The 72,089-nt window shown below is 41.9% G+C and overlaps 2 protein-coding genes across 3 annotated transcripts; both read right to left on the minus strand.

The window, feature by feature from the left end:
• Positions 1-8,366: 8,366 nt before the first annotated feature.
• On the minus strand, positions 8,367-29,862 carry LOC123403443 (leaf-specific thionin DB4-like). Of its 2 annotated transcripts, none has more exons than XM_045097383.1 (3): positions 29,553-29,862; positions 8,753-8,821; positions 8,367-8,661 (listed from the first exon to the last, which is right to left on the minus strand). In XM_045097383.1, the coding sequence occupies exons 1-3, from the start codon at positions 29,794-29,796 to the stop codon at positions 8,561-8,563; spliced, it is 414 nt and encodes a 137-aa protein (XP_044953318.1). In that variant the 5' UTR covers positions 29,797-29,862; the 3' UTR covers positions 8,367-8,560. The 2 variants fall into 2 exon arrangements, with proteins under 2 accessions (XP_044953318.1, XP_044953317.1); XM_045097382.1 differs by lacking the exons at positions 8,367-8,661; positions 8,753-8,821 and adding exons at positions 28,973-29,295; positions 29,390-29,458.
• A 28,860-nt stretch (positions 29,863-58,722) lies between these two features.
• LOC123403445 (leaf-specific thionin DB4-like) lies at positions 58,723-59,612 on the minus strand. The gene is made up of 3 exons (XM_045097385.1): positions 59,303-59,612; positions 59,140-59,208; positions 58,723-59,045 (listed from the first exon to the last, which is right to left on the minus strand). The coding sequence occupies exons 1-3, from the start codon at positions 59,544-59,546 to the stop codon at positions 58,945-58,947; spliced, it is 414 nt and encodes a 137-aa protein (XP_044953320.1). The 5' UTR covers positions 59,547-59,612; the 3' UTR covers positions 58,723-58,944.
• Between the last annotated feature and the right edge of the window lie 12,477 nt (positions 59,613-72,089).

Consider the following 72,089-nt stretch of genomic DNA (forward strand, 5'->3'; position numbering starts at 1 on the left):
AATAGTTTTTTCACTTTCGTACAGAGAATGCACGACCTCCAAGTCCACCCCCCAACGCACCTCCAAGTCCACCCCACAACGAAGATAGGGAGCCCGAGACCGAGAGTCCATCGCCCGTGCACTCCAGTGAGCCGACGGATGCGCCCACTACGGGTACGGCAAAGCGGAAGCTGCAGTTCATAAGAAACGGGACTCCTTCCAAGAAGAGAGAAAGGAAACCCAATAAAGTCAAGACTCCCCCGAAGTTACCAGGCCTGATGACTCTGGAGGAACTAGACGAGGCCGTGAAAGCCAAAAACAAAGCATGGTTCGCACGGTTTCCCCTGAAGCCCCCTCCAGACATCTGGAAGGAAACTCTGAAGAACGTACCAAAGTGGAAAATTGAGCGCACCATCGACAACTTATATTATCCTGAACCACCGCCACCGCCGCCCCTTTCAGACTATGAACGGTTCATTGAAAAGATGCACACCGCACAGATGAAGCAGGCGGAGCAGATGAAGCAGGCGGAGCAGACGAAATGCAGGAAACAAGTTCCCCAGCTCGGACAACAAGAAGCACAGTCAATTGCCCCGCTCAAGGTGTTATCTGACCAGGATTCAGTGTCCGGTCCACGCATGGGCGACGTAGGTTACGCTATTGCTGATGTGGTATATAAATATAAGCCCGAGCACCCTCTGGTCGAAAATCCTAGTGCTCTAACAACCCAACTATGGAATTTACATGGTTGGTACTTGGAGGCCGCAAGGCAAAAGAGAGACTGTATCATGGCGGCAGTTCAGGATCAACACTACTTCGGAGAGTACGGTGTGGAGGTTGGGTTCGATGATTTTTTCCAGATGTACAATCAACGTGCCCTCGACAAAGCTATCGTCAGCTGCTACTGTTTGTAAGTGATTTATTTGTGTAATTTAATTATATAGTTAAGCTCGCGTTCAATGCCCGTATAATTATCACTCACGAGACATTCTTTTTGTACGCTACTATGCAGAATGAAGATTCGTGAATGCAGGCTGGCAGGAATCTGGGACTTTGGGTTCATTGACCCGTATTCGTTTCATCAAGAGGCAATAGAAAAGTTCAACAAGGATACACCGGATGATTTGCTAAGGTTTTTGAAGCGACAAAGTACCAAAAAAGAAATACTTTGGCCCTACGCATTCAAGTGAGTGTTACTGTCTTGTACACATTCCATTTTGCTTACCTGATGTTAAGTGTAATTGACGAGTATGCATGACTGCGTGTGTACACGTGCGCAGGTCCCACTTCATATTGTTCATCATTAGAATCGATCAAGGACAAGTTGAAGTCTGGGACCCGTTAACCTGGGACGCTGACAAATGGAAGAGCGCGCGTCAGATGCTTCAGAGGTATATATATATCGGCCTCTTTCGTTCATCGGCCTCTTTTTCGTTCATTTCCTGATATCAAGTAAGTAATAATTAACTCTTGTATTCATTTTTCTTTGTCGGCCAGGGTTTGGCAAATGTTCATCAAGGAAGAACCCGGTACATGGGCAGACAAGATCCACTTTCAGATTAACAAAGTAAGTAGTACTACGTACCCTGGTTTCAATACCATTACCATTCTCTTGATTATTATTAATTTGACTGAATTATGTTCTCGTATATAGGGCGTCCCGCAACAACCACAGGGCACTGATTATTGTGGATACTTCGTTTGCGAGTACATTCACAGGATTATCAATGAGAAATCCCGTACTTCCAGAAATCTAGAGGTACGTAAACGGATCTTCACAACTTTATTTATGTTGCCATCAATTATGTTAGTTTTGTTCATAACTTAATTGTTTTCATCTACTTCTTTTAGAGCTGCAACGAAAGCGGGCGATGCTAAGACCAATCCAACGTTGCAAGGCAGTTGCAGAGAAATTGGCAGGATTTCTCCTCACGCAAGTCATAGATGAAGGCGGAGAATTTTTCCATCCTATGAACCAATAGCCAGCTCCCTTCTCTATGCAAGTATAGAGCTATAGGAAACGAACTTCAAATTATGTAATGATAATCGGTCCAGTACTTCGTGTTACATGTATATATGTACTTTTATTTGGTGCATCAACATTTAACCGCAAACACGGAATCGGAAACACTTAACCGCAAACACGGAATCGGTGTTTCCGGATACGTGTTTCCGATTCCGTGTTCGTAAAAAACGGAACACGGACACACGGAATCGGAAAGACGTAAACGGAAATACGGAACCGGAAACACGGAATCGGAAAGACGTAAACGGAAATACGGAACCGGAAACACGTAAACGAAAACCCTGAAAATACGGAACACGGAAACACCGAAGTACGGAATCGGAAACCCTGAAAAGAAAAGGAAAAAAAAGAAAAAAAAAGCATTAGGACCGGTTGGTGTTACCAACCAGTTCTAAAGGTCCTCCGCCTGCGCGCACTCATCGGCGCCCACGTGGAGGCCTTTAGCACCGGTTTGTAAGAGACCGGTGCTAAAGGGGGGGCCTTTAGTCCCGGATACGTAGCACCGGATGTGTATCCGGGTCCAAAGGCCCTGACCAACCGGTTCTAATACCCCTTTCTCCACTAGTGTAACCAACCAATTTTCCATGTTGCCCCTTCGGCCCTAGAGAAGGCACATCACCATATGGTTCCACAACAGTATCCTTGGTCCATAATAATGGAGGTGAGCTAAAAGACAACATCGCTGCTGGTTACTGCAGCCCTCACTGCATGGATTGAACAGAGTACTAGATCACATTTACAGGCCAACCGCCTGGTCGAGACCATATAGGGACCATCTCAAAAATTCAGAGACCATGCTCAAATCTCTAATAACTTAAGAGAAATTGTGAACCACCAGCCAGCCAAAACAACTTTGGATTCTTTATTATATGGAAGTCTTATTGCTTAGATCTTTTAGTGGGACGCTGCCTCCCATCGTAATCCTGAGTCGCTATTGAAACACCAACAGGATAAGGAGCCTAGAAAGTTGTCTTGCGTGTTTCACGTATGCATTCTTCTCTTAGTAGACCTGTTGATCTAGGTTTTATGTCCGTGCGTGTTTCACATTTTTATTTGTCTTTTTGTTGGACATCCTCATTTGTCTAGTTGATAGAAACAAAGCATTCATGAAGCAACAAATACCTTAAACCCAAATACCAACGCAAAAAATGCGAAAAGGTGCCCCCAATAACATTTTAATTTAAAAGTTACCAATCTAACTAATAGAAATGTATATTGCGGTCCCACATGAAGTTGCCACTACATTGATGTCATGGACCATCACTTTGTACTCACTTGCATATCTGAATCAATAATATACAACCATAGTATGGGCAGCAATAGTGCATGCCAATAGACGCCAAACTAATACGTGAATCATGCAAGACTATTGATTAACCATTGATTACAATTTAGGGAGCCACTACATATGTGGCATCACGGGAAGAAAAGGTTGTTATTCCATTTTTTAACAAAAAAGCACCATGCGCAAATTCTATTTATTTATAAATTATACTAATTGCCAATTGTTTTAAGTTAACCCAAATGCAACAAAAGAGGCGACGACGACCATGTGATGGAAGTTAACTTGCCTTTGATTGTTGTCATCTTTATCCAATCGGCAACCAATGAAAACTCCATTTTCTCTTCTCTCTTTTAACTCCCGCGATGGCATAGTGGATTCCTAGAGTCCATGGAGGAGAAGGAGGCAACACCATTTCTTCAAATGGAGAAGCTAGAGGTAGTTTTTTGAACGAGCATTGCGGTAGTTTGAACCCGCTCTCGGACAGGATAATGCAACTGCTCGTCATGGTGGTGTACTCTGATGCGCCTTCAGTCCCAACCTTTCCCTCTAGTCCTTATTAACCTTAAATTTGGTTAATAAAGTAAAACGAGTGACCAAATCATAGAGGACTGCCTCTTCACCTCACCATTTATAGTAGTAGAATGCAGCGCCCACTAATTATTAATTCATGGCTGAGCTCGTGACTCAGATTTATAAATGATGACTTAATTAGATTTTTAAATGGTTACTTAAACTTGTAAAAGGTGATTAAGTTTACAGTGTTTGTATCTGGCTTGCATTCAATTTGAGTCACTTATTTGCATTTCAATTTGGAGCATGAAAACGCATTTTTTTGCTTCTTTATTTTCTTCAAAGGCATTGGATACATAGTGATTCACCAAATCTTTGTCGAACTGAAAAGGAATATAACCTGTTGTTATTGCATTTCAAGAATACCCATCCGAGGTGATGCCGCGTGACAGATGTGAGTCACAACAGTAGATCACATTTACACGCCAACCGCCTGGTCACAGAGTACTAGATCACATTTACACCATCTAAAAAATTCAGAGACCATGCTCAGATCTCTAGTAACTTAAGATAACTTATGAACCACCAACCAGCCAAAACAATCTTGCATTTTTATTATATGAAGTCATGTTGCTTAGATCTTTTAGTAGGACGCAATCTCCCATCGCTAACATGATAAGGAGCCTAGAAAGTTGTCTTGCATGTTTCACATATGCATTTGTCTCTTAATACACCTGTTGATCTAGGTTTTATGTCCGTGCGTGTTTCATATTTTGATTTGTCTCTTTGTTGGACTTCCGCATTTTTCTAGTTGATAGAAACAAAGCATTCATGAAGCAACAAATACCAATGCGAAAAATACGAAAAGATGTCTGATTAACATTTTTCTTTAAAAGTTACCAATCTTACTGATAGAAATGTATGCTGCGGTCCCGCATGAAGCTGCTATTACATTGATGACATGGACCATCACTTCGTACTTACTTGCATATCTAAGTCAATAATATACAATCATAGTATGGGCAGCAATAATGCATGCCAATAGACGCCAATATATCTCATACGTGAACCACGCAAGACTATTGATTAACCATTGATTACATTTTAGGGAGCCACCACATATGTGGCATCACCGGTAGAAAATGTTGTTCTTCCATTTTTTAACAAAAAAGCACCATGTGTAAATTCTATTTCTTTATAAATTACACTAATTGCCCATTGTACTCTATTAACCCAAATACAACAAAATAGGCGACGCCGACCATCTTTCTCCAATTGGCAACCCATGAAAACTCCATTCTCTCTTCTCTCTTTTCTCTCTGGCGATGGCATACTGGATTCCTATGGTTCATAGAGGAGAAGGCAGCAACGCCATTTCTTCAAATGGAGAAGCTAGAGGTAGTTTTTTAAACAAGCATTGCGGTAGTTTGAACGGGCTCTCGGACAGGATAATGCAGATGTTCGCCATGGTAGTGTACTCTGATGCGCCTTTTGTCCCAACCTTTCTCTGTAGTCCTTGTTCACCTTGAATTTGGTTAATAAAGTAAATGGAGTGCCTCGTCACCTCATCCTTTATCGTAGTAGAATGGAGTGCCTACTAATTATTAATTCATGGCTGTATTGGTGACTCAGATTTATAAATGATGACTTAATTAGATTTTTAAATGGTGACTTAAACTAGTAAAAGGTGATTTAGGTTTGAGTGTTTGTATCTGGCTTGCCAAGCTGGTGACTTAATTAAATTTTAGTGTTCCATCCGGCTTACCGACCAAGTGAAAGAGGGCATATAATTTGTTCAATTTAGACAGTATATTTTTTGCAACATTTCCATTGTAAATCATTTTTTATTGTGAATACTAATTTGTGAAACTGTCTATTCTTTCGTAGAGAGAAGCTACTATCGTTATGAAGTAGGAGAGTAAAATTTCATATCTAGCAGCGTAGATCTAAGGGCGACTTCGGTATTTCGGTGTACGCACTAAATATGATGACTCAACCTAAATATAAATATGTTGTCTAATAAATACTATGCAATAAATATTTCCAAGTCACGTTGCCCCTTCTACGCTAGAGAAGGCAAAACACCACATGATGGTCAGCAGTAATTATTCTGACCAACTCACAAATTCCTCAATGATGACCAATCCTGCAGCCCTTAGAGCATCCTTAGCAAACCCCATATATCACCAATCAGCAAAAATCGTTTACGTAAATGAGTTATAGGCATTGGATACATAATGATTTACCAAATCTTTGCCGAATGAAAAGAAGAATATAAACCGTCTGTATGGCATTTGAAGATACCCATCCGAGGTGTTGCCGCATGCTAGATGTGAGCCGCAACACTGTCTTTGTGCAGTCCTCGCACTCTATGAGTGGCATCGGCAAGCCCGCGAGCCACTGGGCGAGCATGTAGCCTGATCGACGGTCGGCCGAGGCCTTGCCTGCAAACCAACGGTGGCGACTAGAGGACAAACCAGTACCTGCATACGGCGTTGGCGCTTTGCCGGGGCTGTGCGGAGTGCTCCGCGACCAATCCATGGCTTGGCCCAGCCGCTGGTGGCCGGAAATGTCAGATCCGGCAGCCACGACAAACAGTCGCCGATACGCAACTTTACAACCGGCCTGTGGCGCCCCGCCGACGTGATCCCGACGGCTGGTATGGCCGGAATTATAGGTGGCAGCCCGACGGCGGTGGGTGGGGGAAAGACGCGGGCTGAAATGTCGCACCCATCAACCGCTCCCGATATATACAGGGCACCGACGGGACGAAGTGGAGAACCTACATTTTTACGAGTTGGGGTGGAAATTTTGCCGCGTCCCGCAAAAATATTTACGGATCCGACGGGTTTGAGGGGTGTAATCGGGTAACTTTTTTCGCATGGACCCGTATTTTGCAGGTCGGAGCATTATCCGGGATCTGCTAGGGATGCTTTTGTTCTTGTCTCTCACATATCTATCGTCCCTTTCCGGTAAGATGGCACAAATATCTATCGTCTCATTATTCGGGATTTAGCACACATGTTCCGGCAGCTAAACCAGCATCATCCATGCCTATTGTATACAAGCATCCCTATTGTATACAAGCAGCTCATCAGTTACCAAACACGTACTAACTTTGTACTAACTTTAGATTTAATACAAAGTTGAATCACTTATTTTAAGATGGAGTGATACTTTTTAAAAATAATAGAGGAGTGAATCTTTCACAAAAATATCCCATTAACTAAATCATGGCCCATGGAGCACGGGAGCTACCCAAGTAGTACTCCCTCAGTTCTGTTATGACCAAATAAACTAATTACATTTTACCAGTAACTACTCCATGAACTTTTTAATCAAGAGAGGAAATCACATTCAAATGAGAGAGAAAACATTATGGACGAAAGCATCATTGCCCCATCTAGGTGTGCAAACTTTCTGTTTTGTTTTGCGACATCATTTTACCTCTGCGTGTCTCGCGTTTTGTTGAAGGGGCTTAAAAAAGAATTATTGGCTTACCAACAATTGCACGTGACGAATGGCCAAGTAGCTAAGGCACGTGGTCCAAGGGATGGTAAAAATTGATACTTAAGACATGCAGAAGGCAGCAACAAGCCACTAACCATATCATGATAGCAGCCTCAACCTAGTTCTGGTCCAGTATACTCTACATACATATTCTCAAACAAAGAAACAAATTTATATTGCATACCCGCAGTTCATTAAATATTGGCCCATTGACATTTTCAGTAAACAATATCCAGAATAAAGAAATATATACGCGTGAGTTGCCCCAGTATATAGAGTCACATGAAGATTTTTTCTTAAGGTTTATCATAGATACATCCAGTGAACAAGAAACAAACTATGAGTATTATTAGGGTTGGTTTGTACATAAAACCATCTCCACTAACTAATTTCGATCAGTTTTGTGACTGAAACACGGCCGAGGCCACTGCGTTTTTTATTTTGATTTATATTTTATTACTTAAAGTGACTCTATGAACATACTCTCATACTCATTTGGTTTGTAGTCTAAAGCCATATCTCCCATTTACAAGGCCACAAATATGATGGCGCACAAGTCTACAATGCTAGGTTCAAGATGCTCAAAAGGAAATACAATGGACACGAACATATAGCTGGATATCCCATTATTGTGTGACGATTTGGGTCATCCCCAAAAAATGTATACAAACTCCCTAGAACACTAGAAATTTTCATATTTTAAGGGGAAATTTAGTGGTTATATACGCTTGTTGTGGACTAACGAGATAGCAATCAAAGTTATATGTCTCCACCGACCGCCCCTCGTCCCTTAGTGATCATAGTTATCCTAAAATACACAAAACATGTTGGTGATTACCATTAATTTCCTGTTAGCAACATTCTGTTCGAATAGCCAGTTGATGGCCCTTCGAGTTCCTTTATGTAGCGTAATGCCTAATTAATGTTTAGTGGACACAAAACTTTCACGGTAAAAACATGATAGCTCATATGTTCAAAGGTTAATATAATCTCAAAACGATTGATATACATGAAACAACATCGGAAAATTTAAAAATTGTAGTGTATCACATAATATATCCATGGAACTTTTATATTAAGCCAAGGGTACAAATAGATTCATCATGGAGACTCTTATTGGAACAAGGGAAAAACAGAAATAAATAACTAAGATGATACATTTGCTTCGATACAGCTGATGGTATCAAGATTATTCAAGACAAAATGACAATACGACCTTGGCCATAAAAATCATGCCCAAGAAGGCATGATTAGGCTTCAACAGACTGAATGGCTGCACCATCATTACAGAAACGGACACATGCGTTGCTGCAGAGACCCATGTCGAATTTCATCTCTTGGCCACGAAAAACTGTTACAAAATAGTTGACGTTATGTATGTCTAAAACACAATATTTTTTCTATCGGTGAAAATAAAAATAAACATGGTAAATTAAAATTACCATTGTCCATGTTGTCACAAACGGAAGTCATGTATCCAATTGTGCAGTACTCAGTCGCATTTGGTTCACCTACAAAAGTAATTTGAACCACAAGTATGCAAATAATTAATTTCCTATTAGTAGGTAATTATCAACAAGTTGGGAAGAATAAAAATGATATCTGTTTACCGGATTCAGAAAAAAGATTCAGCTTAGGATAGTCCCTAGGACATGTTGGGCCGCTTATGATTTTACAACCACAAGGTCTATGGTGAACCTGCAGCAACTTTTTTGACAGTTTCTGCCCGTCGTGTTCTTGCAGCAACTCTTGCCTTCTACTTGGACATGCTCCAGAACTAAACCCAGTATGAGAACACAAATAACCACACTTTTAATACTCTTGCTGATTGCCATGGTTGGCTCGTTGGCTTTAGTTTCTCTAGAAGAATGAGAAATGGCTATGTTGGATTGATGGAAATCCTACAACGCCAGACTCCTATTTATAGAGGGATGGAAATCTGCTAGTGCAAATCTGCAACAATAGGACGTCATGAATATACATGTTCCTGCATGTGTCACACGTGTCACACATACGTGTTCTGCAAGTGTCACACCTGTTCATGCCTATTTTACTCAACTAGACGAGGGGTCAAGTTATGAATTCATGGCCGAGCTGGTGGCTAAGATTTGTAAATAATGAATTAATTAGATTTGTAAATGATGACGTAAATTTGTAAATGGTGATTTAGATTTGAGTGTTTGCCTCTGGCTTGCCAAGCTGGTGACTCAATTAAATTTCAGCCTTGCATCTCGCTTCCCGACCTAGTGAAAGAGGGCATATGGTTTGCCAAATTTAGACATCATATTGTATGCAAGATTCAGATTGGAAATGAACTATTTTTATTCTGAATATTAATTCGTGATTTTTTTTCATCTTTCCTAGATAGAAGGTACTAGAGTGAATATTAGGTAGGAGAGTGCAGGTTCAGTACTACAGTGTATGCACTAGCCATGTGGGAATATATAATATGTATGCACTAGCCAAGTTTCAAGACAGATGGGCGCACATGGTTCACAAGACCACAAGAGTGTGGTGATGAATCCGTGATCCATAATAATGAAGGTGATGAATCCATGGCCCACAATAGTAGAGAAAAGGCTGTCCCCGGATGGTTCAATGCTATGTTTTGCAACTTGCCTCTGCATGTCTCACGTTTTGTTGAAGGGGCTTCAGAAGATGTCATTGCAAACCGCCAAGTAGCTTAGAGCATCTCTAGCACATCCCGTATATTGTTGACCTGTAAAAATCGTTTACAGTTCGTGAAAAACGTTTTTTTGTGGGCCAGCGCGGGTGCGACAGAGGCAGATCCCCCAAGAGGGACTCGTATAAAAGGATATTCGTAGAAGATGCTATTATATGGGTCGTCAATGCCGGGTCTGTTCGGACGCCATCGCTTTGACCCGCGAACAGAAAAACCTTCCAATAAAACATAGTTAGAATTTGACAACGATTCTAGTAAATGAGTCGAATTTAAACAATAAAACATAGTTCGTGTGCGAAATGATAGCATAGTTTAAAAGACAAATGCAAAAGGACTTCATGCATCCTGGCCGTTCTTCAGTCTACACCATTTAGGACATCGCTGCCCTCGAATTCATTGCCTGCACTTGTTCCTACTTCGGCACTTGTCCCTACTGGCACCGAAATCATTGGTTCCGATTCCAGAGGAGAAACCCTCGCCGCCATTGTAACACGCAAGCATCCTCCTCTTCAAGATTTGTCTCATTATCATATCATGCCATTCTTTGCTGATGTCGTCCATGTCATTGCAGTTCAAAGTCATGATTCTATTCTTTTCGGTAAGAAGGTTGGCCATGATTTTGTTCTCAGCGGCACGTGCTTTTCTCTCCTGAACTTCCTTGAGAAATTTCCACCTCTCTTGCTTCTCTCGTGACTTCTTCTCGACCAACTCTATCTTTGCCTCCAAAGACTTCGCTAGCAATACCTTATTTGATTGTAGCATGGAATCTATCTTGTCCCGCAAGGTCAAGTCTTCGCATTCCATTTTGATCTTCTCCTTTGTCTTTATTTCACCATCGGGCTTGTGCATGTTTCTTGGGCCATCATCATCTTCATCTTCATCCATGTCCGTCAATGAACCTCTCTTTGGTGGGGATTCTCTGTCGATCAACGCCCACTTGTCTTAGTTTTCGAACATTGTTTGAACCACCACTACATTGAGTGAAAGCACATCACTACCTGCCACAATGGCAAAAAATCGAAGCAAAAAGTAAGTGAGCGAGGATGCATAGCTTCCGGCCCTTTCATCGAACACCTCACCTATGGTGGAAGAAGTGTTGTAGAAAGGCACCGTCGGGGCAAGGCCTCGGCGGGGCCGATGGAGTGGCCGAAGGTTTCTTCGTAGGAACCTTCTTCCGCTTCACGCCTGAAAACTTGCTCATCTTCCCCGTCGGCGGCCGGGTAGATCGCGCAGCAGCGGTGGCGCCCGGCGCGCCTTCCTATCCGACAGGGCCAATTGGAATGTCGCCCTGCATGACAATGTTGCCTTGCCGCTTGCAGGCTGTCGCGTTGGTGACTAGGGCGAGGGCGGGGGCGAGATGTCCGGCAACAAGATCCGTCGGATGGGACTGCACGTGCGCGACCTCCACGTTGATGATATATGCCGGCTGGAAGGCTTCCTTGGCAATGAAGTATGGCGGGGAAGAAGGTCCGGAGCACGCGATGGGCGGGGCAACGGCTGCCTAGGTGGGGGAGCGGGGAACGGACGCTCAGAAATTTCCGTCGCTCCAAATCTCGTTGCGGATTAAGGGTGAGCAGGGATCGGCATCCCACCCCCTTAAACTGATGGTTGAGGGTGAACTTTTGCTGCGCCGCGCAAAACAATTAACGGGCCCGACGTGTTTGTCGGGTCTATTCTAGCAGCATTTTCCGCCCGACCCATATTTTGACAGTTATTTTGCGGGTCGGGGCATTATACGGGGTCTGCTAGAGATTCTCTTAATACATCTCTAGCAGACCCCGTAAAAGGGCCTAACCCGCAAAATTCCGGCGAGTATACGGGTTCGACCCGTTTTGATGGCCCGAACAGACCCGTATCACGCATCCGGCCCGTACGTAATTTTTTACCGCGGCCCGCAAAAAGACCCCTCCAGCCGGCATATATGATGTTTCACAGCGTAATTACGGCTCAAACCCTATCCTCCTCCGCCGCAGCTCCGCTGCGATTCAACTCCCACTCCGCCCTAATTTCTCGCCGCCTTGACCACGTGAACCCTCTACAAACATGGCCATGTGGCAATATATAATATATGTTGTACTGAGCAACCAAGTTTCAAGACAGGATGCTCCTTGGACGCTAGAGAAGGCACATCACCACATGATGAGCGCACATGCTCCACAACAGTGTGGTGATGAATCCGTGATCCACAATAATGGAGGTGATGAATCCATTACCCAAAATAGCAGAGCACAGGTTGTCCACGGATGGTTCAATGCTACTTGTGTCACGACTCTTTAAAAATCATAGAGGAGCGGATCTTTCACAAAAATATACCATTAACTAAATCATGACCCACGGACCACGGGAGCTACCCAAGTAGTACTTCCTATGTTCCTAAATATTTGTTGTCGGATGGAATTGTGGTACGGAGGGAATTACGGATGGAATTCAAGCCGAGTCGAGCTAGCTCGGATCGATTCGCTAGATCTCGTTTGATTAACGAGCTAGATCTCATTTCATATGATGAACTTTCTAAACCTCTTATGTTGTCAAAGCTAGGAGCACTCTCACCGTCTCGAGTCCAGCAACCGGTGCAAACACCTCATTATAGTCAACTCCTTGATGTTGTACGCAGCCCTTTGCAACGAGTCTTGCCTTGTATTTCACAATGGCACCCTCCATGTCTTTTGTTAACTTGTAAACCCACTTCAAACCAATGGCTTTTTGGTACGGAGGTCGGGTTACCAAAGTCCACGTGTCGTTGCTCTCAATCGCCTTCATTTCCTCATCCATTACGTGCGTACAACTAGGAATTTTGCTCGGCTCTACGAAGTTCGCCGGCTCCTTAACTCCGAATAGACATAGTGTGGAGTACTCGAGCGTTACTGGCTTTGTGTACTTGTAGATTTTCTTGAGTGTCTTGTAGCGACGAGGCCCCGAGGAGTCCGTTGTGGCTTGCGAAGGAGGCGACACAAATTGTGTCGGTGTTGAAGCAATTAAGGAAGACGGCTGAGTCCCAGGTGTGTCATCAACATTCGCGTTGTCGACGTAGTCATCGTGACCGAGACCATCATCTTGATTGTCGTCGTTAATATAAACCTCATTGTCGATGTTGTCCTCGAGATCTCCGTCCGTGTTGTGCACGTCGTTGTCGCTATCTTCTTGCGACCTATGTGTGTCGTCGTCAGTGTCGGCACCATGATGATCACTACCATGGTGGTCACCTTGGTTGGGTGTATTGCCAACCACCTGGACGTCCTCTTCTCCATCATCGTCAGCTGGAAATTCAACTTTGAATATATTACTGTTTGGAGCATCATCGGCTGCGGCACTCCAATTCCATGCTTGGTTTTCTTCAAACAAGAAATCGCGTGAAATCCGTAGACGCTTGGTTTGTGGATCGTAAAAGCGGTATGCCTTGGTGCCAGAACTCCTCTTGTATCCGATGAACACCATCTTGGTGCTTCGATTGGCAAGCTTTGAGCGATGCGGCTCCGTCGTCTTCACATGTGCCACACACCCGAACGTCCGTAGATTAGACACATTTGGCTTACGTCCGTAAAGTGCTTCATACGAGTCCGATTGAGAATATAGACCGCCGTCGAGACAACTTCTCCCCAAAAAGTCCCCGCCAGGTTCTTGCCATATCAACGACAGTTCAATTGCGCCTTTCAACGACCCCGTTCTGTTGCGGCGTGTAAAGTTCCGTGAGGAAACTTTTTATGCCAATCTTCTCGCAGTAGTCATTGAACCCGTTCGACGTAAACTCTCCACCGTGATCTGTCCGTAGAGCGTAAACCTTCAACTTATGTTCCATCTTCGTTGCAGCCTTCAGCTTCTTGAACGCTTCAAACGCCTCATCTTTAGATCGTAGGAGAATGACCCACATATATCTCGAGTAGTCATCTACCACAAGGATCATAGTTCTCCTGAAATATGCTAAACATGTTGGTGATGACCATTAATTTCCTGTTAGCAACATTCTGTTCGACTAGCCAGTTCATGGCCCTTCGAGTTCCTTTATATCGTGTAACGCCTAATTAATATTAAGTGGAGAAAACTTTCCCGGTAAAAACATGATAGCTCATATGTTCAAAGGTAAATATAATCTCAAAATGTATGGTCTGAATATAAAACGATTGATATACATGAAACAACATCGGAAATTTAAAAAATTGCAGTGTATCACATAATATATCCATGGAACTTTTATATTAAGCCAAGGGTACAAATAGATTCATCATGGCGACTCTTATTGGCACGAGGGAAAAACAGAAATACATAAATAAGATGATACATTTGCTTCGATACAGCAGATGGTATCAAGACTATTGAAGAGAAAATGACCATACGACCTTGTTCATAGAAATTATGCCCAACAAGGCATGATTAGGCTTCAACAGACTGAATGACTGCACCATCATTACATAAACGGGCACATGCGTTGCTCCAGAGTCCCATGTCGAATTTCATCTCTTGGCCACGGAAAACTGTTACAAAATAGTTGAGTTATGTATGTCTAAAACACAATATTTTCTCTATCGGTAAAATAAAAATATTTGTGGTAAATTAAAATTACCATTGTCGATGTTGTCACAAACGGAAGTCATGCATCCAATTGTGCAGTACTCAGTTTCATTTGGTTCACCTACAAAAGTAATTTGAACCACAAGTATGCAAATAATTAATTTCCTATTAGTAGGTAATTATCAGCAAGTTGGGAAGAATAAAAATTATATTTCTTTACTAGATCCAGGGACAAGATTCAACTTAGGATAGTCCCTTGGACATGATGGGCCGCTTATGATTTTACAACCACAAGCACCTGCGCACACTGGACGGGAACAACCTGCCAAATGGAAGGACTGGAGCGACTCTTACAAAATACGTTCTAGAAACAAGAATCGGGTGGCAGCGAACAGGAAGCAGGATGCTGACCGGCTTGCGGATTTGGAATGCAAATCCATGCGACAGCAGGAGCAGATCGACACACTTAGCCAGCAAAGGACGCCTCAGCTGCCAGAGTAACCAGCAAATCCAACATTGGATAGTACCATCTCATCGGTGCTGAAAATGAGCATGGTTTCCACGGGGGTCCTTGCCAACGATGCCTTGCTCGCTCACTACCCCGTGGATGAAATCAGATGGACGCAAAGTTGTGAGCTACACATGAAACTCAAGAACATATCCATGAAGGCAGCAGTCGGCTATCCTTTAACAAATCCCCCTGATGCAACCTTCCATTCCACTCCGATTCCACTTGGCTATGCTCGTCTCGGGGTGGATGAAGTAATGCCAGGATATGAGTCACCAGACCTCGACGTTCCTGGAGGTGAAGGGCAACAGACACTGCAAGAAGTCTTACGTGGTCTGTGCTTATGGAGAAAGGATTGCGTCATCTTTCCAAGGCCACCGAATCCTCCTCCAAGTCCGCCGCGTCAGCCGACTCCACCTCGCCAGCCCGACACGGAGCGCATCACTAGTCCGCCACCGCGTCAGCCGACTCCATCCCACACCGGCATGGAGCCTGGCGCTTCTCTGCCACCACGGCAGTCGTCTACATCCCACCCCGGCATGGAGCCCAGCGCGAGTCCACCACCGCGTCAGCCGACTCCACCCCGCCAACCCGCCACCGGGCGGACATTTCATTTTCTGATGAAGAACCAGAGTCCAAAGCGGAATAAGCCAAGGTGGAGACACACCCCTCCTCCCCCGCCAAAGTTGGCTTGCGAGAAAACCATGGAGGAAAGAGACGAGACAGTTGATGCTGAGTTGCGGGCCTATTTTGCCAACAGAAAGCCCCCGCCAAAGGAGATACCTCTGGAAACCGTCAAGCGCGTTCTGGCCAATCTTTCGGACCCTCCGCCTGCGAAGAGGACTATATCAAACTATGACCGCTCTGTTATCAAGTCACATCAAAAAGGGCGAACGAGGGGGAAGCTCCTTACTGAAAGGAGGAGAACAATTCCCTAGATGGGAGAACAGTCAAGGTGGGTACCAATGAGCAAGTCGATCTCTATGTTGCTAAAGTGATGGCTGGAGAGGCCGGTGTCACTATTTTACAACTTCTAGGCAACAAGGACATTCCCACGATGGAAGGGGATAACCAACTAGTATGGACATTTCAACCCAAGAAACCTCCCGTCAGGCCTGAGCTTGTGAAGCAGCTATCAACGCAAATTTACAGACTCCATACCTGGTACATGAAGGAATCAGAACTCGGGCGTACATCCCTCGTGGTGAATGTGAAGGAAGAGCATTTCTTCACTCCAAAAGATTTGTGGATTGACAATCCAGTATTATGGCAGTTATACAATCAAGACGTACTCGACAAATCTATCGTCAGTTGCTATTGTCTGTAAGTGATTTCTTTCTGTAATTTAAGTCCCTAGATCATCGGCTCGTTCATTTGCCTTTAATTATCCTTACTTTATTCTTTTGTGTGTGGTGTTATGCAGAATAAAGATGTTTGAAACGAAAAAAGATGGAGCATTTGGCATTGGCTTCATTGACCCAAATTGCATTTTTGAGAAGGCGGTACTAGAGTTCCCAAAAGATAGAGAGGATCACTTGTTCGGGTTTTTGGAGAAACCAAGTCACAATGAAAAAATATTATTTCCTCACAACTTCAGGTGAGTGTTACTGTCTTGTACTATAAATTCAGTTTTGCTTACTCGACCAATGTTAAGTTTACCTATAGTGCTTGATAAGTTGCATACATGCCCTCTTATACAACACAGATTCCACTAGATCCTACTAGTCATTTTGGTTGACGAGGGAACCGTTCACGTACTGGACTCACTAAGAATAGATGATGATGAGTACATGTCGCTAAAGTTCATGCTCGACCGGTAATTTCAATCATTATTGCATTGTGTCACTATTAGGAAAAACCTTATAGTTAGGAGCCTATTAGTAGCGCTGGAAAGTAGAAAGCTCTGCTACTATTAAGAAGTAGCGATGGATATCACCCAGCGCTACAGCTAATGTCCTTAGCAGTATTGCAGGCCTCATAATATGCGCTATTGATAAACAGGAAACACCGCAGTAGCTATAGTAGCAGCGGCGTTCCTAAACCTCCGCTACTGCTAAGTTCAATATCAGTAGCACTGTGTAGTATCCAGCGCTACTGATAAAAGGGGCCCAACGACGTAGCCACAGTAGCTGTAGTAGCAACGCAGGATTTGGACCACCGCTACTGCTAAGTTCAATAGCAGTAGCGCATGTTTAGGAACCAACGCTACTACTATGTTTAGTTAACACTGCGGCCTCGAAATTTCCTAACTCCCCCACTCCCCCACCCCCCTCTCCTCGATCTGAAGCCGCCGCTGCCTCCCTTGCCTCCCTCACCATCACCGTCATCATCACTGCCGCCTCCCTCGTCGTCGTCACCGCCCCATCCCCTCGTCGCGCCACCGCCCCCCTCGCCGCTGCCTCCCTCGCCGTCGTCACCGCCCCCCTCCCGCTCTAGTAAGCCCCCACAGCAGCCTTGATCTTGTTCACGGCCTCGTACCCACGTAGATGGAGGCATCACAACCCTGCAAAAGGTCATTATCAAAGATACATTGTTAGATTTGTACGCATCTATGTATATTTCAATGAATGCCTGGACAGTCACATGTTTATTCCACAAGGGACATAGGGAGTAGTATGTTTATTAGTTTATATAGAATGAAAATGATAAGATAACTTCTTCATTGTTTGTGACCACATAAATGGATTTAGTTCATGCTATGCCATGTTGATCATTGGTCATCTAAACTTGGGGAAAATAACCCTCGTCAGATGATCCTTGATCATCTAAAATTGTTGGTGTTGTTTACCTAAAGGTTGATGATTTCAAGTACTTAGACTTAGTAAGAAACACCTCTTGCATAATTTTGGTTTAAATAATAAATCTTATTTTTCTAGACAGTAGAAGCTTAATAAGAGTTGAAGTTGGTGAGAAACCAAAAATTAAGCTCATGTTTTTTCTTACCTGGCATCTAGCAAATGTTGTATTTGAAATGTAGTGCACATTATTATTCGAGTGTTGCCGAAATGTGCGAGTGGCCTATGTTTTGCCCGAATGTTGATTCATTTCCGTTCCGGCAAATTTCAGACGCACCATATGTCCACTATTTAGCAATGGTCATGCCGAAAATTTCCGTGAATTTCGTCATGATTAGTGCTAGAAACTAGGACATATGGAGTGCTTGGGAGTGTGAATTCTTTCGATATAGTGTCACGGTTGTTGTTTACACATTTACCACATTAAAACAGAAAATGTGTAACGATGAATATTGGAAGTGTGAATATTGCGGCGACTATCGGGGTATGTGCGACATGCCTCACCTACTATATATACGCATGTATAAAATATTCATATTGATCTTGTTATTTAAAAGATTTTGGAGAAGCGGGAGGAACTCCTCCGAACGGAATGCATACGACCGTTTCGAAGATTAATTTTTGGGATTTTTGTTGGAGCAGGTTATAGATCCGAAAGGAGAATACCAGTTCACCAATTAATGCATGCATGTAATGGATCCGCAAGTTGTAGTAGAAATTATATATACCAAATTGTATATATATATGGGTGTGTTATATAATATGCGCATGCACATATATGGCCCCTCTCGAAATTCTATGATATATGATTGGTCCTACGAGATATCTTATGATATATGCATAACATGTACGATAAGTACAAGCGTAAGATATGTTTTAAATGAAAAATAATTAAATAGAAAACATAAAATAAAAAGCAAAAATAAACAATAAACCTCAAAACCCAAAATCACCATAGCCTGTAGTCCCAGATGATGTTACCAACCGGGACTAAAAATCCGAGCCACGTGGAAAGGTATTAATCCCGGTTTGTAGCAAACCGGGACTAAAGGGAGAGGCGTCTTTAGTCCCAAGTTAATAGTACCGGTTGATAAACCGGGGCTATAGGCCCTTACCAACCGGGACTATGAACCACCAACAAGACCGAACAATTTTCCATTTCTTATTATATGAAAGTCTTATTGTTTTGATATCTTTTTAGTAGGAACAGCCGTCCATCGCCATTCCGAGCCCCTATTGAAACAACGACATGATAACGAGGGTAGCAGGCTCTCTTTCTTGTTTCACATATGCATTCGTCTCTTAGTACCCCGTTGATTTAGGTTGTATGCTTGTGCATGTTTCACGTATGTATTATTCTCTTTGTTGGACTTCCGCATTTGTCTAGTTGGTAGACACCAGATATTCATGAAGCAAAAAATACCTTAAAACCAAATACCAACGCAAAAAATGCCTGCCTGAATAACATTTTTTTTTACCATACTCACGGAAAAAAAGTTTGTTCTTTATTGTTTTTTGCAAAAAAAGCTAATTCTATTACTGTACAGATTACACCAATTGCATGTTTGACTCAATTAACCAAAAAATAGGTAAAGTGACGACCATGACCATGTGATGGCCGTTAAAGCGCCTTTGTTGGTTGTCATATTTCTCCAATCGGCGGCCCATGAAAACTCCAGTCTCTTTTCTCTCTTTTCTCTCTGGCGATGGCATAGTTGATTCCTATCGGCCATGCTGGAGAAAGATACTTAAACAGGAGATGGTAGAAGTAGATTTTTTTAACGAGCATTGCTCTAGTTTGAACTCGTTGTCGAGCAAGATAAAACAGCCGCTCGTCGTGGCGGTGAACTCTGATGCTAATGTGGAGAAGGACATCCAACGGCCGGCATGTAACTGCTCGTAATCTCCTCCAGTCCCCAACCTCTCCGTGTAATACTTGTTGACCATCAATTTTGTTAATAAAGCGAAATGAGTGGGCCTGTGCAGTCTACAATTATAGAATTTGTGGGCGGTGCTTTCAAAAACGGAATAAAAACTAGCTTGTTTACAAGTGATGGCACACGTGTGGTGGTTCCTTGCAATTATTGAAGATCGTAGGCCTAAACTTGTACGGAACCAGCAAATTGTGGGAACTAACATAGATCTTAATAACACAAACAAAAAATCGACACACAACGTAGTTAAGATTCGTCAATTATTTTGTCCATCACATCTTCATGCTAGTCCAGCGTCCAGCAGGATGCACATCAGTAATTGATGGATGTACTAGACTCATTCAATGGCATCATGAGTATTACAACTACACGGGTATTTCGCAAGGATGACTATATGTGGTTTTATCAACGTGCACTACTAGGCATCAGATGGCTGAAATTTTATATCCTATCATACTAATCAAGTCTTGTTGGATTAGGTTAACTAGTCATCAAACCGTGCTTCTGCATTGTTCAGAATTCCATATTACTATGATATAGTCCTTTTTAACATTGTTCAGTAATTGCATACTACTAAGATAATTAAATTTTGTCATATAAAAGAGTCAAAAATATGTACAAAAATATAATATAAAATAATTTATATTCTGGCTAACAAAAATGTAGTTTGGCCATGATATATTATTCCTCGGATATACATTTACAAAAGGGATTCATGATGATCGAGTCCCCTAATCAAGATGTAGTGGCTCACATGGGTTTGTTTTTTCTCCAATGATGATGCATATATAAATAATGGAAATATTAAATAAATTGAAATTATCAGAAGAAGTACAACATGTTTTCGAAATATTATTCTACCGACTACTTTTTGCGTGAATGTGTGTTCCATTTTGTGTTCAATTCGTTTATCTAAGATTGTATCGATTTGTCATGCTCGGTGTAAATATAGCACAACCACAATTCGACTTCATTCACATGGGAAAAAATACTCAGACAAAGAAAAACAAAGTTATTTCTGCATTTTACTTAATCTCCATCACATCTGTGTGCATTGCTTAGAGCTTACTCTTTAACTGAAGAACATTTAATTGTGAATGTATCTCTCGTGTATCGAATTAAAAAATTGAGTATACCGTAATACTTAGAAAACAATTACCAATTAATTTACAATTTAAGTGGGCATGGTTGCGAAAAATACACCTATTTGAAATAACAATAAAAATTACGGGGTTTGTATTCATATATATTATTTTGGGCATGCAACTTTATGTATATGTTCTGTTTTAATATTTTGTATGGTGCGATTTCCCAACCCATAACGTGGTTACATGGGTCTTTATCATGCATCAACTCTTTATTCCCCATAACGTGGTGCTTGATAAAAAAAAATATGTGTCTTCTTTCATTTTTGAGGGGAACATGCAAAAATATGTGTTTTTCAGGAAATCGGGATACAGGCCTTTTTATTCATTGTGTGTGCTACTGAAAAACAATTCCGGAAAAATTAGTGTATTGTTTTTTTATTTTTGAATGGAACATGAACTTGTATTTTCCATAATTGGGACGTGGACACTTTTTTCCATATTTGTTTACTTTTTCTGTAGGCAGATAGAGGCACGTGTATTTTTAGTGCTTAGAACTTGAACGTGGAGATGGAGGACTCTTACATGTACGTGTTGGTTTAGTCCTACATGTACGTGTTGTTGTGTTTTCTATAAAAAAACAGTAATGGAATGTTTCACATATCAGATGCCTATTTTTTGTGGCATGGGGTCATCCGCGTTACGTACGTTTTCTTTTTTATCTTGAACGTTAATTCCACAATGCAATGGTGTATTTAATTTTGATGATCTGGATTAATGAGAGATCCTTAAAAGGTGCGTCCAATTAGTAAATACTCCCTCCATCCTAAAATTCTTGTCTTAGGTTTGTCTAAAAATGAATGTATCTAAATATTAAAACATGACTAGGTACATTCATATCTAGACAAATCTAAGACACGAATTTTGGGACGGATGGAGTAAGAGATACTGAGCTTACTTTATAAAGGCTAGTGAATGGGGTGGGGGCGTCCGGCTAGTTATTTTTGGATTCACACGCTTAAACTATGGCTAGTTAACGTGATTTGCGAGCTACATAGTTATCCTCCTTAATCCTTACACAGCAATCTGGATTCAAGTATATGATGAAAAATTGTTTCCAACCAATATTTTTCTGTAGAAAATAAATTAAATTGCTTGCCTTCCCAAGTAAGATATTATGTCATGAGAAACCAATGACTCACATATACTTTGATTGTGCTTTTAGCAAATAATACACAAATCCTAAGATTTATTAGGGTAAATACCCAACCATAGCCATAACTTCCTCTTGGCTCCATATTTAGACCTTATGTGAGAACTTGTCAACCGAGGAACTATCATTTCTGTCACTCCATCCTCCTATTCTAAATTTCGAGTTCTGTTCAACTAGCTACTTGATCAAACTTTAAGTTCCTTTATATCTATGATACCTAATTAAAGCTTAGTGGAGAAAACTTTCATGGTAACAACATGATAGCTCATATGTTGATTGTTGAATAGAATATGAAAACACATGGTCGTAATTTAAAAAGATTGATTTAGAGGAAACAACATAAAAAATGTAAAAATTACAATATATCACATAATATATGCATGAATCATTTATATTGATTGGCCAAGGGTACAAATAGATTCACCGTGACGACTCTTATAGGAACAAGTAAGAAACATAAATACATTAGTAAGATGCAACATAGGCTTTGATACAACCAGTGGTATCCAATACTATTGAAGATGAAATGGCAATACGACCTTGGCCATAGAAATCATGCATAAGAATGCATGATTAGGCTTCAACGGGTTGAATGGCTGCACCCTCATTACAAAAACTGACGCATGGTCCAGAATTGTGGAGGTGACGACTCCGTGATCCACAATAATGGAGGTGATGACTCCGTGATCCACAATAATGGAGGTGATGACTCCGTGATCCACAATAATGGAGGTGAGCTGAAAGACAACATCGTTGCTGGCTACTGCAACCCTTACTGCATGGATTGAATAGTGTATTGCTGGTAATAGACCCATTACCCAACTAATCACTACACGCAGTAATTGAATACTAGTTACATGCACTGGCAAAAACAACCTTATGTTTACTAAATAACTCTTTTGTTTTCATCTCTTTCTTGCCACCGTGCAGTCAATAATCTTCTGCATACTAAATAATGGTCATAGGTAAGTAATAATTATGAAACTTTTATATCCATAGACTATTTCATACATAATTTAAATAATGGTCATATGTTGCTAGTTAATGTCTGATTTTCTAGCCTATTTCCCTATTTTATATTCGTATTTTTATTTTAGTAGATAATAGATGGATATATAGCTAGGTTAGAGTACTATATCACATTTACATGTCAACCCGCTGGTCCAGACCATATAGGGACCATCTGAAAAATTCAGAGCCCATGCTCAGATATCTAATAACTTAAGAGAAATTATGAACCACCAACCACCCGAAACAATTTTGCATTTTTATTCTATGGAAGTCTTATTGCTTAGATCTTTTAGTAGGACGCAGCCTCCCATCCCTATTGAAACACCAACATGATAAGGAGCCTAGAAAGTTGGCTTGCATGTTTCACGTATGCATTCGTCTCTTAGTACACTTGTTGATCTAGATTTTATGTTTGTGCGTGTTTCACGTTTTTATTTGTCTCTTTGTAGGACTCCCGCATTTGTCTAGTTGCTAGAAACAAAGCATTCATGAAAAAACAAATATCTTAAACCCAAATACCAACGCAAAAAATGCAAAAAGATGCCCGAATAACATTTTTCTTTAAAAGTTACCAATCTTACTGGTAGAAATGTATGTTGAGGTCCCGCATAAAGCTGCGATTAAATTGATGACATGGACCATCACTTTGTACTTACTTGCATATATAATCAATAATATACAATCATAGTATGGGCAGCAACAATGCATGCCAATAGACGCCAAACTCATACGTGAATCACGCAAGACTATTGATTACATTTTAGGGAGCCACCACATATGTGGCATCACCCGTAGAAAAGGTTGTTCTTCCATTTTTTAACAAAAAAGTACCATGCGCAAATTCTATATCTTTGTAAATTACACTAAGTACCTATTGTACTCAATTAATCCAAATACAACGAAAGAGGCGACGTCGACCATGTGATGGCAATTAACTTGCCTTTGATTGTTGTCATCTTTCTCCAATAGGCAACCAATGCAAATTCCATTCTCTCTTCTCTCTTTTCTCTCTAGCGATGGCATAGTGGATTCCTATCGTCCATGGATGAGAAGGCAGCAACGCCATTTCTTCAAATGGAGAAGCCAGAGGTAGTTTTTTAAACAAGCATTGAACCCGCTCTTGGACAGGATAATGCAGCTACTCGTCATGGTGGTGTACTCTGATGCGCCTTCAGTCCCAACCTTTCCATGCAGTCTTTGTTGACCTTGAATTTGGTTAATAAAGTAAAACGAGTGACCAAATCATATAGGAGTGCCTTGTCACCTCATCCTTTATAGTAGTAGAATGCAGTGCATACTAATTATTAATTTATGGCTGAGCTGGTTACTGAGATTTATAAATGATTACTTAATTAGATTTTAAAATGGTGACTTAAACTAGTAAAAGGTGATGTAGATTTGAGTGTTTGTATCTGGCTTACCAAGCTCTTGACTTAATTAAATTTCAGTGTTCCATCTGGCTTACCGACCAAGTGAAAGAGGGCATATTGTTTGTCCAATTTAGACAGCATATTTTATGCAAGATTTTCTATTAAAATCATTTTTTATTGTGAATACTAATTTGTGAACTATCTATTCTTTCCTAGAGAGAAGCTACTATCGTCATGAAGTAGGACAGTAAAATTTCATACGAATCCTACTTTTTGTGAACTACTTTTTCATGAAGTAGGACAGTAAAATTTCATACTAATTTGTGAACTATCTAAGTGCAACTTCGGTACTTCAGTGTATGGATGATGACTCAACCTAAGTATAAATATGTTTTGTAATAACTACTAAGCAACAAATATTTCCAAAAATATTATTCTGACCAACTCACTAATTCCTTGATGACCAATCCGGCAGCCCTTAGAGCATCTTTAGCAGACCCCATATATCAGCGAACCAAAAGGTCGTTTACGGTTTATGGAAAAACGGCTTCTCGGTCGTCGTCCGCCACCGACCCGTAAATCTGTTATTTGCTTTTTAATTTGGAGCATGAAAACACATTTTTTTTGCTTCTTTATTTTCTACAAAGACATTGGATACGTAATGATTTATCAAATCTTTGAGGACCGGAAAGAAGGACATAAACCGTCGTTATTGCATTTTAAGAATACACATTCGAGGTGTTGTCGCATACTAGCTAGATGCGAGCCACAACACTGTCTCTGTGCAGTCGTCGCACTGTATGAGCGGCATCGGCAAGCCGGCGAGCCGCTGCACGAGCACCGAGCCTGGTCGACGGTCGGCCGAGGCCTTGCCGGCAAACCAACGATGACGACTAGAGTACATCCAGTACCTGCATGCGGCGCTGGCGCTTTTCTAGGACTCTGCGGAGTGCTCCGCGACCAAGCCATGGCTTGGCGCAGCCGGTGGTGGCCGGGAATGTCAGATCCCACAGGCACGACAAACAGTCACCGATATGCAACTTTTCGACCGGCCGAGGCAGCAAGAAGGGGTACGGGTCAATCCCGGGGTGATGGCGACCCGCCAGCGTGATCCCGACAGCTGGTATGGCAGGAGTCATAGGCGGCTGCCCGACGACGATGGGCGGGGGAAAAGCCCGGGCTGAAATATCCCACCTGTCAACCAAACCTGATATATACAGGGCACTGACAGGGTGAAGGGGAGAACCTGCGTTTTCGCGGGTTGGGGTGGGAATTTTGCCGCGCCCCGCAAAAATATTTACTGGTCCCACGCGTTTGAGGGGTCTTATCGGGTAACTTTTTCCGCATGGACTCGTATTTTTACGGTTGTTTTACAGGTCGGGGCATTATTCGGGATCTTCTAGGGATGCTTTTATTCTTGTCTCTCACATCTCTATCATCCCTTTGTGGCAAGAAAAAAAATCTATCGTCTCTATTCTCTATTCGGGATCTGCTAAGGATGTTTTTATTCTGGGTATGCTAGGGATGCTTTTTTTCGGGATCTGCTAGGGATGCTTTTACAAGTGATTGCGCTGTCGGCCCTGATGGCGTAACTTATTTATACATAACGAGATTAGCACACATCATCCTTGCCTATTGTATACTCGTGTACCACGAGTATTCAGGCATCCCTATTGTACAGATCCATGCATCCGCCCTGTTGCATGTGAGCAGCCCATCATTTACTACCTTCAGATTTAGTACAAAGTTAAGTCACTTATTTTAAGATGGAGTGGTACTTTTCAAAAATAATAGAGGAGTGAATCTTTCACAAAAATATCCGATTAAGTAAATCATGACCCACGGACCACGGGAGCTACCCAAGTAGTACTCCATTTTACCATTAACTACTGCATGAAACTTTAATCAAAAGAGGAAATCGCATTCAAATGAGAAAGAAAACATTATGGATGAAAACATCATTGCCCCATCTAGGTGTGCAAACTTTTTGTTTTGTTTTGCGACACTGGTGGAAAAAAGGCCTTTGGTCGCGGTTCGCAACTGCCATTAGTCGCGGTTGCGCAACCGCGACCAAACAAGCGCGACTAAAGCCCCCCACCTTTAGTCGCGGCTGCTTAAGAACCGCGACTAAAGGCCCGTCCACGTGGGCGCCAGCCGACCGTCGGGGCGGAGGACCTTTAGTCGCGGTTCGTCTGGCCAACCGCGACAAAAGGCCTCCGCAGATTTTCTGTTTATCCCAGTTATTTTTATCCCAGTTATTTTTTTTTATTTTCTGTTTTTTATTTCAATCTTTTTCATTTTGTCCGAATTATTCAATTCTACACCACCTTAATTAGAGACTAGCACGCTGGTACTAAGCACGCTTAATTTGGCAAACTTCCCGGTCGATCACCCATCCTAGATTGCTCCAACCCCAGCACGCTTAACTTCTTAGTTCCATTCGACTGCAGTTCCGAGTAGCTCGCGATAACTTACTAATATATGTATCATATCAATCCTAATAAGCCCTTGAGCATGATGTCACACATTTCATCATTTGAGTTTGAAACTATTATTTAAAAAACAATAATTATTTACTAACAATAATCTTTATTAAATAAATAGTTTGTTTAACTGTTTGACCACAGTTTGACCATAGTTTGACCACTATTTGACCAAAAATTCAAAAAAAAATCAAAAACAATTAAAAACTCAAAAAAAATTAAAAAATTCAGAAATGTCAAAATTACAATGAGGCAAAATAAAAAAATTTAAAATTTAAAAATTTGAAATTTTAAAAAGTTTGAAATTTAAAAACTTAATTTGAGGATAACTTTTTTTCCTTTTGGCAGTTTAGGATTCTAAAAGTTGTCAATACGGCCTTCGGCGGTTGAAATCGGAACCGTCTTCTCGTTCTGAACATTTTGATATATTATACGTTTTTTTTCGACATCGTATGCAAAAGTTCTACCCGTTTTACTTTTTCATGACAATTTTTTACAAAACATGTCAAAATTTATGTTTTTCAATTTTTCCAACTAGTAAATATAGTAACATAACTACATCTCGAAGGATTTTATTTTTTGAAGTTTTTATCATTTTCTACTATTTTTTCTAAAACTGAAAAGGCGATCCACGGGGGGGGGGGGGGTAGAGGTTGAAAATTTCAGAAAAAACCTTTAGTCCCGGTTGGAGGCTAAAACCGGGACTAAAGGGGGGGGCCTTTAGTCCCGGTTGGAGGCTAAAACCGGGACTAAAGGGCTGAGGATCTTTAGTCGCGGTTGGCCAGGCCAACCGCGACTAAAACCCCTCCCATCTAGCAGCTGGCCCTGGGCCCAGGTCTTTAGTCGCGGTTCGCCTCATGAACCGCGACTAAAGACCCCTTTAGTCACGGTTCCTTTACTTCCGCGACTAATGGTGGTGGACGGAAGGCTCTTTTTCTACTAGTGCGACTAGCCTTTGCCTGTCTTGCGTTTTGTTGAAGGGGCTGAGAAAAGCATTATTGGCTTAAGGCACATGGTCCAGAAGGCGGATGATAAGAAGTGATACTTAAGACATGATAAGAAGTGATACTTAAGACATGCAGAAGGCGGCAACAAGCCACTAACCATACCATGAAAGCGGCCTCAACCTCATTCTGGTCCAGTATACCTCTGAGTGTGCTAGCATGTGAATACCCTAGATACATATTCTCAAACAAAGAAACAAATTTATATTGCATACCCGCACTTCATTAAATCTAGGCCCATTGACATTTTCGGTAAACAATATTCAGAATAAAGAAATATATACGTGTGAGATGCCCCAGTATATAGAGTCACATGAAGTTTTTTCTTAAGTATTATCATAGATACGTTCAGTGAACAAGAAACAAACTATGAGTATTATTAGGGTTGGTTTGTGCATAGAACTATCTCCAGTAACTAATCTTGATCAGTTTTGTGACCGAAACACAGTCGAGGTCACTGTGCTTTTTATTTGGAGTATTACTTAAAGTGACTCTATGAACATACTCTCATTTTCATTTGGTTTGTAGTCCAAATCCATATCTCCCTTTTACAAGGCTACAAATATGAGGGTGCACAAGTCTATAATGTTAGATTGAAGATGCTGAAAAGGAAATACAATCAACACAAAAATATAGCTGGATATATCATTATTGTGTGACGATTTGGGTCATCGCCAAACAATGTATAGAAATTCCCTAGAACACTAGAATTTTACAAATTTTAAGGGGCAGTTTGGTGGTTATATATGCTCGTCGTGGCCTAACGAGTTAGCAATCAAAGTTATATGTCTCCACCGACCGTCCCTCCTCCCTTAGTGATCATAGTTGTCCTAAAATACGCAAAACATGTTGGTGATTACCATTAATTTCCTGCTAGCAACATTCTGTTCGACTAGCCAATTGATGGCCCTTTGAGTTCCTTTATATCGTGTAACGCCTAATTAATATTTAGTGGAGAAAAAAGTTTCACGGTAAATACATGATAGCTCATATGTTCAAAGGTAAATATAATCTCAAAACATTGGGACTTAATATAAAACGATTGATATACATGAAACAACATCGGAAAATTTGAAAATTGTAGTGTATCACATAATATATCCATGGAACTTTTATATTAAGCCAAGGGTACAAATAGATTCATCGTGGCGACCCTTATTGGAACAAGGGAAAAACAGAAATGCATAAGTAAGATGATACATTTCCTTCGATACAGCTGATGGTATCAAGATTATTCAAGACAAAATGACAATACGACCTTGGCCATAGAAATCATGCACAAGAAGGCATGATTAGGCTTCAACAGACTGAATGACTGCACCATCATTGCAGAAACGGGCACATGCGTTGCTGCAGAGTCCCATGTCGAATTTCATTTCTTGGCCACGGAAAACTGTTACAAAATAGTTGACGTTATGTATGTCTAAAACACAAATTTTTTCTATGAGATGAATAAAAAATATAAAAATGTGGTAAATTAAAATTACCATTGTCCATATTGTTACAGACAGAATTCCTGCATCCAATGGTGCAGTACTGAGTGACATCTGGTTCACCTGCCAAAGTAATTTGAACAATAAGTATGTAAATAATTTCATGTTAGCAGGTCATTATGAACAAGTTGAAAAGAATAACAATGATATCTCTTACCGGATTCAGGGAGAAGATTCAGTTTAGGATAGTCACTAGGGCATTTTGGACCACTTATGATTTTACAACGACAAGCACCTGCGCAGACTGGACGGGAACCACCCGCGAAACGGCAAGTGTTGTAGCAGTTTCTAGCTAACGTGTCCTTGCAGCAACTTTTTCCCTCCACCTGGACCTGCTCCAGAACTAAACCCAGTATGAGAACACAAATGACCACACTCTTAATACTCTTGCTGGGTGCCATGGTTGGCTTCTTGGCTTTAATTTCTCCAGAAGAATGAGAAATGGCTATGTTGGATTGATGGAAATCCTAGAACACGAGGCTCCTATTTATAGAGGGAAAGGAGTGTGTTGGTACCACTCAGTTTCTGCCGCTGCAAATATCTCTCTCACTCAACCACTATTTCGCAGTAATAGGAAGTCACATGGGTTTGGTCTCTTATATCCACAGCAGGAGGGTCTCACCAATGCGGCCGTGCATTTACTGTCTTCCATGAGAGCAGCTAATTAGTTACCCACCACGTACTCTATAAAATTGATAGAGGAGTGCCTCATCACCTCATCATTTATAGTAGTAGAATGTAGTGCCAGATATTTATGAATTCATGGCCGAGTTGGCGACTTAGATTTGTAAATGATGACTTAATTAGATTTGTAAATGATGACTTCCAATTTTTCTAAATGGCGATTTATATTTGAGTGTTTGCATCTGGCTTGCCAAGCTGGTGGCTTAATTAAATTTCATTGTTGCATCTCGCTTGACAAACATATGAAAGAGGGATTAAAGTTTTCCGAACTTAGACACCTTATTTTATCCAAGTCTTACATTAAAAATGCAAGGTTGGCGGCGACCACCTTCCTCCACTCGAGGTCTTCGAGCTCCTCGGCGTGACGTCGGCGCTCCGCCTCCTCGCGCACGCTCCACTCGACGATGACGGCTGCAACGGCGTCGACGTCGGTGACGTAGTCTTCCGGCCCGACGACTCCGTGATGGCATCATAGGATGGCAATACATCATTGGACATAATAGGATGGCAATACCTCACAACTAGAGTGGACTGCTGAATATAGATGGGGGAAGGTGATGGAGGTGTTGGTGAAGATGACGGAGGTGTTGGTGTAGATCGTCGTCGCACGATGATGTCCCGGACGGCGTTCCGGCGCCGCAGAGAGAGAGGGGTGGAGAACCCCCCCTTCTTCTTCTTCTTCCTTGACCTCCTCCCTAGATGGGTGAAGGGTTTCCTCTCTGGTCCATGGTCTCCATGTCGGCGGAGGGGCGAGAGCCCCTCCGAGATTGGATCTCTCTCTCTATGTCCTTCTGTTTCTGCGCTGCCAGATTCTGGCTTTCACCGTTTCCAAATTCCTAGAGATCCGTAACTCCGATTGGGCTGAAATTTTAACACGACTTTTTTCCCGATATTAGATTTCTTGCGGTGAAAGAAGGGCCCCAACCGCCTTAGGGATTGGTCACAAGCCGGCCAGCCGCGTCACCCCCTAGGGCGCGCCTAGGGGGGTTGTGACCTCCTCGGGCATTGTTTCGCGTAGATTCTACTTCCCAAAGATCATAAATATTCCAAAAAAATACCCGTAGGTTTTTTATTGCGTTTGGACTTCGTTTGGTCTCGATAATCTGCGAAACAAAAAACATGCAACAAACATGAACTGGCACTGCGCACTGGATCAATATGTAAGTCCCAAAAAAAGTATAAAAAGTTGCCAAATGTATATGAAAGTTGTAAAATATTGGCATGAAACAATCAAAAATTATAGATACGACGGAGACGTATCAGCATCCCCAAGCTTAATTCCTGCTCATCCTCGAGTCGGTAAATGATGAAAAAGATAATTTTTCATGTGGAATGCTACCTAGCATAATCTTGATCATATAATCTAATCATGGCATGAATACTAAAATACGAGTGATTTGAAGCAATAGTCTATCATTTTACATAAAGACAATAATATTTCAAGCATACTAACAAAGCAATCATGTCTTCTGAAAATATCATGGTCAAAGAAAGTTATCCCTACAAAATCTTATAGTCTCGCTATGCTCCATCTTCCCCACACAATGTATTTAAATCAAGCCCAACCATGGTTTTAGCCAAGCAATTGTTTCATACCTTAATGCTCTCAATCTTTTTCAACTTTCACGCAGTACATGAACGTGAGCCATGCACATAGCACCATAGGTGGAATAGAATATGGTGATTGTGGAGAAGACAAAAAGGAGGAAATTGTCTCACATCAACTAGGCGTATCAACGGGCTATGGAGATGCCCATCAATAGATATCAATGTGAGTGAGTAGGGATTGTCATGCAACAGATGCACAAGAGCTATAAGTGTATGAAAGCTCAAAAGGGAACTAGTGGGTGTCAATCCAACTCGCTTGCTCACGAAAACCTAGGGCAATTTGAGGAAGCCCGTCATTGGAATATACAAGCCAAGTTCTATAATGAAAACTTCCCACTAGTATATGAAAGTGACAACATAGGAGACTCTCTACCATGAAGATCATGGTGCTACTTTGAAGCACAAGTGTGGTAAAGGATAGTAGCATTGCCCTTCCCTCTTTTCTCTCTTTTTTTACTATTATTTTTATTATTTTCTTTTTTTTGGTGGGCTTCTTTGGCCAATTTTTTTTTATTTGGGGTTCATTGGCCTCTTTTATTACTTCCTTACATGGGACAATGCTCTAATAATGATGATCATCACACTTTTATTTACTTACAACTTGATATTTAGAACAAAATATGAGTCTATATGAATGCCTCCGGCGGTGTACCGGAATGTGCAATCATCTAGCGTAGAAATGACATCAAAAAACGGACAATCCATGAGAACATCATGCCAGCTATCTTACGATCATGCCAAGCAATATCACAATGATGGTGCGTGTCATAATAAACAAAACGATGGAAGTTGCATGGCAATATATCTCGGAATGGCTACGGAAATGCCATAATAGGTAGGTATATTCGCTGTTTTGAGGAAGGATATATGGTGGGTGTAATGCACCGGCGAAAGTTGTGCGGTACTAGAGAGGCTAGCAATGGTGGAAGGATGAGAGTGTGTATAATCCATGGGCTCAACATTAGTCATTCAGAACTCACATACTTATTGCAAAAGTCTATTAGTCATCGAAACAAGGTACTCCATACGTGCATGCTACGGGAATCACAAATCTTAACACAAGTATTTCTACGAATACACAATTACTCAATAGCATGACTCTAATGTCACATCTTCATGTCGCAAAACTATTGCAAGGAATCAAACATATCATATACAGTGATCTACAGGTTTTATGTAGGATTTTATGACTAACCATGTGAATGACCAACTCCTGTTAACTCTCTAAATAGGTATAAGTGAAGCATGAGAGTTTAGTTATTTCTACAAAAGATATGCCCCGCTCTAACAAATATAAGTGAAGCAAAAGAGCATTCTACAAATGGCGGTTTTCTATGTGTAGGGAAACAGGCAATCCAAACTTCAAATGATATAAGTGAAGCAGATGAAGCATTCTATAAAGCCATACTCAAAAGATATAAGTGAAGTGCAAAGAGCATTCTATAAATCAACCAAGAACTATCTCATACCAGCATGGTGCATAAAATAAAAAGGAAAAATAAACATAAAAGACGCACCAAGAATTTGCACGTATCCTGTGACGAATAAAAATATAGCTCCGAGTAAAATTACCTATAGAATGTAGACGAAAGAGGGGATGCCTTCCGGGGCATCCCCAAGCTTAGACTCTTGAGTCTTCCTTGAATATTACCTTGGGGTGCCTCGGGCATCCCCAACCTTAGGCTCTTGCCTCTCCTTATTCCTTCATCCATCGTGGTCTCACCCACAACTTGAAAACTTCAATTACAGAAAACTCAACAAAACCTTCGTGAGATCCGTTAGTATAATAAAGTAAATCACCACTTTAAGTACTGTTGTTAACTCATTGCAAATTCATATTAGCATTATATATACTGTAATCCAACTTCACCATGGTTCATACCCCCCGATACTACCCATAGATTCATCAAAATAAGAGAACAATGCATAGAAAACAGAATCTGTCAAAAACAGAACAGTTTGTAGTAATCTGAACGTATACCACATTTATGATACTCCAAAAATTCTGAAACAACTATGCTAATTAAGGCAACTTGTATATCAATCAGCAGTAAAAAGAATCAACTCAATATCACTCTCTATATAGAAAGAAGAAATGATTCGTGAGTGCAAAGTTTTTGTCTTTTTTAGCATGATCAAACAACTATCACCCAAACTAATCATAAAGGCTTTACTTGGCACATTATTTTTATAATACAATGGAATTTTACAAGGGGATAAGTTTTTTTGCGAGAAGCTTCCATGAAAAATTCTACATTGTTTCCATGAGCATGAACACAAGTGTTTCAAGGTCAACCCTCACTTCCGCAATGCATCACCTTTCAATCGCTTCTCTTTTTGAAAAAGTTTTAAGTTCCCCCATATATATTTTTGTTTTTAAAATAAATAAAAGCACTCAACAGAACTAAATGACTCTCTGAAACTTCCGGGATGTCTCCCAGGCAGGGCTTTCTTTAATGCCATTATGCTAGGTATAAAGTGCTCAAGTAATGGATCCACCCGGATCCCAAGGTATATCAAAGCCAATTTTAATTAACAATGTTTTGTAATTTAGTAGTGAGCACAAGGTAACATATATCATGCAATGACGAAGTCTAACTCTCTTCCTATGCATTGGCATGTCATAAAACAATAATTCATGCACATCAAGTAAAGGCCAATACATAGCATAAGCAGTTTATTGCAATTTTATCGTATTGGAAGCATAGAGAGGTGGAGATGTAGTTCCTCTCTCGTAATAATTGCAAGTAGGAGCAGCAAGCACATGCATATTATATTCATCAAAATCATCATGCCTAATAGTAGAAGGCAACCCATCTATGTAATCCCTATAATAAGAGCAAACTTCTCCGATATAGTGCAGTTGGGAGAGTTCAAAACGATAGTAGGACTATCATAAGTGGGAGCAATAGCAACAATTTCATGTTTAACATAAGGAACTATAGCAAGTTCATCTTCATAAGCATCATTCATATTGGCATCATGGCCACAAGCATAGCAAGCATCAGGTTCATAAAAAAGGGATATTTCAAACGAATCCAACGGATCATAGCAATCAACATAGCATTCGTCCTTCGGTAAGTACGAAGGGAAATTAAACAATGTATGAGTTGAATAGTTACTCTCATTAGAAGGTGGGCATGGGTAGCTAGTCCACTCTTCCTCCTTTTGTTCTGCGCTCTCCTCGTCATCTTTTTCATCTAATGAACTCACACTTTTAGCATTTTCTTCTTCCATAGTTTCCTGCAAAATATTAGTCTCTTCTTGGGCAGTGCAGAATTTCTCCATAAATCGATCAATATGGGCATTATATTCATAATTAGTATAAAAATAACGAAGCATAACAAAATTTTCAGATCGGTAAGCAGCATCATCATTATCATCACACCTTTTAAACAAAGCTTCAATTTCATAAGCACCCATAAAAGCAACAAACTCTTCTATTTGTTCCACATCATAGTAATCATATATACCATTAGCATAAGAAGCCAAGGTTGCATTAGCATTAAATTTACAAGAAAAGGGAAGGTGTTGAGCCTTCATCCTAGAGCAACAAGTAACATCACATCTCGAGCATAGCTCCCGAGCATAGCTCCCGAGCATAGCATTTCAACATATGAATTTGATCCCATAATAGTTTCCCTTTTTGAGTCAAACGATAATCCCTAAAGTATTCACGTTGATCCAACGTCTATGCCATTATATAATTGAATTGAGTTTTCTCAGGATTATTAAAGAACTGCATAATATTTTCCACATAACGAGTTTCGAGGGTTTTAGGAGGTTCCCCATCTCCATGAGTAGCAAGTACACCTAATTTTTTTGGTAATTCGTGTTCCATATCCATAACTAAAGATAGAGAACAACTTAGAACAGCAAATAAATCTACTTAGTGATAAAGCAAACAAGCACACACGAGAATATTCACCCCACGCTATTTCTCCCCGGCAACGGCGCTAGAAAAAGTTCTTGATAACCCACAAGTATAGGGGATCAATTGTAGCCTTTTTCGATAATTAAGAGTGTCGAACCCAACGAGGAGCTAAAGGTAGGACAAATATTCCCTCAAGTTCTATCGACCACCGATACAACTATAAGCACACTTTGCGTTTGCTTTACTGAGAACAAGTATGAAACTAGAAGTACTTTGTAGGAGTGATAGGATAGGCTAGCAAAAAAATAAAGAACACGTAAGTAAAAACTAGGGGCTGCTAAGACAAACAAACAATTACGTTAGTTTAACGAGTGTGGAAAAGTGGTGGTAGGAGTTGCGGAATTGTCCCTAAGTAATTGACTACGTTACTAGACCGATTGATAGTTTTATGTGGAAGAGGCCACTGCTAGCTTGTCATCCCTTACTTGGAATTCTATGCATTTATGATTCGAACTATTAGCAAGCATCCGCAACTACTAACGTTCATTAAGGTAAAACCCAACCATAGCAATAAGATATATTGGTCCCCCTTCAATCCTGTATGCATCAATTTCTATGCTAGGCTGAAGGTTCTGTGACCCTTGCCCTACAATACATAGTCCTATCAACATACTACTAACCCTATGGTGTGATCCACGCGCGCGCTCATATGATGGGTGATATCCCACAAGTATAGCGGATCGCAACAGTTTTCGAGGGTAGAGTATTCAACCCAAATTTATTGATTCGACTCAAGGGGAAGCGAAAGAACATTCTCAAGTATTAGCAGTTGAGTTGTCAATTCAACCACACCTGAAAGATTTAGTGTCTACAGCAATGTATCAGTGGCAAGGTAGTATGATAGCAGCAGTAGCAATAATAACCAGTAGCAGCAAACTAACAGCAGTAGCAACAGAGTAACAGCAGTAGCAGTGACAGCAGTAGCGGCAAAGTAACGTAGCAAGGACCAGTAGGTAAAACTCTTAGGCACTGGACCAGTGATGGATGATTATGCCGGATGTGATTCATCATGTAACATCTATAACATGGAGACATAAGTAACTAGCTCCCATTCGTCAATCTAATGTAGGCATGTATTTCGTATGTAGTCATACGTGCTTAGGGAAAAGAACATGCATGACATCTATTGTCCATCCCTCCCGTGTCAGCGGGGTCCTAATGGGAACTACGGGATATTAAGGTTCTCCTTTTAATAAACAACCATACCAACGCATTAACACTTGGTGAATACATGAACTTCTCATACTATGGTCATCTCTGGGAGTGGTTCCGGCTATTGTCACTCCGGGGTTGCCGGGTCATAACACATAGTAGGTGACTACAACTTGCAAGATAGGATCTAAAACACACATATATTGGAGACAACATAATAGGGTCAGATCTGAAATCATGGCACTCGGGCCCTAGTGACAAGCATAAAGTATGGCAAAGTAGTAGCAACATCAATCTCAGAACATAGTGGATACTAGGGATCAATCCCCGTCAAAACTAACTCGATTACATGATAGATCTCATCCAACCCATCACCGTGCAGCAAGCCTACGATGAGATTACTCACGAATGGTGAAGAGCATCATGGAATTGGTGATGAAGCAAGGTTGATGATGACGATGGTGACGATGTCCCCTCTCCGGAGCCCAAAACAAACTCCAGATCTGCCCTCTAGAGGAAGAACAGGAGGTGGTGGCACCTCCATATCGTAAACCGCAATGAACTCTTCTCCCTGATTTTTTTCGGACGAAAGAGGTTATATAGAGCTGGAATTGGGGGCGGCGGAGTCCCGAGGGGCTCACAAACCCGCCAGCCCCGGCCAGGGGGGGCCCTGGTGGGCCTGTGGGCTCCTGACTCCGTCCCTCCAGTTGATTCTTGCACCAATATTATTTATATATTCTACAAAATTTTCTCGTAGATTTCCAGGTCATTCCGAGAACTTTTATTTCTGCGCAAAAACAACACCATGGCAATTCTGCTGAAAACAGCGTCAGTCCGGGTTAGTTCCATTCAAATCATGCAAATTAGAGTCCAAAACAAGGGCAAAAGAGTTCGGAAAAGTAGATACCATGGAGACGTATCAACTCCCCTAAGCTTAAAGCCTTGCTTATCGTCAAGCAATTCAGTTGACAAACTGAAAGAGACAAAAGAAAAACTTTGACAAACTCTGTTTGATCTTGTTGTTGCAACTATGTCTAACTCATATCCAGAATTTCAGCAAGATCATAAGCAAACCACAAAAGCAAATGACATCTAGGTCTCACGGTAAACTCATAATCAACTAGAGAGCAAATAACAATAAGTCTCAAACGTCAACACTTCAATCAAAACAATCATGAAGCAGTACGAACAGATGGTATCTCACTAGCTCTTTCTGAAATCGCAAAACATAAATGCAGAGCACCTTCAAAGACCAAGGGCTGACTAAACATTGTAAATCATGGCAAAGAAGATCGAGTCACAGTGATACTCAACACAGTTAAAAGCAAAGCATAAAAATTACAGAGGTGCTCTCTAATTGGTGCTTTTATAAGAGGAGGAGACTCAACAGGAAAATAAATAGACAGACCCTTCGTAGAGAGAAGCATTGATTTTGTAGAGGTGCGAGAGCTCAAGCTTTGAAAACAGAGATAATACTTTCATTGTCAACGCAATGACTAAGAGTTCTTACGATCTTCGACGCTACACATGCTATAGGAGGTTACCAAACAGAAAAGTAAACTTTTGACTCCCCCACCACCGATCAATCACACTACACGGCTAGACGAATCTTCGGGTACCGTCCATACCAACAACAATCCTGGGGGAGTTTTATTTGCAATTATCTTTTCGATTTGAGCATGGAACTGGCATTCCAATTACCGGCCCCTTTCTCGTGAATGATAGTGAATAAACACATATCGAGGATAACACACCTAGCATGGAAGATACTGATAGCCCCCTGTCACCACATGAGCAGTTCGGGCATGCAAAACATATTATTTCTTTAAGATTTAGAGAGTGGCACATGCAAATTTACTTGGAACGGCAGGTAGATACCGCATATAGGTAGGTATGGTGGACTCATATGGAACAACTTTGGGTTCATGGGAGTGGATGCACAAGCAGTATTCCCGCTTAGTACAAGTGAAGGCTAGCCAAAGATTGGGAAAGCGACCAACTAGAGAGCGACAACAGTCATCAAAATGCATTGAGATTGACTAACATTGTGTGCAAACATGAGTAGGACATAAATCACCATGAACATGAATATCATAGAGGCTGTGTTGATTTTGTTTCAACTACATGGATGAACATGCGCCAAGTCAAGCCACTTGAATCATTCAAAGGAGGATACCATCCTATCATACTACATCATAGTCATCTCAACATTCATGTGGGCATCCAAGACAAACCATTATAAGCTCCTAGCAAAGTAAGCATGGCATCGGCAACTATGATCTCTAAGTTGTCATTGCAAACATGTTTCTCTCACAACAAAGCTGAATCAGGAACAATGAGCTAGTCATATTTACAAAAACAAAATAGTTTGAGTTCATACCATCTTTTCCAGGCTCAGTCACTTCATCATATATCATCATTATTGCTTTTCACCTGCACGATCGAATAATGTGAACAATAATAAGAGTGCTCGTGCATTGGACTAAAGCTAGAATCTGCAGGAAAACACAAATGAGAAGACAAAGTAATATGGCTCTTTAACAGATAAGCAGATATGCATGCGAGAGCCACTAAACATTGTAACAATGGTCTTCTACCTTGACCCAAAGAAAAATAAAACTATTTACACGGGAAAGCTCCCAACAAGCAAAAGCAGAACAAGAAAATCTTTTTGGGTTTTCTCAAACTAGACAGGCACACAAAAAGAAAACGAGAAAAAGAATAAACTAACATGGATGATATAGTGGCAAAGTGTGAACACCGACGAACAAAGTGAAAGCATAAGCAAGAATGTAAAGTAGGTGAGAAACACATACTCCCCCAAGCTTAGGCTTTTGGCCTAAGTTGGTCTACTCCCATGGAGGGAAATAACCAGCTCCGGGGTACTCCGGAGATGACTGAGGATGCCACTGCTGTGTGAGCTCCTCTGGCATCCACTGATAAACCGGCGTCTAGTACTCGACTAGTTGCTTGGGCACGGACACCTGTGGTTGGGCTAGGCCCCAATATGCGTAGATGTCCGAGGGCATAATAATGTACCTGTCTGCATGAAGATTGAACAAAGAAGGAGCAGGCAAAGTAATAGTCTCACGAGTACCCTGACTAAATACCAGGTTATAAATCATCCTTCTATTTGTATCTCTATCAGGAAAGTCATGGCAAACCATGCTATCATAATCTAGATATTTCTCAGGAAGAAGAATCTCTTCTTCCTCGTCCAGTCTAATAGGTATCTCAAAGTGTCTAGCAAGACGAGTAGCATAGATACCTCCATAGACAACCCCTTTAGAACGGTTCGTGTTCAACCGTTGAGCTACTATAGCGCCCAAGCTATAAGTTTTATCGTTATAAAGGGCTTCGCGCAAGACCGCAAGATCTGGGGAACTATGTGACCCAGCTTTCTCACGGCCAATCAAACATGTTCCCACAAATAGTGAGAAGTACCGAAGCATGGGAAAATGAATGCTAGCAGCTCTAGCACAAGACACTCCTCTCTACTCTCCTACAACAATAGTATCGATGAAAGCTTCCAAGTCCCCTGGACGAGGTTCATGAATATCCCCAACGTACGGTAATTTGCAAACATTGCAAAAATCCTGGAGTGACATGCACTGGGGGATATCATAAAGTTTGAACTCAACCATAGGAGGATTCTTCCTCGCATAGAAGTTAAAGCTTTGTACGAAGATATTAGTGAGGAGGAGGTATTGCGGAAACTTTTCTTCAACGAAGGCGGTAAGGCTAGCGTTCTCCACCAAGTAGTAAAAGTTCTCACAAATTCCGGCGGCGCGTAAGAACACATCGCTTGGCCATTCGCACGCTCGAACTTCTGCAACTCAAGGGACCGGATACTTGGGCTTCTTCTCACTTCCATCATCCTTGGGGGAACGGCTTGAAGAGCCTCTTAAGAAGCTCCTCATCTTTTCCCTTTTCTATCTCTGAAAATTTCTGAATTTTTTAGTGATTCTAAGGAAAATTGAACAAGGCTCAACAAAACTCGTAGCAACTACTCCCACAAGTGCCTAGAGGCCATATTACGCATCAAAACTACTTGGGACCAGCTAGAATTAGCATGCAAAGCTCAAGAACATGGTCACCACGGCAGCAAAAATACGCGAAGTATAAGGCACTAGAGGAAAAACTAAGTGGAACAATGGAGGAGTCACTTACCAGGGAGAAGTTTCCCCAAAACAGTTCGGAGAATGGTGCTTTGAGCAAGGAGATAGAAAATCCCAGCAAGAGGAGCAAGAACACGGGTTTGAGCTGCGAAATGAGTTTTTCTGGAGGTAGGAGAAGTGGATGACTACTAGAATGAGTGGAGGGGGTGCGTGTAGGCCCCACAAGCCTGCCAGCCCCAGCCAGGGGGGTGGCCGGCCCTCCTGGGCTTGTGGCCCACTAGCGCATCTCCTAGACTAGCTTTTCGTCTCAGTATTTTTCAAAAATTCCAAAAAAAATCATACTTGATTTTCAGGACATTCGGAGAACTTTTATTTTCGGGGTACTTTTCTACGGGACGCTAAGACAGAAAACAAGGAAAACTAAACTAAACTTATCATTTTTCTTCTAAGCAACCGAAGGTGAAAGCTCGGAACAGAGGTTTGTGACTCCTCGATTCATCCTTCTCATGGTCATCGAAAGAAATCCGTCAATCAGGTTGATCAAGTCTCCTCGACAAACCTTTTCGAATCGCAAGAGAGAACGGAGAATTTTCGAATAGTCACTAGGTCACCTCAATGGGGATGTGTATCTCCCCAACAAGCAAAACATACTTCATCTTGACAGGAGGTATAGGGCATTCAAAGCTCCCAATAGGAATCATGAAGTTTTTTCGATAGCATTGATGCAATGTACTCGATATTGTTTCTTCGGAAAGTGCACCGTATGCTCATTACCATTGACATGGAAAGTGACATTGCCTTTGCTGCAATCTATAGTAGCCCCTGCGGTGTTTAAAAAGGGTCTTCCGAGGATCACCGCCATGGCATCGTCCTCGGGAATATCCAAGATAACAAAGTCTATCAAGATAGTGACATTGGCAACCACGACGAGCACATCCTCGCAAATGCCGATAGGGAAAGCAGTTGATTTGTCGGCCATTTGCACAGAGATTTCAGTGGGTGTCAATTTATCCAGTTCAAGCCTACAATACAGAGAGAGAGGCATAACACTAACACCGGCTCCAAGGTCGCATAAAGAAGTTCTAACGTAGTTACCTTGAATGGAGCAAGGTATAGTGGGCACACCGGGATCACCTAGTTTCTTAGGAGTTCCACCCTTGAAGGTATAGTTAGCAAGCATGGTGGAAATCTCAACCTCAGGTATCCTCCTCTTATTAGTAACAATATCCTTCATGTACTTAGCATACGGAGACATTTTGAGCATATCTGTCAAACTCATTTGTAGAAAGACAGGTCTAATCATTTCAACAAATCGCTCAAAATACTCACCATCCTTTTTCTTGGATGGTTTGGGAGGAAAGGGCATGGGTTTTTGAACCCATGGTACCCTTTCTTTACCATGCTAACTAGCAGCGAAGTCATTCTTATCGTATCTTCTATTCTTAGGCTGTGGGTTATCAAGATCAACAGGTTCAATCTCCACATCTTTATCACTGCTAGGTTGAGCATTAACATGAACATCACTATTGATATTATCATTAGGCTCATGTTCATCACCAGATTGTGTCTCAGCATCCGAAACAGAGACATCAGTTGGATTCTCAGGTGTATAAGCATCTGGGTTGCTAGCGTGCAGGTTCCTATCATATTTCTTCTTCTTTCTAGGATGACTAGGTGCATGAGTGCTACCTCCTTCAGAATCTTGTTCAATTCTCTTAGGATACAAGGGTTCATGGGTCATTCTACCGCCTCTAGTAACGACTCTGACAGGATTGTCATTCAACTCATTGAGCAAGTCATTCTGAGCTTGAAGTACTTGTTCTACCTGAGTAGTAACCATAGAGACATGTTTACACAGAAGCTTAAGATCATTGACGTTTCTGTCTACACTAAGCATACGAGCATTATGTTCCAATTGTCCGCTAACATAATCATTGAAACTCTGTTGTTTGGCAACAAAGTTATCAAATTCTTCAAGGCATAGGCTAGCAGGTTTATCAAAAGGAATATGACTCTCATCAAACCTACGCATAGAATTTACTTCTACTACCTGTATCGGGTTATCGAGACCATGGATCTCTTCGATAGGTGGTAGATTTTTGACATCTTTAGACTTAATGCATTTCTCTTTCATAGATTTCTTAGCTTCTTGCATATCTTAGGGACTGAGCAATAGAATACCTCTTTTCTTCGGAGTTGGCTTAGGAGGTGGTTCTGGAATAGTCCAAGCATTCTCATTGCATAGGATGTTATTCAATAGTCCAAACATTCTTAGTGCCGCTTTTACATCAACTGCCCAAGTAGCACTTTGAAATTTACGTCGAATTTTCTATATAATCGCACACTTCGAGGTGGCAACCGCGGAGGGGCTTATAAAGCACTACCAGCGCGCTTCGTTTGGGGAGGTGGGACTATACTTCCTCGGAGGTGCCAAGAACAGGCCTATAGTCCCAGTTGGTGGCTCACACCGGGACTAAAGTCCCCCTTTAGTCCCGGTTGGAGAAACCAACCGGGACTAAAGCCCATTGCTTCCCCTGCCCCTGCCCCCGATGCCCCTGCCCCCGATGCCCCTGCCCCCGATGCCGTCGCCTCCGCCCTCGAAGTCGTCCTCGTCGTCGCCGCCACCCCCGAAGTCGTCCTTGTCGTCCACCACCAAGCCGACCGCCTACGCCTCCTCCCTCTTCCCGGCGATGAGAAGCTGCTGGACCCTGGCCCTCCTCTGCTTCGACGGTGAGCTCGGCCACTCCTCCCTCTCCTTCCCTAGCTAGGTCCGCCTCCCATCTACCTTCCCTAGCGCGGCGGAGCAATTGCCACCGGCTTTCCCGAGCACGGCGGCGCCATGGATTGCCAACGGAACCTGCATGTTCACAATTCATGTTCACTTGCTTAGTCATGGATTGCCATAGATTAAAATTAGTGACAATCTCACTTGTATTCACATTCCATTGAAGGCACATGTAGGTACTTCTATGTATTTGGTGATTAACAAAAGAATCATGAATCTTAAACATATTAGTAATCATCCTTAAATTCCAGGAAAAAACTGATCCTAAGTAATATAAGCTTTATTTCATTTCTATGTAAGATCTTCATGTTCACTTTAGTCAGGGATTACCAACGGTACCTGCATTAACATATGCTACCTCAGATTTTCCTTCGAGTAATAATTTGTCTAAAAAGATTTGAGCTATCTTCAAGTTCACTTTAGTGATGGAGATTATTACCATCCTAGCTAGTTTAGAATTCAGTAATATCAACCCTCCCCAAATCCTATCACTTTGAGCTAATGACATTTCCTACACTTCAGATCTGTTCATAATCATTTCACTCTTATGGCATGTATGGTAATTTTCAAACTACAATTTTTTCACTTAAATACTTGTAAAAGATCATTAAATAGTTGGGATTTAAATAGTTGTAGAATTGGTTCTCGACGTCGACGATGCCTGGCTCGCATCCTCGTCGTTGACTCAGTGGCCACCACGTGCTTGAGAGGCGCAAAATGTCCGGGACTGGGCTCCGCCGGGCTGGCACTGGGAGGAGCTACCTTCGGGGGCACGCAGCTTGGTGAGGAACCGGGCTCCTCTCGTCGACCCAGAGCTTCTTTGGTGGCGGTCATGTGGGCCACTTTTGATGCCGAGGCGGTTGGTCCCCGAGGAGGAGGTACGTCGCCGTGTCAGGGAGGAGGACGGGCACGTCCGTCGCTACATGGAGGCGTTGGACGCCAGGTTCTCTAATACCTGGCAGGTTCTTTAGGGATCTCACCCGAGCTATGATCCGGTGAAGGGTCTTGCTCTTTGCGTGTCCACCGCCCGCGACTCAGTACAGTGACAACTCTTTGTTTGTTGATCAGTTAGATATTATTCGAGAGATGTATTAATGATGTATTCGAGATTATTTATTTGATAATATTAAGTGGATTATTGGATGATGCATTAATTAAGTGGATTATTCGATGTATTAGTGATATTATATATACATGATGATCTTGCTAGATAAAGTGAATACTAAATTGTTTTATCTTTTTCTCGGTTAGTTAAGCTATGGACGGTAGAGACAGAGACCATGATCGAGAGCATGTATTGTATGACATGGTACACTCTAGAAACGAAGAGAATGAAGAAGAATATGATTTCTCACAATACCCATCCGGTGAGGGAATTGAGGAGACAACCAAGAGACAAAGGGGAACCAGACGATGATGCTGAAGAAAATTTTCTCGAATTATCAAAGTCCGGCAAGGTGTATATTTGGCCTCGGGGGATCATTAGATGTGTATTAATAGATATGTATATATATATATATATATATTAATTAATGAATCTCCTCTTTTAGCCCTCCGGATCGAGCAAGGAAGTACGAGGCCCGGCCAAAAAGTTGCCCGAGGGCACAAGGTACAATATTGATGTGATAACATTAGATGGAAAACCAACTGATCCCAAAAAGAATGCATCCGAATTTGTACCTCAATGCAGAGTTATTGTCACGGACCAAATCCCTATCTCTATTGAAGAATGGCGTAGGCTAAAGCAAGATGGAGAAGTTAGTTTTGTGGATGAAAGAGCAAAAACTATGCTTTGGGATAAGCTCATGACACATTTCACCCTACCAGATCATTTTACAGATAAACAACGTGAGAAAGTAAAGAAGTTTTCTCTTAAGTATATGGCCACCCAATTCTGCAACTCGAAGAATAGGTCATGGGTGGAATTCGGCAAACAAGGCAAGATACTAGAATTCACTAGACAATACGAGAAGATAAAAGATCACTAGGACTTATTCATGCAGTTCAAGCAATCACAAACATCTAAGGTGCGGGCGAGGATAGACAAGGAAAATGCTCAGAAATAAGAGCATCACCATTCTCCGGTGCCAGGTTGCTACAAGAGTGGCATTCCTAAGTGGGATGAATTCGAACATAAGATGATTGATCTAGTGGTCACTCCGCAAACATCCACTTGGCTTGAAAGGTGCAGGAATTGGTTTTATGGACATGGGGGAAAGTTGGACCCAAACACGGTGTTGCTTATCGAGCAAGCAAGTCTTAAAAATGCCTCTCAAGCTATTATTTCTGCAATAGAAGATGCTCGAATGACGGTGTTCCAGCCCGACAGAGAGAACGATGAGCTTACACGCGCCCTCAAGAATCCTGAAAACCCGGGAGAAACACAAGGCAAAGGCATTATTCCATGGATTGAGGGTTGAAGGACTGGAGCGACTCTTACAAAATACGTTCGAGAAACAAGAACCAGGAGGCAGCCAACAGGAATCAGGATGCTGACCGGCTTGCGGATTTGGAATGCAAATTCATGCGGCACCAGGAGCAGATCGACACACTTAGCCAGCAAAGGACGCCTCAGCTGCCAGAGTAACCAGCAGATCCAACATTGGATAGTACCATCTCATCGATGCCAAAAAGGAGCATGATTTCCACGGGGGTCCTTGCCAACGATGCAGTGCTCGCTCACTACCCCGTGGATGAAATCAGAGAGACGCAAAGTTGTGAGCTACACATGAAACTCAAGAACATATCCATGAAGGCAGCAGTCGGCTATGCTTTAACAAATCCCCCTGATGCAACCTTCCATTCCACTCCGATTCCACTTGGCTATGCTCGTGTCGGGGTGGATAAAGTGATGCCAGGATATAAGTCACTAGAGCTCGACGTTCCTGGAGGTGAACAAACACTGCAAGAAGTCTTACGTGGTCTCTGCTTATGGAGAAAGGATTGCATCATCTTTCCAAGGCCACCCACTCCACCTCCAAGTCCACCGCGTCAGCCGACTCCACCTCGCCAGCCCGACAAGGAGCGCAGCACTAGTCCGCCACCGCATCAGCCGACTCCATCCCACCCCGGCATGGAGCCCGGCGCTTCTCTGCCACCACGTCAGTCGACTACATCCCACCCCGGCATGGAGCCGAACGCGAGTCCACCACTGCGTCAGCCGACTCCACCACGCCAACCCGCCATTTCATTTTCTGATGAAGAACCAGAGTCCAAAGCGGAATAAGCCAAGGAAGAGACACATCCCTCCTCCCCCGCCAAAGTTGGCTTGCGAGAAAACCACGGAGGAAAGGGACGAGACAGTTGATGCTGAGTTGCGGGCCTATTTTGCCAACAGAAAGCCCCCGCGAAAGGAGATAATACCTCTGCAAACCGTCAAGCACGTTCTGGCCAATCTATCGGACTCTCCGCCTGTGAAGAGGACTATATCAAACTATGACCGCTCTGTTATCAAGTCACATCAAAAAGGGCGAACGAGGGGGAAGCTCCTTACTGAAAGGAGGAAAACCATTCCCTAGATTGGAGAACAGTCAGTGCAATGGATCCCGCCGCCCAAGGTGGGTACCAATGAGCAAGTCGATCTCTATGTTGCTAATGAGATGGCTGGAGAGGCCGGTGTCACTGTTTTACAACTTCTAGGCAACAAGGACATTCCCACGGTGGAAGGGGATAACCAACTAGTATGGACATTTCAACCCAAGAAACCTTTCGTCAGGCCTGAGCTTCTGAAGCAGCTATCAACGCAAATGTACAAACTCCATACCTGGTACATGGACGAATTAGAACTCGGGCGTACATCCCTCGTGGTGAATGTGAAGGAAGAGCATTTCTTCACTCCAAAAGATTTGTGGATTGCCAATCCAGTATTATGCAGTTATACAATCAAGACGTACTCGACAAATCTATCGTCAGTTGCTATTGTTTGTAAGTGATTTCTTTCTGTAACTAGCACAATGCCCGTGCCTGGCTACGAAGCCATAAAAACAATGATGTGATACTATTGGCTTAGGAAATCATCCAAAGATGATGATGTCTTACGTCTATTCCATGGTTTATGATTAAAAAGGGAACGTAAATATAACAAAAGGTCATGTTTAGTCGCTGACGATTTTAAGAGACTATTGTAGGTCCTTTGCAATATTACAGTGAGATAACATTTTAAATTCTAAAACATAGGCGAATGGACATGAGTAATTTCAGTGCACAAGATCATGGATTTTGTAGGAGGACAACGTTTATGACCATGTTGAAATTGCAATGTGGCCACTCTCTTCTACTATGCTATAAAACTGGAAGAATTTATTGGGTAGAGAAATTAAGACCATGATTTTGAATTGGAATCGTATGCATTTAAAGTTTGTATTTTTATAAGTGTTATGCTCATATTAGGATAGAAGCTACTTGTTTATCTGGGATGTCATAGGTCTCACAACAATACCATTTGTTTATTACATCTTTTGAAAGGTTGCTAGTCTCACATGCTGGTAGAAGTGCATTTGTTTATTTATATGGTTTCACATATGGACTCACCACCAACTCCAACCTTTATAAGTAGGAAAGATTTAAGTCCCTAGATCATCGGCTCGTTCATTTGCCTTTAATTATCCTTACTTTATTCTTTTGTGTGTGGTGTTATGCAGAATGAAGATGTTTGAAATGAAAAAAGATGGAGCATATGGCATTGGCTTCATTGACCCAAATAGCATTTTTGAGAAGGCGGTACTAGAATTCCCAAAAGATACAGAGGATCACTTGTTCTGGTTTTTGGAGAAACCAAGTCAAAATGAAAAAATATTATTTCCTCACAACTTCAGGTGAGTGTTACTGTCTTGTACTATAAATTCAGTTTTGCTTACCCGATCAATGTTAAGTTTACCTATAGTGCTTGATAAGTTGCATGCATGCCCGTTTATACAACACAGATTCCACTAGATCCTACTAGTCATTTTGGTTGATGAGGGAACCGTTCACGTACTGGACTCACTAAGAATAGACGATGATGAGTACATGTCGCTGAAGTTCATGCTCGACCGGTAATTTCAATCATTAACGCATTGTGTCACTACTAGGAAACACCTTATAGGTAGGAGCCTATTAGTAGCGTTGGAAAGTAGAAAGCGCTGCTACTATTAAGCAGTAGTGCTGGATATCACCCAGCGCTACTGCTAATGTCCTTAGCAGTAGCGCAGGCCTCATAATACGCGCTACTGATAAACAGGAAACCCCGCAGTAGCTAGAGTAGCAGCAGCGTTCCTAAACCTCCGCTACTGTTAAGTTCAATATCAGTAGCACTGTGTAGTATCCAGCGCTACTGATAAAAGGGGCCCAACGACGTAGCCGCAGTAGCTGTAGTAGCAGCGCAGGTTTAGGACCACCGCTACTGCTAAGTACAATAGCAGTAGCGCATGTTTAGGAACCAACGCTACTACTATGTTCAGTTCACACCGCGGCCTCGAAATTTGCTAACTCCCCCACTCCCCCACCCCCTCTCCTCAATCTGAAGCCACCAATGCCTCCCTCGCCTCCCTCACCGTCGCCGTCGTCACCGCCGCCTCCCTCGTCGTCGTCACCACCCCCTCCCCTCGTCGCCGCTACCGCCCCCCTCGCCGCCGCCTCCCTCACCGTCGTCACCGCCCCCTCCCACTCTGGTAAGCCCCCACAGCGGCCTTGATCTTGTTCACGGCCTCGTACCCACGTAGATGGAGGCATCACAACCCTGCAAAAGGTCATTATAAAAGATACATTGTTAGATTTGTACGCAACTATGTATATTTCAATGCATGCCTGGACAGTCACATGTTTATTCCACAAGGGACATAGGGAGTAGTATGTTTATTAGTTTATATAGAATAAAAATGATAAGACAACTTCTTCGTTTTTGTGACCACATAAATGGATTTAGTTCATGCTATGCCATGTTGATCGTTGGTCATCTAAACTTGGGGAAAATATACCATGTCAGTTGATCCTTGATCATCTAAAATTGTTGGTGTTGTTCACCTAAAGGTTGATGATTTCTAGTACTTAGACTTAGTAAGAAACACCTCTTGCATAATTTAGGTTTAAATAATAAATCTTATTTTTCTAGACACTAGAAGCTTAATAAGAGTTGAAGTTGGTGAGAAACCAAAAATTAAGCTCATGTTTTTTCTTACCTGGCATCTAGCAAATGTTGTATTTGAAATGTAGTGCACATTATTATTCGAGTGTTGCCGGAATGTGCGAGTGGCCTATGTTTTGCCGGAATGTTGATTCATTTTTGTTCCGGCAAATTTCAGACGCACCATATGTCCACTATTTAGCAAAGGTCATGCCGAAAATTTCCATGAATTTCGTTATGACTAGTGCTAGAAACTGGGACATATGAAGTGCTTGGGAGTGTGAATTCTTTCGATGTAGTGTCACGGTTGTTGTTTACACATTTACCACATTAAAACAGGAAATGTCTGACGATGAATATTGGAAGTGTGAATATTGCCGCGACTTTCGGGGTATGTGCGACACGCCTCACCTACTATATATACGCACATATAAAATATTCTTATTGGTCTCGTTATTTAAAAGATTTTGGAGAAGCGGGAGGAACTCCTCCGAACGGAACGCATACGAGCGTTTCAAATATTAATTTTCGGGATTTTTGCTGGAGCAGGTTATAGATCCGAAAGGAGAATACCACTTCACCAATTAATGCATGCATGTAATGGATCCGCAAGTTGTAGGAGAAATTATATATACCAAATTGTATATATATATATATATATGGGTGTGTTATATAATATGCGCATGCATATATATGGTCCCTCTCGAAATTCTATGATATATGATTGGTCCTACGAGATATCTTATGATATATGCATAACGTGTACGGTATGTACTAGCGTAAGATATGTTTTAAATGAAAAATAATTAAATAGAAAACAAAAAAATAAACCCCAAAACCGAAAATCAAAAACAAAAAAATAATTAAATAGAAAACAAAAAAATAAACCCGAAAGGTATTAATCCCGGTTTGTAGCTAACCGGGACTAAAGGGGGAGGCGTCTTTAGTCCCAAGTTAATAGTCCCGGTGGATAAACCGGGGCTATAGGCCCTTACCAACCGGGACTATGAACCACCAAGACCGAACAATTTTCCATTTCTTATTATATGAAAGTCTTATTGTTTTGATATCATTTTAGTAGGAACAGCCGTCCATCGCCATCCTGAGCCCCTATTGAAACACCGACATGATAACGAGTGTAGAAGGCTCTCTTTCGTGTTTCACATATGCATTCGTCTCTTAGTACCCCCGTTGATTTAGGTTGTATGCTTGTGCATGCTTCACGTATGTATTATTCTCTTTGTTGGACTTCCCCATTTGTCTAGTTGGTAGACACCAAATATTAATGAAGCAACAAATACCTTAAACCCAAATACCAACGCAAAAAATGCCTGCCCGAATAACATTTTTTTTACCCTACTCACTCGTAGAAATGCAAGTTGCGGGTTCGGCATGAAGCTGCTAGTTCATTCAAGACATGCACCATCTCTTTGTACTTACTTGCATCTCCAAATAAATAATATACAACCACAATATGGGCAGCAATAATGCATGCCAATACACGACAAAATCGCACGAGAATCACGCAAGACAACTGACTAATTTATTGACTTAATTGTAGGGAACCACCCCACATATGGAAACACGGAAAAAAAGTTTGTTCTTCATTGTTTTTTGCAAAAAAAAGCTAATTATATTACTGTACAGATCACACCAATTGCATGTTTTACTCAATTAACCAAAAAATAGGTAAAGTGACCACCATGACCATGTGATAGCCGTTAAAGCGCCTTTGTTGGTTGTCATATTTCTCCAATCGACGGCCCATGAAAACTCCAGCCTCTTTTCTCTCTTTTCTCTCTGGCGATGGCATAGTTGATTCCTATCGACCATGGTGGAGAAAGATACTTAAAATGGAGATGGTAGAAGTAGTTTTTTTTAACGAGCATTGCTCTAGTTTGAACTCGTTGTCGAGCAAGATAAAACAGCCGCTCGTCGTGGCGGTGCACTCTGATGCTAATGTGGAGAAGGACATCCAACGGCCGGCGTGTAACTGCTTCTAATCTCCTTCAGTCCCCAACCTCTCCGTATAATACTTGTTGACCTTCAGTTTTGTTAAGATTCGTCAATTATTTTGTCCATCACATCTTCATGCTACTCCAGCGTCCAGCAGGATGCACATCAGTAATTGATGGATGTACTACACACATTCAATGGCATCATGAGTATTACAACTACACGGGTATTTTGCAAGGCTGACTATATGTGGTTTTATCAACGTGCACTACTAGGCATCAGACCGCTGAAATTTTATATCCTATCATACTAATCAAGTGTTGTTGGATTAGGTTAACTAGTCATCAACCCGTGCTTCTGCACGGGCTAGATATAGTCCTTTTTAACATTGTTCAGTAATTGCATACTACTACGATAATTAAATTTTGTCATATAAAAGAGCCAACAATATGTACAAAAATATAATATAAAATAATTTATATTCTGGCTAACAAAAATGTAGTTTGGCCATGATATATTATTCCTCGGATATACATTTACAAAAGGGATTCATGATGATCGAGTACCCTAATCAAGATGTAGTGGCTCACATGGGTTTGTTTTTTCTCCAAAGATGATGCATATATAAATCATGGAAATATTAAATAAACTGAAATTATCAGAAGAAGTACAACATGTTTTCGAAATATTATTCTACCGACTACTTTTTGTGTGAATGTGTGTTCCATTTTGTGTTCAATTCGTTTATCTAAGATTGTATTGATTTGTCATGCTCGGTGTAAATATAGCACAACCACAATTCGACTTCATTCACATCGAAAAAAATACTTAGACAAAGAAAAACAAACCTATTTCTGCATTTTAGATAATCTCCATCACATCTGTGTGCATTGCTTAGAGCTTACTCTTTAACTAAAGAACATTTAATTGTGAATGTATCTCTCGTGTATCGAATTAAAAAATAGAGTATACCATAATACTTCAAAAACAATTACCAATTAATTTACCATCTAAATGGGCATGGTTGCGAAAAATACACCTAGTTGAAATAACAATAAAAATAACGGGGTTTATATTCATATATATTCTTTTGGGCATGCAACTTTATGTATATGTTCTTATTTAATATTTTGTATGGTGCGATTTCCCAACTCTTTATTCCCCATAACGTGGTGCTTGATAAAAAACAATATGTTTCTTCTTTCATTTTTTAGGGGAACATGCAAAAATATGTGTTTTTCAGGAAATCGGGATACATGCCTTTTTATCCTCGTGACTTGAACGTTGAGTACTATTCATTGTGTGTGCTACTGGAAAACAATTCTGGAAAAATTAGTGTATTGTTTTTTTTATTTTTGAATGGAACATGCACGTGTTTTTTCCATGGTTTTTTCCATGGTTTAAGGCAGATAGAGGCACGTGTATTTTTAGTGCTTAGAACTTGAACGTGGAGATGGAGGACTCATACATGTACGTGTTGGTTTAGTCCTTCTACATGTACGTGTTGTTGTGTTTTCTATAAAAAAACAGTAATGGAATGTTTCACAAGTCAGATGCCTATTTTTTGTGCCATGGGGTCATCCGCGTTACGTACGTTTTCTTTTTTATCTTGAACGTTAATTCCACAATGCAATGGTGTAATTAATTTTGATGATGTGGATTAATGAGAGATCCTTAAAAGGTGCCTCCAATTAGTAAATACTCCCTCCATCCTAAAATTCTTGTCTTAGGTTTGTCTAAAAATGAATGTATCTAAATATTAAAACCTGACTATGTACATTCATATCTAGACAAATCTAAGACACGAATTTTGGGACGGATGGAGTAAGAGATACTGAGCTTACTTTATAAAGGCTAGTAAAAGGGGTGGGGGCGTCCCAAGTTATTTTTGGATTCACACGCTTAAACTATGGCTAGTTAACGTGATTTGCGAGCTACATAGTTATCTTCCTTCCAAGTATATTATGAAATATCTAGAAAATAAATTAAATTGCTTGCCTTCCCAAGTAAGATATTATGTCATGAGAGACCAGTGACTCACATATACTTTGATTGTGCTTTTAGCAAATAATACACAAATCCTAAGATTTATTAGGGTAAATACCCAACCATAGTCATAACTTCCTCTTGGCTCCATATTTAGACCTTATGTGAGAACTTGTCAATCGAGGAACTATCATTTCTGTCACTCCATCCTCCTATTCTAAATTTCGAGTTCTGTTCAACTAGCTACTTGATCAAACTTTAAGTTCCTTTATATCTATGATACCTAATTAAAGCTTAGTGGAGAAAACTTTCATGGTAACAACATGATAGCTCATATGTTGATTGTTGAATAGAATATGAAAACACATGGTCGTAATATAAAAGGATTGATTTAGAGGAAACAATATAAAAAATGTAAAAATTACAATATATCACATAATATATGCATGAATCATTTATATTGATTGGCCAAGGGTACAAATAGATTCACCATGACGACTCTTATAGGAACAAGTAAGAAACATAAATACATAAGTAAGATGCAACATAGGTTTTGATACAACTGGTGGTATCCAGTACTATTGAAGATGAAATGGCAATACGACCTTGGCCATAGAAATCATGCATAAGAATGCATGATTAGGCTTCCACGGGTTGAATGGCTGCACCCTCATTACAAAAACTGACGCATGGTCCAGAACTGTCGAGGTGATGACTCCGTGATCCACAATAATGGAGGTGATGACTCCGTGATCCACAATACTGGAGGTGAGCTGAAAGACAACACCGTTGCTGGCTACTGCAACCCTTACTTCATGGATTGAATAGTGTATTGCTGGTAATAGACCCATTACCCAACTAATCACTACACGCAGTAATTGAACACTAGTTACATGCATTGGCAAAAACAACCTTATGTTTACTAAATAACCCTTTTGTTTTCATCTCTTTCTTGCCACCGTGCAGCCAATAATCTTCTGCATACTAAATAATGGTCATAGGTAAGTAATACTTGTGGAACTTTTATATCTTTAGACTATTTCATACATAATTTAAATAATGGTCATATGTTGCTGGTTAATGTCTGATTTTCTAGCCTATTTCCCTATTTTATATTCGTATTTTTCTTTTAGTAGATAATAGATGCCTATATAGGTTAGAGTAATATATCAAATTTACATGCCAACCCGCTGGTCCAGACCATACAGGGACCATCTCAAAAATTCAGAGCCCATGCTCAGATCACTAATAACTTCAAAGAAATTATGAACCACCAGCCAGCCGAAACAATTTTGCATTTTTATTATATGGAAGTCTTATTGCTTAGATCTTTTAGTAGGACGCAGCCTCCCATCCCTGTTGAAACACCAACAAGATAATGAGCCTAGAAAGTTGGCTTGCATGTTTCACGTATGCATTCGTCTCTTAGTACACTTGTTGATCTAGATTTTATGTCTGTGCGTGTTTCACGTTTTTATTTGTCTCTTTGTAGGACTCCAACATTTGTCTACTTGCTAGAATCAAAGCATTCATAAAGAAACAAATATCTTAAACCCAAATACCAACGCAAAAAATGCGAAAAGATGCCCGAATAACATTTTTCTTTTAAAGTTACCAATCTTACTGGTAGAAATGTATGTTGCGGTCCTGCATAAAGCTGCTATTAAATTGATGACATGGACCATCACTTTTAACTTACTTGCATATATAAATCAATAATATACAATCATAGTATGGGCAGCAATAATGCATGCCAATAGACGCCAAACTCATACGTGAATCACGCAAGACTATTGATTACATTTTAGGGAGCCACCACATATGTGGCATCACCCCTAGAAAAGGTTGTTCTTCCATTTTTTAACAAAAAAGTACCATGTGCAAATTCTATATCTTTGTAAATTACACTAAGTACCTATTGTACTCAATTAATCAAAATACAACAAAAGAGGCGACGTCGACCATGTGATGGCGATTAACTTGCCTTTGATTGTTGTCATCTTTCTCCAATCGGCAACCAATGCAAATTCCATTCTCTCTTCTCTCTTTTCTCTCTAGCGATGGCATAGTGGATTCCTATCGTCCATGGATGAGAAGGCAGCAACGCCATTTCTTCAAATGGAGAAGTCAGAGGTAGTTTTTTAAACAAGCATTGAACCCGCTCTTGGACAGGATAATGCAGCTGCTCGTCATGGTGGTGTACTCTGATGCGCCTTCAGTCCCAACCTGTCCATGCAGTCTTTGTTGACCTTGAATTTGGTTAATAAAGTAAAACGAGTGACCAAATCATATAGGAGTGCCTCGTCACCTCATCCTTTATAGTAGTAGAATGCAGTGCATACTAATTATTAATTCATGGCTGAGCTGGTTACTGAGATTTATAAATGATTACTTAATTAGATTTTAAAATGGTGACTTAAACTAGTAAAAGGTGATTTAGATTTGAGTGTTTGTATCTGGCTTGCCAAGCTCTTGACTTAATTAATAGCATTAAACTATCGTCATGAAGTAGGACAGTAAAATTTCATATCTAGGACCTAGCTCTAAGTGCAACTTCGGTACTTCAGTGTACGCACCAGCTATGAATGATGACTCAACCTAAGTATAAATATGTTTTGTAATAACTACTAAGCAACAAATATTTCCAAGTCACGTTGCCCCTCCCGCGCTAGAGAAGGCAAAACACCACACTATAGTTAGTATATCAGCAGTAATTATTCTGACCAACTCACAAATTCGTTGATGACCAATCCGCCAGAGCATCTTTAGCAGACCCCATATATCAGCGAGCCAAAAAGTCCTTTATAGTTTATGGAAAAACGGCTTCTCGGTCCTCGTCCGCCACCGACCCGTAAATCTGTTATTTGCATTTTAATTTGGAGCATGAAAACACATATTTTGTTTGCTTCTTTATTTTCTGCAAAGACATTGGATACGTAATGATTTACCAAATCTCTGAGGAACGGAAAGAAGGATATAAACCGTCGTTATTGCATTTTAAGAATACGCATTCGAGGTGTGGTCGCATACTAGCTAGATGTGAGCCGCAACACTGTCTCTGTGCAGTCGTCGCACTGTATGAGCGACATCGGCAAGCCGGCGAGCCGCTGCACGAGCATCGAGCCTAGTCGACGGTCGGCCGAGGCCTTGCCGACAAACCAATGATGACGACTAGAGGACGATCCAGTACCTGCATGCGGCGTTGACGCTTTTCCAGGACTCTGCGGAGTGCTCCGCGAGCAATCCATGGCTTGGCGCAGCCGCTGGTGGCCGGGAATGTCAGATCCCACAGGCACGACAAACAGTCGCCGATATGCAACTTTTCGACCGGCCGAGGCAGCAAGAAGGGGTACGGGTCAATCCCGGGCCTATGGCAACCCGCCAGCGTGATCCCGACGGCTGGTATGGCAGGAGTCATAGGCGACAGCCCGACGACGATGGGGTGGGGGAAAAGCCTGGGCTGAAATTTCCCGCCTGTCAACCGCACCCGATATATACAGGGCACTAATGGGGTCAAGGGGAGAACCTGCGTTTTCACGGGTTGGGGTGGGAATTTTTCCGCGCCCCGCAAAAATATTTACAAGGCCGACGCGTTTGAGGGGTCTTATCGGGTAACTTTTTCCGCATGGACTCGTATTTTTACGGTTGTTTTACAGGTCGGGGCATTATTCGGGATCTGCTAGGCATGCTTTTATTCTTGTCTCTCACATCTGTATCATCCCTTTGTGGCAAGAAAAAAAATCTATCGTCTCTATTGTCTATTCGGGATCTGCTAAGGATGATTTTATTCTGGATATGCTAGGGATGCTTTTACTCGGGATGTGCTAGGGATGCTTTTACAAGTGATTGCGCTGTCGGCCCTGACGGCGTAACTTATTTATCCTTGCCTGTTGTATACTCGTGTACCACGAGTATTCAAGCATCCCTATTGTACAGACCCATGCATCCGCCCTGTTGCATATGAGCAACCCATCATTTACTCACTTTAGATTTAGTACAAAGTTAATTCACTTATTTTAAGAAGTAGTGGTACTTTTTAAAAATAATAGAGGAGTGAATCTTTCACAAAAATATCCCATTAAGTAAATCATGACCCACGGACCACGGGAGCTACCCAAGTAGTACTCCATTTTACCATTAACTACTGCATGAAACTTTAATCAAAAGAGGAAATCACATCCAAATAATACCTTTTGTTGAAGGGGCTGAGAAAAGCATCATTACCTAGGTGTACAAATGGCCTTTTGTTGAAGTTTTTTCTTAAGTATTATCATAGATACGTCCAGTGAACAAGAAACAAACTATGAGTATTATTAGGCTTGGTTTGTGCATAGAACTATCTCCAGTAACTAATCTTGATCAGTTTTGTGACCCAAACACAGTCGAGGTCACTGTGCTTTTTATTTGGAGTATTACTTAAAGTGACTCTATGAACATACTCTCATTTTCATTTGGTTTGTAGTCCAAATCCATATCTCCCTTTTACAAGGCCACAAATATGAGGGCGCACAAGTCTATAATGCTAGATTCAAGATGCTGAAAAGGAAATACAATCGACACAAAAATATAGCTGGATGTACCATTATTGTGTGACGATTTGGGTCATCGCCAAACAATGTATAGAAATTCCCTAGAACACTAGAATTTTTCAAATTTTAAGGGGCAATTTGGTGGTTATATACGCTCGTCGTGGCCTAACGAGTTAGCAATCAAAGTTATATGTCTCCACCGACCGCCCCTCCTCCCTTAGTGATCATAGTTGTCCTAAAATACGCAAAACATGTTGGTGATTACCATTAATTTCCTGCTAGCAACATTCTGTTCGACTAGCCAATTGACGGCCCTTTGAGTTCCTTTATATCGTGTAACGCCTAATTAATATTTAGTGGAGAAAAAACTTTCACGGTAAAAACATGATAGCTCATATGTTCAAAGGTAAATATAATCTCAAAATGTTGGGACTTAATATAAAACGATTGATATACATGAAACAACATCGGAAAATTTGAAAATTGTAGTGTATCACATAATATATCCATGGAACTTTTATATTAAGCCAAGGGTACAAATAGATTCATCGTGGCGACTCTTATTGGAACAAGGGAAAAAGACAAATACATAAGTAAGATGATACATTGGCTTCCATACAGCTGATGGTATCAAGATTATTCAAGACAAAATGACAATACGACCTTGGCCATAGAAATCATGCACAAGAAGGCATGATTAGGCTTCAACAGACTGAATGACTGCACCATCATTACAGAAACGGGCACATGCGTTGCTGCAGAGTCCTATGTCGAATTTCATCTCTTGGCCACGGAAAACTGTTACAAAATAGTTGACGTTATGTATGTCTAAAACACAAATGTTTTCTATGAGATGAATAAAAAATATAAAAATGTGGTAAATTAAAATTACCATTGTCCATGTGGTCACAGACAGAATTCCTGCATCCAATGGTGCAGTACTGAGTGACATCTGGTTCACCTGCCAAAGTAATTTGAACAATAAGTATGTAAATAATTTCATGTTAGCAGGTCATTATGAACAAGTTGAAAAGAATAACAATGATATCTCTTACCGGATTCAGGGAGAAGATTCTGTTTAGGATAGTCACTAGGGCATTTTGGACCACTTATGATTTTACAACGACAAGCACCTGCGCAGACTGGACGGGAACCACCCGCGAAACGGCAAGTGTTGTAGCAGTTTCTAGCTAACGTGTCCTTGCAGCAACTTTTTCCCTCCACCTGGACCTGCTCCAGAACTAAACCCAGTATGAGAACACAAATGACCACACTCTTAATACTCTTGCTGGGTGCCATGGTTGGCTTCTTGGCTTTAATTTCTCCAGAAGAATGAGAAATGGCTATGTTGGATTGATGGAAATCCTAGAACACGAGGCTCCTATTTATAGAGGGAAACGAGTGTGTTGGTACCACTCAGTTTCTGCCGCTGCAAATGTCTCTCTCACTCAACCACTATTTCGCAGTAATAGGAAGTCACATGGGTTTGGTCTCTTGTATCCACAGCAGGAGGGTCAGATATTTATGAATTCATGGCGGATGATAGCTAATAATCTAGCGTGACAGATCACCAGCGTTGCTAAGTGTCTGAATGATGCCGCAGCCGCAGGTGCAGTAGTTTTAGTTCAGTTTCGTCAGTTAGAGACTTTCTCTCGTTTCTGTTAGTCAGCGCCTGAGGACGTGGTGTGTGCGCTCCCGAGGCCTTAGATCACGGCACGAGCTCGCCCTTGATCGTGGGATGGCACGATCCAGTTGAGGGGGTAGCTCCTGATCCGTTTTTCCCGTTCAACAAGTGAATAAGAAGAAGAAACAGAAAAGCAGCAAGTTAGGCTGCGCAAAACCTCATTGTCTACCTCCCGCTCCTCTCGCCATAGCCGTAGCTAAGTCACTCCGGCTCGACAGAGAGCGTTAGTGCTGACAGCCGAGTTGGCGACTTAGATTTGTAAATGATGACTTAATTAGATTTGTAAATGATGACTTCCAATTTTTCTAAATGGTGATTTATATTTGAGTGTTTGCATCTGGCTTGCCAAGCTGGTGGCTTAATTAAATTTTATTGTTGCATCTCGCTTGACAAACATATGAAAGAGGGATTAAAGTTTTCCAAACTTAGACACCTTATTTTATGCAAGGCTTACATTAAAAATGCAAGGTTGGCGGCGACCGCCTTCCTCCACTCGAGGTCTTCGAGCTCCTCGGCGTGACGTCGGCGCTCCGCCTCGTCGCACATGCTCCGCTCGGTGATGACAACTGCAACGACGTCGACGTCGGCGACGTAGTCTTCCGGCCCGACGACTCCGTGATGGCATCATAGGATGGCAATACATCATTCGACATATGGAAATACATCACTACTAGAGTGGACCGCTGAATATAGATGGGGGAAGGTGATGGAGGTGTTGGTGAAGATGACGGAGGTGTTGGTGTAGATCGTCGTCACACGATGATGTCCCGGGCGGCGTTCCGGCGCCGCAGGGAGAGAGTGGGGAGAGCCCCCCTTCTTCTTCTTCTTCCTTGACCTCCTCCCTAGATGGGAGAAGGGTTTCCCCTCTCGTCCATGGTCTCCATGGCGGCGGAGGGGCGAGAGCCCCTCCGAGATTGGATCTCTCTGTCTGTGTCCTTCTGTTTCTACGCTGCCAGATTCTGACTTTCACCGTTTCTGAAATTCCTAGAGACCGTAACTCCGATTGGGCTGAAATTTTAAAGCGATTTTTTTCCGGATGTTAGATTTCTTGCGGCGAAAGAAGGGCCCCAACCGCCTTAGGGATTGGTCACAAGCCGGACAGCCGCGTCATCCCCCTAGGGCGCGCATAGGTGGCTTGTGACCTCCTCGGGCATCATTTCGCGTAGATTCTTCTTCCCAAACATCATAAATATTCCAGAAAAATACCCGTAGGGTTTTTATTGCGTTTAGACTTCGTTTGGTATGGATAATCTGGGAAACAAAAAACATGCAACAAACATGAACTGGCACTGCGCACTGGATCAATATGTTAGTCCCGAAAATAGTATAGAAAGTTGCCAAAAGTATATGAAAGTTGTAGAATATTGGCATGAAACAATAAAAAATAATAGATACGACGGAGACGTATCAGCATCCCCAAGCTTAATTCCTTCTCGTCCTCGAGTAGGTAAATGATAAAAAAGATAATTTTTGATGTGGAATGCTACCTAGCATAATCTTGATCATATAATCTAATCATGGCATGAATACGCAAACACGAGTGATTCGAAGCAATAGTCTATCATTTTACATAAAGACAATAATATTTCAAACATACTAACAAAGCAATCATGTCTTCTCAAAATATCATGGTCAAAGAAAGTTATCCCTACAAAATCGTATAGTCTGGCTATGCTCTATCTTCCCCACACAACGTATTTAAATCATGCACAACCCCCATTTTAGCCAAGCAATTGTTTCATACTTTAGTGCTCTCAAACTTTTTCAACTTTCACGCAATACATGAGCGTGAGCCATGGACATAGCACTATATGTGGAATAGAATATGGTGGTTGTGAAGAAGACAAAAATGAGAAGATTGTCTCACATCAACTAGGCGTATCAACGGGCTATCGAGATGCCCATCAATAGATATCAATGTGATTGAGTAGGGATTGCCATGCAACAGATGAACAAGAGCTATAAGTGTATGAAAGCTCAAAAGGGAACTAGTGGGTGTCGATCCAACTCGCTTGCTCACGAAAACCTAGGGCAATTTGAGGAAGCCCATCATTGGAATATACAAGCCAATTTCTATAATGAAAATTTCCCACTAGTATATGAAAGTGACAACATAGGAGACTCTCTATCATGAAGATCACGATGCTACTTTGAAGCAGAAGTGTGGTAAAGGATAGTAGCATTGCCCTTCTCTCTTTTCTCTATTTTTTTACAATTATTTTTATTATTTTCTCTTTTTTTTTGGTGGGCTTCTTTGGCCTTTTTTTTATTTGGGCTTCATTGGCCTCTTTTATTACTTCCTCACATGGGACAATGCTCTAATAATGATGATCATCACACTTTTATTTACTTACAACTCGATATTTAGAACAAAATATGAATCTATATCAATGCCTCTGGCGGTGTACCGGAATGTGCAATCATCTAGCGTAGCGATGACATCAAAAAACGGACAAACCATGAAAACATCATGCTAGCTATCTTACGATCATGCAAAGCAATATCACAATGATGGTGCTTGTCATAATAAACGGAAGGATGGAAGTTGCATGGCAATATTTCTCGGAATGGGTATGGAAAACTCATAATATGTAGGTATGGTGGCTGTTTTGAGGAAGGATATATGGTGGGTGTAATGCACCCGCGAAAGTTGCGTGGTACTAGAGAGGCTAGCAATGGTGGAAGGATGAGAGTGCGTATAATCCATGGACTCAACATTAGTCATTCAGAACTCACATACTTACTGCAAAAGTCTATTAGTCATCGAAACAAGGTACTACATGCATGCTCCTAGGGGAAGGGTTGGTAGGAGTTAACCATCGCGCGATCCCGACCTCCACACAAAGGATGACAATCAATAAGTAAATCATGCTCCGACTTCGTCACATAACGGTTCACCATACGTGCATGCTACGGAAATCACAAACCTTAACACAAGTATTTCTACGAATACACAATTACTCAATAGCATGACTCTAATGTCACATCTTCATGTCGCAAAACTATTGCAAGGAATCAACATATCATATACAGTGATCTACAAGTTTTATGTAGGATTTTTGACTAACCATGTGAATGACCAACTCCTGTTAACTCTCTAAATAGGTATAAGTGAAGCATGAGAGTTTAGTTATTTCTACAGAAGATATGCCCCGCTCTAACAAATATAAGTGAAGCAAAAGAGAATTCTACAAATGGCGGTTTTCTATGTGTAGGGAAACAGGCAATCCAAACTTCAAATGATATAAGTGAATCACATGAAGCATTCTATAAAGCCATACTCAAAACATATAAGTGAAGTGCAAAGAGCATTCTATAAATCAACCAAGGACTATCTCATACCAGCATGGTGCATAAAATAAAAAGGAAAAATAAACACAAAAGACGCTCCAAGGATTTGCACATATCATGTGACGAATAAAAATATATCTCCGGGTAAAATTACCGTTAGATTGTAGACGAAAGAGGGATGCCTTCCAGGGCATCCCCAAGCTTAGACGCTTGAGTCTTCCTTGAATATTACCTTGGGGAGCCTCGGGCATCCCCAAGCTTAGGCTCTTGCCTCTCCTTATTCCTTCATCCATCGTGGTCTCACCCAAAACTTGAAAACTTCAATTACACAAAACTCTACAAAACCTTCGTGAGATCCGTTAGTGTAATAAAGTAAATCACCACTTTAAGTACTGTTGTGAAGTCATTCCAAATTCATATTAGCATTATATATACTGTAATCCAACTTCACCATGGTTCATACCCCCCGATACTACCCATAGATTCATCAAAATAAGAGAACAATGCATAGAAAACAGAATATGTCAAAAATAGAACAGTCTGTAGTAATATGAACGTATACCACACTTATGATACTCCAAAAATTCTGAAACAACTATGGTAATTAAGGCAACTTGTATATCAATCAACAGTAAAAAGAATCAACTCAATATCATTCTCTATATAGAAATAAGAAATGATTTCGTGATTGCAAAGTTTCTGTCTTTTTCAGCATGATCAAACAACTATCACCCAAACTAATCATAAAGGCTTTACTTGGCACATTATTTTCATAATACAATGGAATTTCACAAGGGGATAATTATTTTTGCGAGAAGCTTCCATGAAAAATTCTACATTGTTTCCATGAGCATGAACACAAGTGTTTCAAGGTCGACCCTCACTTCCGCAATGCATCACCTTTCAATCGCTTCTCTTTTTGAAAAAGTTTTAAGTTCCCCTATTTATTTATTGTTTTTAAAATAAGTAAAAGCAGTCAAAAGAACTAAATGACTCTCTATAAATTTGGGGATGTCTCCCAGGCAGGGCTTTCTTTAATGCCATTATGCTAGGTATAAAGTGCTCAAGAAATGGATCCACCCGGATCCCAAGGTATATCAAAGCCAATTTTAATTAACAATGTTTTGTAATTTAGTAGTGAGCACAAGGTAACATATATCATGCAATGACAAAGTCTAACTCTCTTCCTATGCATTGGCATGTCATAATACAATAATTCATGCACATCAAGTAAAGGCCAATACATAGCATAAGCAGTTTCTTGCAGTTTTATCGTATTATTTTTGACCGGCTACTGTAGGGAAAACCCCCCACATCCATTTTCCTTGATTCCCATCTATGAGAGCTATATGTACAAGAGGAGATTTAGAATGTACAAGGGGAAGTAGAGCAAAAGATTACAAACCTCAAGGAGGCAACAAGGAAATCCATCTAAGGAGATCATCCCTGAAACTAGCCTTAATTCTATGAGCTAACAGATAAATGTCATGAATGAATCCAGATCTCCATTTTCTGAACTTTGGCTGCTCCTGGTTGAAGACTTTTGCATTCCTAATAGTCCAGATGTTACAACAAGCAGTGAAACCCACCTCAAGAAAGAAAGGGTTATGAAAGTCCTTTCTAGCCACAACAGCAGCACTCCACATAGATGAACCCTTCCATGTGATCTGCAGGTAATTCCAGACCCTGATACTGAAAAGACAGTTGAAGAATAGAGGATCTCTGTCTTCCTTGACTCGAGCATGGCATAGAACACAAAGGTTAGAATCAGAGACCTTCCAGTGACGCCGTTCCAGCATGTCTTGAGTGTTCAGCCTGTCCATGATGAGCATCCAGACAAACATCTTAATCTTCATAGTACAGCAGCTTCTCCAGATCCAGTTGAGTAAAGGGTTTGGTATAATACTGCTATGAATATGAGCATAGTATCTCTTGGCTGTGTAGACCTTAGCATCCTTTCCCCATACCGATCTGTCAGAGGCCTGATGATTGAGGTCCAGGTCCAGAAGCAAAGATTGGATGGAAAGAAGTTCCTGATAAGCTTGAGCAGACAGTGGTAAGTGAAACATGGAGAGCATGCTGTCATCATAAAAAGCAGTAAAGACCTCTTGAGCTGTGTAGAAAGGATCAGCCACAAAGGAGAACAGTCTTTGGAATCTGGCCGCCAGTGGCATAATGGAGTTGCCAATCAACCAAGAGTGAGACCAAAACAGGAAGGAATCACCCCTGTTCGGTAGAACATATTATGTAACTGATCTGAATTTGTCAAGCCGTTTACAGATATCCTTCCACCAAAGGAACCACAAAGTGCAGTGCCCTGAGGAACAGTGTTATGATAATAAGTGTTCCAAATCATATGAACCCAAGGGATATCAGCATGATTGAGGAATTTATCAACATGTTTGAGTAGGAGTGCTTCATTCTGGACAGCTAAATTCATAATCCCTAGCCCCCCTTAATTTTTAGGCCTGCACACCAGAGGCCAAGCAGCAAGAGAGGGTGCATGATCATTCCCATTTCTTCTCCACAGACATTGCCTTTGAATCCTCTCCAATTGATTCAGAATACCTGGTGGGATATCCAGACTGCATAGAAAGAAGAGAGGTATAGAAGACAGGGCTGAATTTAAATACTGCAGCCTTCCCCCCTGAGCAAGAAAAGAGGAACTAGCACTGAGTCTTCTTTCCATGTTATCAACCAGAGGCATGAGATCAATGATTGTTGGTTTAGTTGTCCCAACACGCAGGCCAAGATATGTGAAGGGTAAAGGTCCCACTCTGCAACCAATGGAGTCTGCCAGATCCTGTAGATGCTGAGGAGGAGTGTTGACAGGTAGAAGTGCAGATTTGTGGTAATTGACCTGTAATCCACTGGACTGGGAGAACAGTAAGAGCATTTTCTTGAACTATAACAACTGGGATTTATCAGCAGGTAGGATGATAAGAGTATCATCAGCATATTGCACTATGGGGTAATCCTTATCATGACAAGGTATAGGCAGCTGTATCAGGCCCTCCACCAGCAGTTGGTTAACCAGAGTTTGTAGAAAATCATCAGCAATAGCAAAAAGCAGTGGAGACATAGGATCTCCCTGCCTGACACCTTTCTTGCACATGTACTTCTTTCCAGGCACACCATTGATCAGCACTGAAGATGATCCAGAAGTTAGTAGCTGCCTAACCCAAAGGATCCATCTGTCATTGAAGCCCTTGTGCTTAAGAATCTGGAAGATGAACTCATGCTCGACAGAATCAAATGCCTTTTCAAAGTCCAGCTTAATAATAACTATAGGCTTCTTGGATTGATGACATTGGTGCAGGTACTCTAGAGTCCATCCCACACAATCCTGGATGGTCCTAGATTTGATAAAACCATATTGATTCTTGTGAAGACACTTCACAATCTGCAACTGTAGCCTGTTAGCAAGCATTTTTGACAGAAATTTGAGACCCATACCAGTAAGTGATATTGGTCTGTAGTCTCCCACATGTTCAGGTGATCTCTTCTTTGGAATGAGTGTAATATAGGATGAGTTCATGTTTACAAGCTGGGCCTGTCCAGCATGGAAATCGGCAGAAAGTTGATAAAACTCAGGGGAGATAATGTGCCAGCATTTCTTGAAAAAAGACCATTGAAACCATCAGGCCCTGGAGCTTTGTCAATGGGCATATCCTGCACAGTCTTGTCCATTTCAGACTTGGAAAAAGGTTCTGTGAGAATGTCTAGACCCTCCACCTCATTCAGCATGGATTGTAAATCAAATGCCATGTTAATTCCAAGAGAAGTTCCCATTCTATCCTTGAAAGATGCCCAAAAACATGCAGCAATTTGATCATGATCAGAGATGGTAGAACCATCATTTAGCTTGAGAGATGCAATGGAATTCCTCCTATATCTCTCAGTGTCCATAGCATGGAAGAACTTAGTGTTTTCCTCACCAACCTTAACAAATCTGATAGTGGCTCTCTTCTTCCAGTACAAGCACTGAAGATGCAGAAGATGTTCCTAATGTAATTTGACAATTTTCCTGAAGTTAGCTTCTGGTCTGAAAAGTGATCTCAACTCCTCAAGCTCATCCAAACATAGCACCACTTGATTACATCTGGAAATAAAAGTTTTTAACTGTGACAGGGACGTCTGCCATTTCTTCAAAGCCTGCCGAAGATGCTTCATCTTATCCATAATAACAACAGAAATGTGTGTCTTTCTTGAAGGAATGAGCCAGGATTGCTGTACACATTCCATGAAGCCCTCCATTTCAACCCCGTAGTTTTCAAAGAGAAATAGGTTGCTTTTAGGGATGGAAGTGTTAACAGTGACTACACAGGGAACATGATCAGAAGCAGTCTTTGCCAGGGGTAGCACTTGAGTAAGAGGATATGAGGAGATCCAGTTGGTTGATGTAAGAAACCAGTCAAGCTGCTGCAGAAGAGGGCAATCTTGCATATTGGACCAAGTGTAAGATCTGCCTTTAATGGGAAGTTCCAGCAATCCCAGATGCCCAATAATTTCATTGAAGATGAACATGTCATTCACATCAGCCCCACGAAGGTTTCTGTTGTCAGGAGATCTAATAAAATTAAAATCTCCAAGAAGCAACCAATTAGCCCCAGTGGGAATATCAAGATTGTAAAGCCAGCTCACAAAAAGATCTCGGGCCTCTCCATGACATGGCCCATCGACATTAACTGAAGTCCATGATTCACCTATGTGATTTGACGTAAAGGAGATGATCAATCCATATGGTGTGCATTCCACTAATTGACCAGTAAGAATGGAATAGTTCCAAAGGGTGATAAGCCCTCCTGATGCACCCCTGGAAGGAGAGTAAGCAAACTGATCAAAGTGTTTGGGGCAGAAACCTTTAACTGCACGAAAGTGAATGGACTGCATTTTCGTTTCCTGCAAGCAGACCACAGCCTCTAGGCTCTCATCAATCTTGTTACGGACCGCCCGCTGTCTATGATCCGAATTTAGGCCACGCACATTCCAACACAGCACACGCCAACTTCTAGTGGAACGACTATCCATTGCAGATCACATATATAGCAAAAGCATGGCTATGTAATAGCCAGTGCAACCAAGGTTCAGAAAGCCAAAAGACAGCGCAAGCAGAAGTTTGACAGTACATAGAACCAGTACAGTAACAGATAAACATAGATGGATTAAACATCAGAAGACGATGGCGCAGAATCAGCAGGATCTTCCATAAGTCGATCCACCGTGAGCTTCTCAGTGGCTATGTCGAGTGACTGTCCCACCTCCTGAGTCACTGGGATAGGAGTGGCAGGAGGTACTTGAAGCTCCTCCGTCTCCTGTGATGTAGAGGACATTGGCTTGGCCTTGGGCTTCCTCTTCTTGGGGACATGCGCAGGCAACTCTTGTAGGATTGGCTTGAAGCCGTCTCGTTTGATGGAGCTGCGAGTACACCGACGGACCGAGGAGTCAACAACTGGAGTGGCCTTCTTGCGGGTCCCCTTCTTGGATGGAGCAGGAGAGCGAAAAGATAAGTCTTCTGATGATGAAGAAGGACTAAGAGGGATTACCTCCTGCAGTGGGAGAGATGCACCAGCAGGCTCCGATAGAGAAGGTCCTGGAGCGTCAGTGTCGAAAGCGACGTCCCAGGATCGCTTGGGGATCATAATGGGCTCTAGAAGTGGCATCTGTACTGGACGAGGTACGTGCATAGCAGCAGCAGCCCCCATAAGAGCATCAAAGGAGCGTGCCCAGGACATTACAGGCGGCAGAGGAGGCCCATACATAACCCTAGCATCCCCAACAAAGATGTTGCCAGTCTGAATGGGTGGGGGGGGGGGGTTGTAGAGAACAATTGCGAGAGGATTGTCATCATGCACCTCTTCCAGAACAAGCACATCATCCTCTGGCTCAGCATCATTGTCCGGGGCAGCCATTGGTATGTTAGCATCAGGAGCATCAGGATTAGCCAGCGGTGGTTCTTGAGCAGCAGGTTCCACCTCCATGTCATCTTGCGGCAGATGGTCAAGGTCCACCAGCTCGTGAACCGAATCCGAAGAAGAGGGACTCGGCTGATCAATCACCATAGATTCTTGATCCTGAACAGGATCAGCAGCAGGTGCTTCCGGGGCCGCTTCAGGTTCCCAACCTCCTCCAGCAGCAGCAGCGGGCGGCTGACCCCAGCCTCCATCATCAGCAGCAGCAGGCGGCTGACCCCAGCCTCTGTCATCAGCAGCACCAGCAGCAGGCCCTGGGTCTCCAGGCGCCAGCGGAACTGCATTCCAGCCCAGTGCAGGATATGGGGGCAGAGGGAATTGCAGATTATCATGACCATGCTGTCCAGGGAGCGGATGAGGGTTGCCATTGAGGGGCATGGGATCCTCATCATTAGGTAGAATTTTCGTAGCAGCCGCACCCAGGATGTACACTGGAGCAGACCAGGAAACCTTGGCGCCACCCCAAGCAGCATATTCAGAAAAGTTGATGATGCGAGGTACCAGCCGGTCATCTGGGAACGTCGCAAACACAATAGAGCGAACCAAATATGGATCATCACTGACCCAATGGTGAAACTCCCCAAAGGTATTGACAGCGGCCCTGAGATCTTCAGTATTACGGAAATCCAGCGGGACCCCGAAAAGCATGAGACAGCCCTGACGAAAACCCTCTTGGCCACGGAACCCCAGACCCTGATCAGGACGCATGAAGCACACAACAGAGTTATGAGCAACTGGGTGCGGAACCATGTGGACCGCAGCATAGCTCTCTGCCGCGTCACGGAGCTCAAACAATCCAACACCCTCAATCCAAGGATGCGCAGACCGAACATGCAACCCTTGGTGAAGAAGAAGAGCAGCAACTTCTTGCCGTACCTGAATCACATCTTCAGCCGGTGGCGCTGGGTGGACGTCAGCGATGACAAAGCGCTCATGACGTGTGCTGATGGGGACCGCAGGCATGGTGTAGGTCCGAGGCAGCCGGTCGGGTCCTCAATCGATGATATTGTGGCCAGGCGGGAGGAAGAACTCGGGATCAAGCTCGAAGTTCGCCATTGCGGGAGGCGGTGGCGGAGTGACCGGTGGTGTCTCAGAGGGAGTTCGAGGAGGCGATGGTGATGAGAAAGGACGGAACTGTGTCGCAGGGGTTGCTGTTTCGTCGAGAGTATCAGCAGTTCCCGAGATATAAGCGACAGGGGAGGTGGTGGGTCTCTTACAGTTCCAAGTAAGACAATTATTACGCATAAAAGAGGCTCCTCTAGATCGTGCGTGTCCCACCATGTTGTCAGCGCATCCAGGCGAAGCCGTGCAGTTCGCAGCTAGATGGCCCCGAGCGTTGCAAATAGAGCAAGAAAAGATATCCTCAACCATGCCATTAATGAGATCGTCAAAGGCCAGATGGGCCTCCTGAGAGGAAGGAATATCCATTAGGTGACTAGGCTCGGGCCCAGAGAAAGAGGTAACCTTAAGAGGCTCATTAATGAGAGCGGAAATTGGCCCAGAATCCAAACTTGCCACCGAAAATTGATTCTCATCATTCGAAATACCATGAATCTCGGCTGGATCACATGTAGCTCCTTGTTGCACGGCAGAAGTTCCGATTACTTTGGTAGTTTGAAAATCATCCCCGGGAGATCCGGGAGATGAAACTTGGCAAGAAACTGTCCCAAACGTAATATGCGGCGTGGCTGTCATCCACCGGAGTTCCGCCGGCGGTGGTGCTGAGATGACGACATGCTCAGGGGAAGGCACCGAATAACCAGGCTGTTCAAGCGTGACTAATTCATCATGGGAAATAGGATATCTGTATCCCTTGCAAGCCTCATATTGCTGAAGGGATGCAAAAGTCAGCTTCTTACGAACAGAAGATCCAGATTTAAGTGAAGACTTGAGGGGTCTGTAATGCATGGCCATCAGACCTAAAGAGGCTCTCCTCTTAGAAGGGCTCACAATAATCCACTCAGCATCACATTGCTTCTTCCACAGAGCAAATTCCCGATGCCAATTAGGACCTCCATGTCCCCATAGATGGAAGAAGCACTTAAAACATGAACACTTGAAAGAACGCAAATCCAGAATATGAAAACCAACTTGCATGCAGGAGACCTTGAATGAGAAAACCGAATCTGTGACTTGAGAGACAAGAAACTCAATAGCCGATCCTCCAATCACCGATTCCAGAGCTGCAACGACTGTGTCAGTCGAAAGAAGGAACACATGACGGCCAAAGGAAATCACCATGATGAAAGGGCGGTGGTGCTTCATAGGGTGCACCGTAATACCCGAGTGGCGATAAACCTCATCAGAGAAAGCCAAACCGTGCAAGAAATCCAGATCCAACGTAGAACCACCCATGCAAGCCATGCACGACCACGTGAGGAGGGTCGGGAAGGTTCACCTGAGCAGAGGAGTTGCAAGGATGGAGCATACGCCGGCTAGAGTTCCAGATCGCCATTGGGTCGCCGCGGTGGGAGGTGGGAGGTGGGGGACGCCATCCGTGTTTAGGATTAGAGATCCCTTGTAGTTTTATCGTATTGGAAGCATAGAGAGGTGGAGATGTAGTTCCTCTCTCGTAATAATTGCAAGTAGGAGCAGCAGGCACATGCATATTATATTCATCAAAATCATCATGTGCAATAGTAGAAGGCAACCCATCTATGTAATCCCTATAATAAGAGCAAACTTCTCCGATATAGTGTAGTTGGGAGAGTTCAAAAAGATGGCAGGACTATCATAAGTGGGTGCGATAGCAACACTTTCATGTTTAAAATAAGGAACTATAGCAAGTTCATCTTCATAAGCATCATTCATATTGGCATCATGGCCACAAGCATAGCAAGCATCAAGTTCATAAAAAAGGGATATTTCAAACGAATCCAAGGGATCATAGCAATC

Source organism: Hordeum vulgare, chromosome 6H (assembly GCF_904849725.1).
Source record: "Hordeum vulgare subsp. vulgare chromosome 6H, MorexV3_pseudomolecules_assembly, whole genome shotgun sequence".
Taxonomy (NCBI): Eukaryota; Viridiplantae; Streptophyta; class Magnoliopsida; order Poales; family Poaceae; genus Hordeum; species Hordeum vulgare.

Coding starts and splice junctions, on each gene's coding strand:
- LOC123403443 (XM_045097383.1), bottom strand. CDS start 29,796: ATGGCACCCAGCAAGAGTATTAAGAGTGTGGTCATTTGTGTTCTCATA. Junction 8,822..29,552: donor GAATCTTCTCCCTGAATCCG/GTAAGAGATATC, acceptor TTACTTTTGTAG/GTGAACCAAATGCGACTGAG. Junction 8,662..8,752: donor TTGTGACAACATGGACAATG/GTAATTTTAATT, acceptor ATTTTGTAACAG/TTTTTCGTGGCCAAGAGATG.
- LOC123403445 (XM_045097385.1), bottom strand. CDS start 59,546: ATGGCACCCAGCAAGAGTATTAAGAGTGTGGTCATTTGTGTTCTCATA. Junction 59,209..59,302: donor GAATCTTCTCCCTGAATCCG/GTAAGAGATATC, acceptor TTACTTTGGCAG/GTGAACCAGATGTCACTCAG. Junction 59,046..59,139: donor CTGTGACCACATGGACAATG/GTAATTTTAATT, acceptor ATTTTGTAACAG/TTTTCCGTGGCCAAGAGATG.